General features: G+C 55.8%; 1 protein-coding gene across 2 annotated transcripts; it reads left to right on the forward strand.

The window, feature by feature from the left end:
- Positions 1-24933: 24933 nt before the first annotated feature.
- Positions 24934-53293, forward strand: MXRA5 (matrix remodeling associated 5). Of its 2 annotated transcripts, none has more exons than XM_045856020.1 (7): positions 24934-25468; positions 27756-28086; positions 33835-33964; positions 35105-35495; positions 38025-43013; positions 46058-46958; positions 51365-53293. In XM_045856020.1, exons 2-7 carry the CDS (start codon positions 27899-27901, stop codon positions 53277-53279), a joined length of 8514 nt encoding a protein of 2837 aa, XP_045711976.1. In that variant the 5' UTR covers positions 24934-25468; positions 27756-27898; the 3' UTR covers positions 53280-53293. The 2 variants fall into 2 exon arrangements, with proteins under 2 accessions (XP_045711976.1, XP_045711977.1); XM_045856021.1 differs by lacking the exon at positions 24934-25468 and adding an exon at positions 27340-27493.
- Positions 53294-70115: the final 16822 nt, after the last annotated feature.

The following is a 70115-nucleotide window of genomic DNA, read 5'->3' on the forward strand; positions in this document are numbered from 1 at the left end:
ACCACGTATTGCTTTACTCTCTTCTACCTCCCCCGCCCACTTTTCTGCTGGGGAAAGAATTGAGCAAAAAAAAAAAAAAAAACAAACAAAAACGAAGCCTTAGAGACACAGACGAAATTTGTACTTCTCAACCCCTTCCCTGTGTCCACGCATTCCCCCACCCCCTCTCCTCGGACAACCATCCGTCTGTTCTCCGCACTTGGGAGTCTGTTCCGTGTGTGAGTGTGTTTTGTTTGTTAGGTTCCACGTATCAGGGGCATCCGATGGTGCTTGTCTTTCTCTGGCTGGCTTAGTTCCCTGAGCGTCGTGCTCTCCAGGTCCACCCACGCTGTCGAAAATGGCAAGATTCCATTTTTTAGGGTCAAGTAATAGTCCATATTCCCTCTCTCTCTCTCTCTATATATATATATATATCATATAGAAAGAGAATTCCATTATATATATATATAATCACACCTTCTTTATCAGCTCATCTGTGTCATCTGTGGATGGTCCTGGAAAACAGATTTATTGCCATCGATCTTTCAAGAACACTTTATTTATATCACAGCACCTGGAGCAACTTGGCTCCCGAAGACCTGGTTCCTGCCATAACCACAGAGTCTATTTACGAGTCAAGAAAAATTAAACTAGACTGGTTGGGTCAGAATGCATGTGCATTCATTTACGGGGAAAAGAGTCCAAAGACTACATTTTCATCATTCCCTGCTAGGTGGGTTAGCTTTTGGCTTGCATTTACCTTTTTTTTCCCTCCGTTGGGTTCGGAGGGTACATCCAAAAAGCACACACACAAAATAAGTTCATGAGTTTTCTCTTCTCAGAGTCTTTTCGTCATCCGAGGTGCCAGTGCTGTGTTCCAGAATTCATACAAGCGTTCCAGAGGGGAAGAAAAAAGAAATGTATCCTCTCAAAGACACATGAAGATATACTTAGAATCGAATGATAAAGTGAACCCACTCGCATGCCAGAGGAATGAAGAAAACAGATTCCTCTCTCTCCGCGGTAACTTCGAAACGCGTCCAGTTATTTTTACGGCTCTGCTGCGCCAGCTCCGCAAGACGCCTTGCAAGTGATCCATGCCCGTCGGGCGATGAGAAATCTACTATTTCTGAACGTTGCGGAACTCGGGCATCCCAGCCCCCGGTCGGCCTTTACCTGGGGAAGCTCTTGCCTTCCACCTCTCCCCTCGGGGCCTTTTGAGGTCATGCCGTCGGAGCAGGGGGGCTTCTGCATCTCCACCATCAGAGCATGACTCCGTCACTCAGTCTTGGGCTGCACTCCATGGGCGGATCCCCTTTCGTCCAGCGTTTATACCCCATTCCCTGGTTGCAAACACGCTTGGCCCAAGGCCGCTCTGTGTGATGCCCTCCCTGGACGGACCCCGCCCCCCCCACTGAAGCTGGCTGGGTGGGGAGAAAAATCCCACACTTCCGTCACCTCCCCACTCAGCCACCAGCCCGTTTCCTTCCCTACTTTCCCAAATTATTTTCCATCTTCCTTCCTCGTCCTTAAAACTCCAACAGGTCTTCCCCGCTCTGAACGAAATGGTCTCCCCCGAAACCTCAGAGGGGAACCAATGTCCTGTAAACGGCTGGGGCCTGCCCTCCGCCAAGGTCACACCGCCCACCTGCCTGCCTTCCCTTTCCTTCCGTTACAGCGGAAAAACATGTCTGAGCTGGGTAACGCAGAAGCTCCTGTGTTTACCTGTTGCCCCTGGCGACCCAAAGCAGCCCCCAGGCTTGGGAAGGGCAGTTGCACCGTGTGGGGGGCAAGTCCTCAGTGACGCCCAATTCCAGTGTCAGGCGTCACCCGTGTCTTGAACAAGGAGGCCAAGTCCCAGGTCGGTGCCTGGGGTCTCAGGACTCGGGTGAAAAATCCCATTTTTCCGGTGGTGGTGGCTCCTGGATTCCTCCCAACAGCAGGGATGGGCTCGGAGCCGCCACGGCCCCGTTCTGAGAGGACCGTTTTGGGGTTCCTTCTGCAAGGGTGCTGCGAGGCTCCCCAGCCTCCCCTCGGCCACCTCGCCTGTCTTCCCATCTCTCCTCCTCCAGCGTCCGGGGACCACCTCCCGAGGAAACGGCGTCACCCGGGTCCCTGGCACAAGCCGCGTTTGGGGTGACACTCGAGAGCCCCACTCCGTAGGAAATGCTTCGTTTCCCGCCACGTTGAACAAAAACCCACGTCACTCGTCCGAGAGGAAGAAGAGGGTCCTCTCGAAGCAGAGAGGCAAGAAAAACCTTTTGCGGAGGTGTGTAACAGGTTGGTCAACACTGTCTTATTTTTCTCTGTTTTTTTCCCTTCTCACTTTTCAGCCTCGGGCAACCATGTCCCTCGTCTCTGTTCCTACGACTTTGACTCTCAGTACAACTTCATGTACATGTGAGGCCACGAAGTATCCCTTTTCCTGCGTCTGACGTATTTCCCTGAGCCTTAGACCATCCACACTCGTCCACGTGGCTGCCCAGGGCAGCGGTTCCTTCTTTTTCAGGGCCCAGTCATATTCCCCTGCGTGTGTATCCCCTTTTTTCCTCCCCCCCCCCACCGTTCCCACACAGCTTGGTTCCGTATGGCAGCCGTTGTCCGTAACAGTGCTAGGAACTCAGAGGTGGGGGTATCCCTTAGAAATCCCATTTTCATTCCCTTTGGTTCAATGCCCATGGGCAGAATCACTGGATCCTAACGTAGGTCCGTGTTTAATTATTTGAGGGACGTCCATACAGTTTTCTGCAGCGGTTGCACCCGCTCCTCATTCCTACCGACAGAGCACAGGGGTTCCCTTTGCCCCGCGTCCTCGCCGACACTAGTTAACCTCTCCTCTTGTGGCTGATGCTCACTCGCACAGGCGTGTGGTGACACCTCGCTCTGCTTGCTATTCGCGTTCTGTCATGCTCAGGAACGTCTCCTGTATCTGTTTTCATGCATCTGTCGGCCATGCATCTATCTATCCCCTTTGGGAAAACGTCTAATTCGTTCCTCTGTCCACTTCTTCATCCCATGGTTTCCTTGCTGCTGTTGAGTTCATCGCATCTTCCTGGACAGGGTGCGTTTTAGCAGCAAGGAGTTAACCAGGCCCTGGCTGGTGTGGCTCAGTGGATTGAGCATGGGCTTTGAACCAAAGGGTCGCCGGTTCGATTCCTAGTCAGGGCACATGCCTGGGTTGCAGGCCAGGTTCCCAGTAGGGGGTGCACGAGAGGCAACCACACATTAATGCTTCTCTCCTTCTCCTTCCCTTCCCTCTCTCTCTAAAAATAAAAATAGCCCTGGCTGGCATAGCTCAGTGGACTGAGCATCGGCCTGCAAAGCAAAAGATTGCTTGTTCGATTCCCACTCAGGGCACATGCCTGGGCTGCAGGCCAGGTTCCTGGTGAGGGGTGTGTGAGAGGCAACCATGCATGGATGTTTCTCTCACTCTTCTTCTCCCTCCCTCTATAAATAAATAAAATCTTTAAAAATATATATATACATAGATAAAAAAAATTAAAAATCTTTGAAAAAAAGGAAGTTAAATCGTTTTCAAATGAACTCTTTTCAGGGGGCTGACGGGACCCGGCATGAATGTCAAACGATGGGGACCCACGTCTCAAGCCCACAGAGCCGACAGTTGTAACCCGGGTCACCTGGGATTTCCCACCGAGAATCAGAGCACTGTGGGAAGAAAGGACCCAGTGGAGCACCTGACCCTAAGTCAAACACCCAGGTGCATGCTGAGACACTGCTGAAAACGGACAAGTCACCCAGATGTTGCAACAGAGACCTCCAGCAAAGTTGGGTGTCTAACGCATCACCTCAAACTTGCACGGAAAGGGACCGAGCGATGCCTTGGTTTGGGACAAAAATAATCCCCACAGATAATTCTAGGTTGACACCCATGTACGTAGGCTGGTAGCAGCCTTAAGAATGAAAATACTGCCCTGGTTGGCGTAGCTCAGTGGATTGAGAGCGGGGCTGCAAACCAAAGCATCGCAGGTTCGATTCCCAGTCAGGGCACATGCCTGGGTTGCAGGCCATGACCCTCAGCAGCTGCACATTGATGTCTCTCTCTCTCTCTCTCTCTCTCTCTCTCTCTCTCTCTTCCTTCTCTAAAAATAAGTAAATAAAATCTAAAAATAAAAAAATAAATAATAAAGAATGAAAATACTGATAAACGTTGGTTTGGTGGGTTAACTCCTCGACTCACCAATCACTTGACTCACTGCGCGTATTGGCCCCACGGGCCAATCTGTTGTTCTTCGGCCCTTGGGGCCGTCTCGAAGAATTCACTACGACAACCCCGAAAATGAAATGTAAACAAACGTCGTCTTGCCTTCAAAGCAAAGCGGAGTGTTCCAAAAAAAAACGGTTGATGTTAATGGTCGCGCGTGCGGGTGAAAGCAGGAATCCCGGCCTGACAAAGACGGAGCGCTCTGGCTCCCGCCCACCTGGCCCAGAAGGAGGGGAGGGAAGGTGTTTCTGCAGGAGCGGGCACGCAGCCTCCCGTGAGCTGTCGGGGGGAATCTGGGCTGCAAAACAGCGCGATGGAGTTAAACAAGCTCCTGCTTTCTATAGACACACGGTTGGCGTTTTCTGGTACTGTGGACAACATGTCACGTCTATACAATGTGGAGAACAGGCAGTATGCATGCGTGTTATATATGCACACGCAGATGACTGTGAATGTCTCGGTGATGCCGTTTTTACCTGCATCTACCTGAAGCCCAGCGAGTCCGTCCCACCTGTAGCGGGAAACTTGGACCGTGTGGGGTTTTTAGGTTGAAGAAGAACCAAAGGGCACACGGTGATGGTCATCCCCTGTCCTGTACCGGCTAAGGAACTGACCGCTACTCCATGGGAAGAACCAGTTACAGGGGATCGGAGAGGAATGTTGGCTGATGGGGGTGTTGGTGCCAATCTCAGGGGGTCCTGGATGTAAGATGTGAATGGAAACTGGCCCGGGGCCTTGGTCTGGTTGCTCAGGGGGTTGCAGCGTCATCCTGTGCACCAGATAAGTGGTGGGGTTCGATTCCCAGTCAGGACACTTGCCTGGGTTGCAGGTTGAGTCCGTGGTTGGGGTGGATATGGGAGGCAGCTGATCAATGTTTCTCTCTTTCCCTCTCCCTCTCTCTCTCTCTCTGTCTCTCATTCTCTGCCTGTCTTCTACTCTCTGTAAAATCAATTACAAATATCTGCAGATGAAGATTAAAAAACCACAGCCCTTTTCTTCCGACCTTGCCCCTACGCCAACTGACTGGACCAGGGACTTTCAATTGTCCCCCCAAGTAGCTTCTTTGACATCTTTGTTCTGTCTCCTTAGGCAGATCTGAGAGACTCTATGTTCCAAACTGCCTGGAGACCTCACTCCAGCCAAACTCAATGTGGCCAGTGTGTGCCACCCCCTGTGGGGTCAGTCCTCTTAGCACAGCCGAGCGGAGCCATCTGTGAGTTCACGGGCCGGCTCCCACACACCAGCGCCCCGCGAGAAACAGAACTTGGGGTGCTCTCTCTCATCTGTCTTTCTGCCAATGAGGGGTTCCCAAACGTGCCTGAACATAGGCAGCAAGGGAAGGCCTCTCCAAACTGGCGATGCCTGGCCTGCACCCCACATCAATGACGCATCATATGGGGGGTATGTTCTTGGGACCAGTGTCTGTAAAGATTTTCCCATGATTCCAATGTTCAATAAGGTTTAGGAGTCTCTGATCCAGGTATTTAACCACTGATTAAATAAGGAAACTATTTTTATTTTAAGATTTTATTTATTTATTTTTTAGAGAGGGAAGGGAGGGAGAGAGAGGGAGAGAGAGAGAAACATCCATGTGCGGTTGCTGGGGGCCGTGGCCTGCAACCCAGGCATGTGCCCTGACTGGGAATTGAACCTGCGACGCTTTGGTTCACAGCCCGAGCTCCATCCACTGAGCTACGCCAGCCAGGGCTAGGAAAAGATTTTTTTACTTGCCTGCTGTTGCCTACTCTGATGTGTCTGAATTTTCACAGACACACTTGAGACCGTCATCCTGAAAGCTCTGTAAAGCGTGCTGCCCCACACACCCCTGAAATCATCCTCAGGTTCCCCCCCCCAATACAGCATCACAGGCTAAAGGCACACCAATGTACCTAGGGACCCCAACTGGATCCGGTGTTTTAGGTCAGTTTACCTGTGAGCTTGTGGACATGTTTTTTAATAACCTATTTTTTCATTAAAAAACTAATGGGGGCGGACACACGTGATTGGCATTTGTCTAAACCTGTAAAACATCCGACACCAAGACGGCATTCAAGGTCAACGGCGGACTCTGGGTGGTGGGGACCTGCCACCGTAGGTTCCTCCGTGGCACCTGTTCCACTGCACTGGGGGGGTGATGATTCACGAAAATCTGTGTGTGTGTGTGTGTGTGTGTGTGAGAGAGAGAGAGAGAGAGAGAGAGAGAGAGAGAGACCGGAGGTGGGTGGGAAACCTCTGTATCTTCCTCTCCATTTTCCTGAGAACCTAGGCCGGCTGCAGAAAATAATGTAAAAAAATAAAAAGCTAATTTCCTTTGTGCAGATGAAAAACATTTTCTCCCCTGGTCATGGCCTTAGAAAGTGAAGAGAGTTATTGAGCTTTTCAATGACTTCATTTGGAAGCCTCAGTCTTTCCACTCAGCTGAGCAAGATCCCCGAAACTGGGACCCCGATGTCCCCTGCACACCTGTGGGTCCATAGTCCCAATGTCTCCCCATTCCTGTTCTCCCAACCAGAGAGCAACTTGGGGGTCACAGGTGGCCTCATTCACACCCATCAGATCAAGCAAGAATGTGCAGCTGACTTGACTTCAATTCTTGATCAATTATTTTTTAAAAAAACCAACAACATCTTTCTTGGGCTTTGGACAGTGAGATGCAGTATATGAAGGACTCACCCACAGGTCTGTATATACATTTTCCTTGTGGGTGTGTTTCCTAAGGTTTGAGGTGGTGTGCGTGGCTCTGTCCAGTGAATCTACTCTGTGGACATGGAGTTTTGTCCAAACCAAACCCAGAGACACAGAGGTCTCCTAAAGTCCATGGAATTCCAGAAGCTGGTACATGCCTACACACCACCTCTTTATTTCTTTTGTCCTTTGTCCCCCAAACACTACCATTGCCACAATACAAAAAAGAATAAAATAGGAGGAAAGCGTGACTTAGGGGTACACCACATTTTACCTATAAAATGCAAAAAAAAAGTGCATTATGAGTGCATGTATAATGCACACTTTTTTGCCCAAGCTTCTGAGGGAAAAATAAGGAAGCACATGATACACCAGTAGTCCCTGAAATACCTTGTATCCGTTCCTGTGCCTTGTAATTATTTGGTACATCAAATTTCTCATACTGTAAGACACTCAAAAATAAATGCTAAAATTCCTTTACCATACCAAAAAAAATGAGTATGTAAATATCCATAAATAAAACTCGAAGTAAAAATTAAAATGAAAGGTTGTTGTCCTGAAAGTTGGGGCCGAACACATAGGTGTCCATGAGAGACGGGGGTGCGTCACCCACGGCCAAACATGGCTGGCCGATGGCAGCACCTCCACACTGACCATGTCTCCGAAGGGTTGGGAAAGAGCACTTCTTCGCGTGCGTGGAGCAAGCCCTGGTAGCCGAAGAAAACAGGTCGTAACGTGCTCTACAGCCAACGTCGTAGCTGCATAAAGAAACGATTAGGATTAATAGGGTCTCAGCACATGGGGAAGGGTCCTCCGGTGTTTTAGAAGAGAAACGGACCTGCGTGGTGAAACATTGTTCGGTGGTATACGTTCCCCACGAGCTAAACAGGAGACCCCGGGAGACTTCAGGACCAGCCGTGCCGGCTGAGTGACCCCAGTGCACACTGGGCTTTGCAGCAGCCAGAAGCTCGTCTTCTGAGGTATAGAGTTTCCTCCTGTTCAGCTTTCTCCTTCAAGACAAGCTGGCAGGCAGTGCTTTCTTGAACACCCCAGCAGTGCAGAACCGCCTCTGTTGATTCCTGGGAGGAGGGCGGTGGGGGGGCGTGTGGGGGGGCATGGCGTGCCAGCTCAGTGCTAGACACGCGTGAGGCACCGGAGATTCAGGAGGGAGCACACGCAGGCAACCGTGCCCCCGGAAATGCACAGTCTGGGAGAGGCAGACGGTACTAAAACATCTGACAGATCGCTGCACGGTTACAGACCGTGGGGGGGTGGAAAGGAAAGCCACGCAGAGAAAATGGGGAGCAGAGGGACTGGGTCGGTCCCGGGGGTCAGAGATGGGGGGCTCTGTGGTTCGGGGTCTGCCTAGGAGACTCAGTATGTCCATGGAGTCCAGCAGATGGAGGTGGACGCGGGGGAGAGTTGTGGGCGTAGGAAGGCATGTGGAAGAGAGAGAGGGAGAGACAACAAGTAAAGTCAGTCCCTGGCTGGTGTGGCTTCTTGGTTGGAGGGGCATCCTGTGCCCCCACAACTGGGGGGGTTGATTCCTGATCAGGGCAGGTGCCTAGGCTGCAGTTTCGATCCCCAGCTGGGGTGCCTACAGGAATCCAACTCTCTCTCTCTCTCTCCCTCTCTCTCCCTCTCTCTATCTCTCCCTCTCTCTCTCTTTTTCTCTCTCTATCTCCCTCTCTCTCTCTCTCTCTCTCTCTCTCTCTCCCTCTCTCTCCCTCTCTCTATCTCTATCTCTCCCTCTCTCTCTCTTTTTCTCTCTCTCTCTCCCTCTCTCTCTCCCTCCCTCTCTCTCTCTCTCTCTCCCTCTCTCTCTCTCTTCCTCTCTCTCTCCATCTCCATCTCCATCTCCATCATCTGTCTCTTTAAAAGGCAATGAAACAAATGTCTCGCAGGGTGGACAACACCAGGGGATGGAGCCGTATGGACCATGCTAGGGACGTTGTCGTTTGTAAGAGCAAAGGCGAGCACTTGAAGTGTTTGACGGCTCAGGGCTGCCTTGCGTAGAGAGGAACTTTGCAGAGGTCCCCATGGCCGCAGCTGGGAGAATACGGATTGGAGAATTCCACAGCATGGCCGGCCTCAGGAAGCAGAGGAAGGGTCCCGGGGAGAGACCACAGTTATCGTCCACTAAACGGACGGTGGCGAAGATGATTGTACGCGTTGTAGTGACTGCCACCCACTTGGGTTGGCGACGGATGAAGACCAAGGGAATGCAGGCTCTGGCATTGCTGGCTTCCGGAACAAGGCCTTGCAACGCTGGGCCGGGACTGTGGTTGTCCGTCTTGAGGAGTCTCGTGACCTTTACGAGAGCAGAGACCAAATGTCGGAGATGGAATTCAGCCAAGACACCTGGGGTGTGCAGACCACAGCTAGCTGGAAACGTGAGTTTGGAATGACCCGTCTGGAGGTGGACCGAGGCCATCCTATCAGAAAATATCACAGCAATGAGTAGGATAAGAGAACATAGTCTAGGGGTCGACCCTTGAGGCTCTGCGACCTTCAAGGGTCTGCTGAAGGTCAAAATGCATCATTTGAGTTAAGTGATTCTCACGGAGTTGGAAGTTTTTACTGCCAGATACGAGGCATGCCCCTACGTAGAAATTTGACCTTATCTCCAGGATGAGAGGCGTAAAGAAACAGAAAACTGTACTTGAACAATGATTAAAATAAACTTTATAAAAAGAATGCATTAGCCCTGGCTGCCGTAGCTCAGTGCATTGAGCACGGGCTGCGAACCAAAGTTTCGCAGGTTCGATTCCCAGTCAGGGCACATGCCTGGGTTGCAGGCCACAACCCCTAGCAACCGCACGTTGATGTTTCTCTCTCTGTCTCTCTCTTTCTCCCTCCCTTCCCTCTCTAAAAATAAATAAGTAAAAATCTTTAATTAAAAAACAAGGATGCATTAAAAAACTTTTAAAAAAAAGGAAGAAAGAAAGAGGAGTGTGAGGACCAGCAGCTCAGAGAACATGGCTCACTGCCATCCTGTAGGCAGACGCATGTTGTGTTATAACACCTGCCTGCGGTGCTACAACACCTGTCGCTGGAGGGAAGGTACCTGCTTCCCGATACGTCTCTCAGCGCTTTGCCCAGAGGGTTTAAAGTCAGCACGCGCTTGTGAGCTCCGTGTTCCTGATGGCAGTGCACACATCTGCGCGGAGATCATGAATATGCAGACACAGACATCCCCCGCTCCGTGGCTCAGCCACAGTCCGAACGCCGTGGCTGACTCTCATTTTTCAGTGTGGAAACTTCCCCAAGTCACCAAGTTCATGAAAAGCAGCCGACCGCGCCTGAAATGGTGTGTCTACAATTATAGTCAAGAAGTAGGGCTCTTTTAGGGGACTCCATCCCCCCCAAAAAAAGACAGAAAGATGGGGTCTGCTTCCCCAGAGAATTGTTTCAGAAGGAGGCATTTCTGGCTTTCTGGGAGGAACTGCCTGTCTCAGCAAGTCTGGGCAGGCACAGGGCTCAGCTGCAAATGGGATTTCCTTTCCCAGCTTGCTGACGGGGCGCGGCGGCTGCCGCAGAGCACCTGGTGGCCAGAGGCTACAGGCCGCCCCCCCTCCCCCACCCGCCGTGTGGTCACTGTGTGGTCAGCGGCCAGTCCCGCTGCACAGAAGGCAGACAGACGGCGTAGTCCAGAGAGCCAGCCTCAGCCTCCATCGTGAGCCAGGAGCTCCTCAGGAAGGGGGGCGATCCGCTCTTCTTCCCAGAAAGATCCCGGCGAGGATGCAACTATTGCACCGTGGCCCCCCAGCTTGCCGGGCGCCACGGGAGATGGCGTGAGGGGAACTCTGGCCGCTGCAGGAAGGAGCGAGTTCCTGGAGCGGGCGAAGGGCCTCCCACACGTGGGTCGAGCGTAGAGAAGGGGACATCAGGAGCTCCAGGAATGGGCAGTAGCCACAGGGCCGGCCTGGCTGCAGGGACAGGACAGAGGTCCAGGATGGACTCACCGTGTCGTGTCTCTGTGGCTCCGTGTCCGCCCCTCACGTGGGCCCGCTCTGCGCGGCGACCCCACTGTCCCTTTCTCCCCTCCTCCCCCCACCCACAGCCCCCGCTGCCGTCTCTGTCCTTTCCCCCCTGCCCTCCGCGCTCGGACGAGAACGCCGCGTCCACCTAGCTCTGAGCACGTTCTAGTTCAGTCCGTCGTCTCTTCTGGGACATGTTTCCTTGAAACCCGAGAGCGAGAAACGGAAGACACTGAGGGTCCCCCCCACCCCCGCCCCGTGAGGTTACGTGACATGACCGTGAGGGCAGAGGCTGCGCTGACACAGAGAAACGTGTTACCGGGCCAGAGAGGCCGTCCCCCGGATCCCCCAGATCCCGGCTGGCTCCGGGAGATGCCGACGAACCTGGGGCTGATTTTCCCGCTATGATGCCTGCACATGCTTCCGCAGGTCAGCCGGAGGTTATAGGGGGATTAGCGGGTGAGGCCGCACAAAGCCGTAGTCACGCCTCAGGCAGCTCAACACCTTTTGAGCAAAGGATCTCAGCGCCTAGAGCTGCGATCTGAAATCTAGCTTCTACGGGTATTAATTTACACACCCTGGAGGCCAGAGGCTGACACCCAGGGGTGCGCAGGGCTGGCTCCCCCTGAGGCCTCTCTCTCTCCTGGGCGTGTGGACGGCCGTCTTCCCCCTGTGTCCTCCCACGGGCGTCCCTCTGGGTGTGTCTGTGTCCTCACCTCCTCTTCTTATAAAGCCCCTGGTCAGAGCGGGGGAGAGCCCACCCCCAGGACCTACGTTACAATACTTACGTCCTTACAGACCCCCCGTCTCCAAAGGATGGCTGAACAGGAGCCAGCCAAGGAGCCCACGTTTGTCTGGAACGTGCTGCTGGGTTTGGACGACTCCAGCCTGCTGAGTCACCCCCCGACCGCGCAGCCCCCCAAAGCAGGTCCAGCTCTGCTGCCCTGGCTGGCACGTGGGGACCCAGCTTGCGGCGGAGACCTTGGCCGGCTACGCCAGGACCTTCCTGCCTGACGCCTTTTGTCTCCCGGCCCTCGTTGCCCCCAGCGCTGGAAGGGACAGTCAAGAGCAAGGAGCGGGGAGACGTGGAGGAGGCAGGGGCGCAGCGACCTGGCTGCCCCAGGTCAGGGGGTGCCTCTCTGGTCGGCTGCGGTGAGCGGAGCGGAGGTCTCGGGGGTCGTTACCAGTCTACGGGAAATGCTTGTATTTTTTTCCCAACGTCGGCCTGCACTTGGTGGCGTGGAATCACTGTTGGCTTGTCGGTTACTTAAGAGCGGGCACGAAGAAAAAAAAATTGCAGGACCCATGGAGTTTTTCTGCAGCAACCAGGGAAGCCTCCCCCGCCGGGGTGCATGGAGAAGGGTTTGTAGCAGGGGAAAGTGAGGTTGCTTTTCACCCAGGGTTGGGGGCTGAACTGTGGTCCCCAAAGTCACATGTTGAAGCCCTGACGCCCCCCCACCCCACGCCAGGACCTCAGAATGGAAATGGATTTGGAGATGGGTCTTTCCAGAGGGGATGAAGGTAATATGGGGTGACTAGGGTGGTTCTGATCCCACAGGACCGGGGGCCTTTGTAAGAAGAGGAGCTGGGGACACAGACACACCCAGAGGGACGCCCGTGGGAGGACACAGGGGGAAGAAGGCCATGCACACGCCCAGGACAGAGAGAGAGGCCTCAGGGGGAGCCAGCCCTGCCCAACCTGTGGGTGTCAGCCTCCAGCCTCCAGGACGGGGAGGGAGAACAGTCCCTCCATACCCGTCCACACTGTGTGCACCCCTGAGCCGGCGAGTGTCCCTCTTCTCAGACCTTTGCAACGACCGGGATGACCACGGTAGCTTCTGTCACAGCGCTGGGTTCACTTTTTTTTCCCCCACCGGCCGCTCCTATGTGTCATCTTGGGCCCACGTCAAAGCTGATTTCCAGACAAAGGTGGCTTCTAGAGTTCTGAAAGCTTAGCACAGAGGGTCCCTGGCGAGAAGCTTTGACTTTGCGAGACGGATCTAGTGCGTGTGTCTCTGTTCCCTTTTGCCATAAAGGGCTGCCATTCCTTCATCACGTGTAAGAAATATCGGCTGGACCAACTGGAGCAATAGCAAACGTCCAGTTGCCTAAAGCATTCTACAGTGCCTCATGCACATTGAGCAGGAAAGATGGCCCCTTTGATTCAGGTTATACAGACTCGTGAGCTGCCCTGGCTGCTGTAGCTCAGTGAATTGAGTGTGGGCCTTCGAACCAAAGGGTCACGGGTTCGATTCCCAGTCAGGGCACATGCCTGGGTTGCAGGCCAAGCCCCCAACAAGCGGCACGTAACAGGCAACCACACACGGATGTCTCTCTCCCTCTCTCCTTCCCTTCTTCTCTCTTTAAAAATAAATAAATAAAAATCTGAAAAAAAAAACTAAAAACAAACAAGAAACTCCTAAGTCTTGCGTCCTTGTGAAACACAGGAAAGGAGTAGCATTTTCAGAACCTCCGCAAGAAAGTGCGTTGTCTCCCTTCGAGTTCAACCCCTGCCTACGTTGGCTTTGCTTTTGAAAGTCCTCCCTGAGAGCAAGAGGCAGGGAGCGGAGAGCCTTTCAAAGCCAGAGTGGCAGAGCAAGCCCCACAGGCACACGGCACAGAGCCCGTGGGGACGAGCCATCGCAGGTCCTGTTGGAAACATCACCCACCCCCGTGGGGTGACGTTCTCTGCTCTGGAGGAAGCCATGCAGCGTTCGCTGACTGGAGGGGACACAGGGCAGGCGTGCCTGGGTGCCTTACGTGTGCGGCTGGCCTCTCCACAAAGATTCCTCGCTCGGGTCTAATCAGGAAACTATCTCCATGTCTAGACAGAGGGCGAGGCCTGGCAAGGGGTCGGCAGGGCTGTTGCGGATGCCGTGGGCTGGAGCCGTCTTCCGGGGAACCTTGGACGACCCTGTGGTCGTGCGGCGAGGAGAAGGAGTCCCGCGGCAGGAGCTGCCCTGCCGGGTTCCGCAGGAGACGCCGACAAAGTCTGAGCAGAGAGCCTGCTACACATCCCTTGCACGAAACGCGGCTCGCTGAGGTCACTGTTGGCAAGAGCCACCGATGATCAATGATCATTATTTCCTGCTCTTCACGTTGCTGGTACTTTCTTTTCTTTTCTTTTTGCATGTGGTCATCTTCAATTCCCCAAGAAGCGTTTTCCCATCCTGACGGCCTCGTTTCCTCTTGCACGTAAAGGTGAAATTATCTCGCGCCTTTACCGCCTCGTCGGTAGGCAGCGTGTCTGGAATAGTGTGAAGTCACGGAAAGAACCAATTGCCCAGTGGGCGAAAAATAAACGTAGAGTAACAACCAGGAGCCGACGTCTCCAGTGGCAATCGAAGCACGTAAAACCGTCCCGATAAAATGCGGGAAAGGCTTCCTGTCTGCTCCTTACGTCACAGGCATTATCTTTCCCAAAGCAGTGAGTCAGGACTCTTGTGATGGCCCGAGGGGGGAGCTGGACGCCGGGCCACTGGTTTGGCCCGCGTCTCCGAGCCCTTAACCACCCCTCTACACACGACGGCGCGTTTCGGAGCTCGGCCTCATCGTTTACATGTGGGTTTTCCTTCTTCTGTTCCCATCGGGGTCTTGGAGTCCTTTCAGCGTCTAAATACACGGAGACGTCTGTGAAACAGAAACTTGGCTAGAAAAAAATTTTTTTCTTGATTTTTTTTCCTTTCTTTTTTTGTTACTCCAATTAAAAAAAATTGTTTTTTTTTTTTACCTCCCTGTGAGCAGAGGAATATAACGGACGGAAAGTGGCAACCCCACTGGAGAAGAAGTAGCTCCTTAGGGGTGAGCAGGCACCAGGAACGCTTGAGCCTTTGTTCTAACACCGGCTGGGCTGTGGCATTAAGGGGGACCGGGGCTGAGCTCCCCGCTCCATTGTGGATTCAAGACGTAACGTGGGGTGTGTTTTAGTGGTGCTTCCCAGAAGGGGCCAGAGGTTCTTTCTCCGCGTGACTGACGTGTCTCTCCAGCACAAACTCTGCAAATCTCTCTCTCTCCTCTTCCCCCAAAACCCTCAAAACTGTTGGGGGGAAATCCTTTGTTTCCAGAAGTACAGAGTTGTGGATAGCCCTGCACCGCCGAGCTGTAAAGAGGCGGCATGGGCTGAAGCCCTGGGCTATGTCCTCGCCACCCCTGGCCCTTTTCGGCCCCCCTACCTCAGAGTGTGGGGAAATGCTGGGTCTCCTGGAGCTTCTCCGAGAAGGAAGAAGCCTCCAGACTGATCTTCCTGTGTGGGGGATGCCAGGGGAATTTCAGCCAGGTTCTCAGGGCTCTCCAGGAAATTCCTTTCAAAAAAAAGAACATATTTGGATGAAGCAGAGTGGGTGTATCGGAAGTGTACGTGGCGCGTCTTTCTTTTTTAAAAAATTTCTTTGAAAGATTTTATGTATTTATTTTTAGAGAGGGAAGGGAGGCGGGGGGAGAGAGAGAGAGAGAGAGAGAGAGAGAGAGAGAAACATCCATGTGCAGTTGCTGGGGGCCGTGGCCTGCATCCCAGGCATGTGCCCTGACTCGGAATCGAACCTGCGACGCTTTGGGCATCTTTCTTACAGAAAACAGGACTCTGGAAGAGTGTCTCTTGTGTAAGGAGGTACTCTGTGTGTCCTTGTCCGAAAGTTTATGTGGTCACCGTCTGTCTGTCTGTCCAGAGAGATGAATGAAAAAAATGGCCTCTTCTTGCTCAGCACAGCACATCAACACCAGGCGTGAACTGGCGGTGGACTTTTCTCCACTCTCGCCTCGACAGCTCTTCCGTCACTAGCACCTGAGCGTTTCAGTCCATCAAAGCCCATCCGATCCAGGTGGGGAAGAATCTCATCCCAGAACCTGGCGATGGGGGAGGCAGCTTGAGGTTTCCATGATTTCGGTCGGTTGCAACGCGAGCTGTAGGTTCTAAGTCCCACGACCCATCTGTCAGCATCTGGGATCTCCACCTGTGGAAATCGGGGTGCATGCGATGCTGACGGCATACCAACATCACCTGGAGAGCTTACGGCCGAACCCAGTACCAGGTGCTGCCCCTGGAGTGTCCGGCTGCTTCCTCCTCAAAGGGTGGTCTGTGGACACGCAACATCAACATGCCCTGCTTTTTTGGACCCCGCCTCGGAGCTCCTGAACCAGAACTGCATTGTAACAAGATCCCTGGGTGAGCCCTGGCTGCCGTAGCTCAGTGCATTGAGTGCGGGCCTGGGAACCAAAGGGTCGCTGGTTCGATTCCCAGTCAGGGCACACGCCTGGGTTGTGTGCCGGGTCCCCTGTAGGGGGCGCATGAGAGGCAACCACACATGGATGTTTCTCTCCCTCTCTTTCTCCCTCCCTTCCCCTTAGTCTAAATATAAATAAATAAAATCTTAAAGATCCCTGGGTGATCCAGTGCCCATCAACATTTAGAAGCACTTCTCTATGAAGACTTCTCCAATCCTTATATTTTGGCTTTTGTTTATTTTTTAAAAAATATTTTTTATTGTTGTTCAAGCACAGTTGTCTCCATTTTTCCCCCCACCCCAGCCATCCCTATCCCCTACCCTCATATTATGGTTTTCCTTGCTGCCAGGCATTAGGCACATTACCATGCTTGCTAAAATTAGAAGGTACCAATTTTATATTAAGAAGGTCTTAGCTAGCAGTCCATCCATGCAACACAGTCACCCCAGAACACTCCTTTGCATGCCCAGATAGTACATCGACACTTCTCATGGGATTTTTTTTTTAAGATTTCTTTAATAGATACTTATGCTCCCAACCCTGTAATTTAATGCAGGAGAAATCATGAGCCAAACAGGAACCTTAAACCTCTTTCAAAGTGAACGGGATTGAGAAAGACGCCTTTGATGGGTCATCACTTTTTAAAAAAAAAAATCTGAAACTGAAGCTAAACCCCCAAAAGAGTGTCTATTCCAATTCCAGGGCACCATGTGGAACGGCAGAAACAAATTATATGTTAACGATTTGCAGCCACGAATTCCCCGATCATCAGTGTCTGGCTGAGTAGGCACAACTCACAAAAAAAACTTTCTTTTTTTTAAAAAAAAAAAAGAGGACATTCTTCCGGCTCAGGCTTTATTTTTCCATTTGGAAATCGGCTTTCTCTTTCAATGTACAGCTCCTCTGATTGTATTTTTTTTTTTTGAACCAGCACTTATTTTCCTCCTTTCAAGCTACCTGCTCAGTGACAGTAAGAATGTGCTTTAGCCTTCCCTTTATGCTATTTTTATTTTCATAGTCCTTGCCAAAATGATAGAAGTAGATGCAGTCGCTTCCGTCTGTTAAATTTTTTAATAATTTTGTGTGTGTGTGTTAGAGCCTGATTTACCCCTTGTTCCAAAATCTGTCTTCTGCCTGTAATCAATACTCATCATTTGCGTTATTTTAGGGGAAATCCGGTATGTTTTGCATTTATGGTGTGTTTTTATTTTGTCGTAAAAACCACTGCGGGTTTTTTTTTTCCTGTGCTGGGCTCTGGATAATAAAAATTCCTAAAAATGTCATTTTCTCCCCGCTTTGGGGTGTAGCTGGGTTAAGACTCCAAAGCGTTTCTCTGTCATCAAATGTCGCCCCTGACTCCGGCGCCCAGGCAGAAAAGAAGGAGTCCTTTGAACGGATGTCACTTTTATTTTCCGAGGGCTCCGTCCCCGTAATGGTTTGCAAATGCCTGGCACATACTGGCGGAAACGCCCGGAAGGCACGAGGCTGGAAACGATCAGAGAGAGATAGGGAGCCTCTTTCAGTGTCACACGTGGAGACGGTGGCTCGGCCTGTCAGCACCGTGGCCTCGAGAACGGGGAGGGTGGCCCTTGGGGAATACGGGGTGTGGCAACCAGGCTTGACCTCGGGTGGGTATGGGAGGCAGCTAGGGAGAGTCTGCCACCGGAAGAAATCCTTGCTGCGGATGCCACCATCACCACTGTCACCATGTTCTCACCATCATCGGCATCATCAGCATCATCACCACCATCCTCACCATCAGCACCATCATCGTCACCGTCCTATGGATGCTCAGGAGTCATCAACGTTTGCTCAAATGTCAACCCGCGTGTCCCGTCCGTCTCCAGGTGCCAACGGCCAGCAGCGTGAGTGACCAGCAGATTTAGCGAGTAAACGCTTCGGCCTCCATCCAAGAGAGAGGTCCCTAGGTGGAGAGGCCGGCCTGTGCAGAAGGACCTGAGGTGCGTTCCTCTCATCACGTGTGACACTGTGGAAGTGTGCAGATTGCCATGCACGTATCGGTGTAAAACCACAGGCATTTGTTGTCTTATCACGCGGAACGCCACAGCCCCGAACTGAAGGTGGGAGTTGTTCCCGGTCCTTGGCTCAGGGCCCCTCCTCCTCACCTCAGTCCAACCTCTGTGTCTCTGGACACATGTCCTTTCCCTAGCATCCGGCCTCCCGCCCCCCTTTGATCAGGATGCTGTCTGTCCCTGGTGGACAGAGATCAGGGAGTGCCTTGAAAAAAAACCTTTCACAAATATCTACAATGGGCTCGATGGGAACTGGTCATGAGACATGCCCACCCCGATGAAACAATGCACTGTGACATTGACCTATCTCAGCTGAGGGGCAAACAAAACCCCCCGCCCTGCTACCTGCACTCACCTGGATACCCATGAGCACAGCGTCCTCTCCTGGGCAAGGATATAGGAGGTATGTCGTGCACAAGCATGTATTTATTGTAAAGAAAAGAAATGTAACGTTTCAAGTACCAGAGATATTCCGCACGGTCCTTCAGGGTGCACCTGTGACCCAAGAAAGGTACGAAGAGATGGATTTCGGGGCACCAGCGCTGGCCGAACGTGCAGCACATCTGTCTCCAAAGGAACGAGGCTTCTCTCACTGACGGCTGTAAGGTAATTCAGTATCACCTGGCGGTTGGAAAGGATGGTGTGTAATTCATTTAGCCATTGATGGAGTATTCAATTGGGTGGAGAATATATAACCAAGTAGGAAAACATCCCCCGCTGAATTTATTTCCTTTTTAAAACTTTTTTTTTTTTTACTTACTGTTTTATTTGAGGCACAGAGAGAAGGGAGAGAAGAACATTGATTTGTTGTTCCACGTATCGATACCTCACTGGATACCTCTTGCATGCACCCTGACCGGGGATGGAACCCGCAACCTTCGCATATCGGGACGGCGCTTTAACCAACTGAGCTACCTGGCCAGGCCACATGCACTGCCTTTGAAAGCACAGCGTTACCTGTTATTTCTGTTGCTGCGCTGATGGCAGCCCCGTCTTAGGCACACCTGCCAGGTCCCTGTGTTCCTAGTGCCCGTCGTGACGGAAGCCGGAGACGGAGCCGCTCACGACTTCCGCAGCTGCCCACCCTTTCCCCTGCCTCAAGGTCATCCTCATGATTGCGGCAGCATCTGTATCTGCTGTTCCTGCCGCCCCTTCCGCCACACATACAGACTGCCGTTCCCACACGTGCAGAACGAACGGAACTTGGACCTGCCTCCCTTCCAAAAAGGGAAAAAAGAAGGAGAAAGTGTCACTTCCCAGGTGTGGTGGCATCAGCCATCAGGCCCCAGGGTTCGTGCCGATGTACAAACATGTTCCTTGGTTGAACTGGCTCAAAAAAAAGTCCTGAAAGGTTTCACTGCTTTTGCAAACGGTTGCATAACACAACCACGTGGCGTGTCACTCAGGAACACGGAATATTTGGCCCATAAATAAAGGCCGCTCGTCTTAGATACCAGGGCACGGCACGTGAGGAGACTGGGGGCCCTTCCTTTGGAAGGCGGGTCTCCTGTTGCAAGGTCCCCATTCCAGTGTGCCTTCCACTTTTTTTTTTTTTTTTTTTTTTGCTGAGACTTGCAGAAACATGGGCTCAGATTATGTTGTCAAATTATCTTTTTTTTTTTTAGTCCGGTTATGCAATCTAATTTGCAGTCAGGGCTTTTGTAAGCACTTTTTTTTTTTTTTTAAGAAAGAAGGAGGTTTGACTGCAAAGTCCATGACAGTTAGATTTATGTTTCCCCACGGACGGGGTGACCCTCGGGTTAGAGGCAGGACTTGGACGCCATCACTGGCGTTGAGAATCAGGGGGCGATGATGTTAGACGGAGAGAAGATAACACAGGGCAAAGGCGTCCCAAGAACCCAGGTGGCCCGGCCATTCTCACCCACAGGTGGTCAATTCTTGACATGCACCGCCCGTGACTGTTTCCATAGGTTCAAAACACAGCCTGACACCTTTGCCTACTTTCTAAAAATCAGTGTACTTAAATAAACTTGCCCACCACTCATCGATGAATAAATAAACAGAAAAGGGGGTCCATCTGTGCCATGGAATATTACACAGCCACGAACAAGGGCGAGGCTCTGGCTCAGGCTGCAGCCTGGTTAGACCTTGAACCCAGGATGCTCAGTGAAAAAAGCCAGGCACAAAAACCCATGTTCCATGATTTTGTGCATATAAAATGTGGCCAACAGGGGAATCCCTGGCCACAGAGACAGAAGGGGCATTAGTGGTCGCCTCGTCAGGAGGACGAAAGAATGAGAATAATGACAAGGGACTTCTAAATGGGTCTCTCCTTTGGGGATAATGGGAACATTCTGGGATTAGAATATGAGGAAGGGGGGTCGGCGTGTTCCCTGTGGGTGCACGTGAGAGGATCATGCTTGCATGTTCTGGACAGGACGCATTCCAATAGCAGCGTTGAGATCACGACACGTTGAGATCGAACATGGTTGAAGAGAAGCCCGCTCCCAGCTTATGTTTTGCTGCTCTACCAAACCTCATGGCTCCAACCACACAGACTTGGCATCCAATCGCCCTGCGGGTCCGATTTCTGAAAGGGGTGCCGTGGGGTTCAGATATCAGGGTTAGGGTGTGCTTTGTGTTTCACCGCAGTCAGCACATGCCAGTTCGGGAGCAGCCAGGCAGCATGTCCCTGGAGGGACCCCCTTCGAGGGCTGCGTGCGGTTTCCTCTGCGCAGGCGTTTGGGGTTCACGTCGCGAGGACGGCTGACGGAAGGCGAGACTGTGCGGGGGACAGAAGGACGGAAGGACCCGGGTGTCCGGGGTTGAACTCAGTCCCCCAAAAGCTACACGGGAGTCTGACTCAGAGGACCTGTGGATCGGAGCTTCTTGGGAAACAGGGTCTTTGCAATAGAGGGAAGGATCTGAGAGGAGGGCGTCCCAGGTCAGGGTGGCCCTGCGTGCAATGACAGTGTCCTGAGAAGGGACAGAAGAGGAGACGCAGACCCGGAGGAGAAGCCATGTGGAGACGGAGGCAGAAGTGGGAGGGTCGTGGCCACCAGCCCAGGGACACCTGGAGCCCCCAGAGCAGGAAGAAGCAGGAAAGACCCTCCTTAGAGTCTGTGGAAGGATTGGGGGCCCTGGGACCCCTGGGTGACCTCAGACACCTGGTCTCCAGGGTTGGGGAGGGTGAATTTGGGATGTTGTCACCCCGGGCGATGTGCGGTCATTTGTTACTGGGACCCCAGGGCATACTCGTGCAGATAAAACCAGAGTGGGAAGGCCGTTTCCATTTCACCTTCGCCGCGTTATTTCTTCCCCGTAAGAAAGAACACCGCGCGAGTTCTAGGATGTTCGCGATCTCCTCCACGTCTGCTGGTCACCTTCAGCCCGGTGTCCCTTCTTCTTCACCTGCAAGCAAGTGTCGTTCGCCTGTTTCCACGGCGCGTGCCGCAGCCCTCGGATGCCGCTCTGCGTGGAGTTTCGGTGGACGCGAGCGCCACTCCGAACGGAGTGTTTGCGTACGAACACGCCCCTGTGTTTGCAGCTGCAGCAATCCTGTGCTTCTCTCTCCCCAGCAGCAGCGGGAGTTCAAGGTCCCAGGACACAGAACGACTTAGACCCCCTTTCCTAAGTCCTCTTGTGTCTGGACGTGAGGCTGCCTCCTTGCAATTCTTCAAAGAACCCTGTCCGGACAGTATAAGTGCCTTTCCCAGGGGTCCCGAACAGGTCCGAGAGACCCCCCCGCCCTGGGGAATGTCCTTAGGCGATCTCCGGACAAGCTAGGTCTCACCGGCCTTTAGGGCTCCGACGGGGTCTTCCGTGACAGGCGTGTGTCCCCGCCTCTGGGTGCTGTTCCTGGCACAGGCCTCTGGAAGACCCTCAGGCTTGCTTCCTGCAGGCAGCTCGCTCGCTTGCTTGCTCGCAGGGGGCGCCCAAGGCACCGTCAGAAACGACAGCCTTCGCCCCGTGGGGGCTGCTCAGCAGACTTCGCCGAAGGGGCGTCTCTCTGAAATCGGTCTTTTCGTGCCCAGGCAGAGAGACACTCTGCGATTTTGATTTCGAGAAGCAAGACGGGTCTCGGCGTGTGCCAGAAGGGCCACAAGTCACCCTTCGGAGCTGAGGTCTTTGAAGGGGCGTGTCTCAGGGAGGGCGTCCCCTGACCTCCGTCTCCCGGTCACTGGCCTGCGTGGCACAACGGGACCCGCCCCCGGTTCTGTGCCAGGCAGGATGTGGACGCCGGGGACGACCACGCCTCTCTGACACCCCTCGTAACCGACCCCTCCTGCTCGGAGAAATGGCAGCGGGGGATAAATCGCTTCCATCTTGCCCGGGGAATCCCTTTGAGCGCGTCCCCGCGAAGGGTCAGGCGGAGTTCAGGTCTCTCCGTGGCACTCTTTCTGCGGGTCGCTGAGCGTCCTTCTCTCCACCCTGCTTTGCGGAAATAGTTCCGCCGTGCTTGGCCAACGGGGAGACTTCCCCGATGCGTCTCTCTCATTGTTGTTATTGTTTTTCCCACGCGGTTCCGTTTCCAAAGACGCTGTGGAGACAATCTGGAAGCATTTTAGGACAGGCAACGGAGCAGGAGGGATCTCCTGACCCTGGTATGTACGCACAAACCGAAACAAAAATTCCCCCTCGTTTTCAGGGACAGGGCCGGCAGCCCGAGCTGCCATTTAGCCGCAGCCTGGGGGCAAGTCTCACTTGCTGCGTTCCTCAGAGTCTGCTTCTGCTCAGGCAGGGGTGCGCCCCCCGCTCCCCTGGGACTTTCCAGCCACGAAAGGAGACATTTCCTGTGTTAACCTCTTTTTCGTGTGTGTCTGTCTCCATGGATTCTGGGATTTTGAGGGGCCGCCCTTACCCCATCACGCAGGCGGGGCAACAGTGGGGACTGCCCGGGTCCCAGGTCTCAGGGGTGACATGTACAATCCCCAGGAAACAAACAGCCATGGGGTTCCCTGGTCATGCACCACAGTTGTAATGTTCCCACTCTGTCACTGAAGAGTCGGAATGCCTAAGCCCTGCAGCTCGTGGGAGAAATGGAGAATCTATCCCCAGAGATCCTGCCTGGGTGTAAAAATTGATAAAAAATGGAAAGACGCAGCCCTGGCTGGCGTAGCTCAGTGGATGGAGCGCGGGCTGCGAACCAAAGTGTCGCAGGTTCGATTCCCAGTCAGGGCACAGGCCTGGGTTGCAGGCCACGGCCCCCAGCAACCGCACATGGATGTTTCTCTCTCTCTCTTTCTTTCTCTTTCTCCCTCCCTTCCCTCTCTAAAAAAATAAATAAATAAAATCTTTAAAAAAATTGAAAGACGCAAGTATTCCGTTAAAACACCCCCCCGTTGGTTCCTCAGATCGTATCTGTTAGTTGCACATGATGTGCTCATTCTCTGTGTCCACCTGCATCCTGGTGCCCCAGCAGCTCTGGAGAGGAGGAGGAGGAAGAGGAGGAAGGAGGAAGGGAAGGAGGAGGGGAAGGAGGAGGAGGAGAGGAAGAAGAAAAAGAGGAAGAAGAGGGGGGAAGAGGTGGCAGGAAGGGGAGGAGGAGGGCAAGGAGAAAGAGAGGAAGGAAAAGAAGGAGGAGAAGGAAGAGGAAGAAGAAGAGGAAGAAGAAAGAAGGAGGAGGGGAAGGAGGGGGAGAGAGGTAGACAAAGGCACCTGGAGAAAGTGAGGAGGGAGGACCCTCCCGTTACTTCTTCAAAGCCAAGCATGTGTCGACAGATGGGGTACCCCGGGGGAGGCCTGGGCAGACTGGGGCCCACGGGATGCCCCCCAAGGTCAACCTCAGAGCCTGTCTGGAGGGTGACGGCAGCCGTCCGAGCCCCGCTCAGCCCCTGGAGGCTGAGCAGAGTGGGTGGAGGAAGGGCCTGGCGGAAACCGAGGCGCAGGCACCCCCACTGCGGCAGGGAGAGAGGAGGGGGGCTGTGGGCCCCGTGACGCTATCCCTCGGGGTCATGACCCACTCGACCCGTCCCCCGTTGACTTAAAAAACCCTACAGGACAGGCCCTTGGGCAGGGCATGGCTGGCCTTAGCAGTGTAGTCCAGGACCCGCCCGTGAAGGTCACGGACAAGGGTAAGAACATATTCTGGGGGCAGCTTTTTGAAACATCTCTCAACGGGTCCTGGGCATCCCAAGAAAGAGGGTGCCTCCAACTGCGTTCTGGAAACACGTCGACCCAAGTTACTGGAACAATAAAGCTACAGAAGTGAGTTGACTGAGCACAGCACCAGCGCCCGGTGCTGCTGGGCCCTGCGGAGGGCCAGGGGGGAATTCCCGGACCCTTCTAGAAGCAGCGGCCAAGGCAGGTGCTGCTTCACAGCGGTTCCTGTTCTGGGCGGAGCTGCTTGGGCACCTCTGCTGCCCCTCTCCACACGGGCTCTGTCCTTCAGGTCCACGTGGGCGCTGCTGATGACTGACCCCCCCCCCCCCAACACACACACACCTTCCTCAGGTCTCCTCCTCCCTGGAAGCCAGGTGACCTCCGCCTCTTGCCTCCCCTTGGTGGTTAGCCCCGCGCCCCATCCTCTGCGGCCTCTTTTCTCCCCCGACCCCCCACGCCCTGTCCGTTGCCCCCAGCTCGCCCCACCAAGTCTCCCCAAAGCTCCCCAGGCCGGCCCTGCCCCCCCTCCCCGCAGGCTCTCCAAGTTGCAGGAAGAAAGAAGTTCCACCTTTTTGGCAGGAGGACTCTGGCAGCCGGGGGGGAAGCAGGCAGCCAGGAGCCACGGGAAAGGCGGGAGGGCGTGGCGTGGGTCTCACGTTGCAGCCTGGCCTGCAGCGCGCGCGGGGGGGACGGTGGCTGGCGGGGCGCAGCCGGCTCCCGCCCGCACTGGGGTTCCGAGGCGCGGCCGGAGGCCACTTCGTTCCTCCCGCAGGAGCGCAAGCCCGGCTCCTCGTGTCTTCCACGGCCGGAAGGAGGCCGTCTCCAGCGCTGCCGCCGCCGCCGGGAAGAGCGCGCGGGACGCGGGCGCTGCGGCGGCTCTCGGCGCTCCCGCGTCCCCAGGAATTCCTCTCCGAGCAGGAATAGCCCTTCCCTTGGGCGCCTGCCCTTCTTCCCGCGCGAGTGGGAGAGGCGTGCCCACCCGAGACCCGGCACAATGAAGAGGCGAGAGGAGGGCTGAGCGCAGGCAGAGCGGCGCGGCCAGGGGCGCCCGACTCCCTGGGGTGGGGCAGGGTGGGGGTGGGCCGAGGCGTGGACTCCAGAACACTCGGCGACGGGGATAAAAGGGCGGCGGCTCGCCGAGCCGCGTTGGGAAGCGCTGTCACCTCGCCCCCAGCCCCGGGAAGGGCATGGCTCCGGCGGACTCCGGGCGCTGCTGAGTCCCGCGCTCCGGCCCCGTGCACACTCAGGGCGCACGGCTCCGGCGGGCGGCGGCCTCCGAAAGACAGGTGAGGTCCGAGGGCAACCTGGGCTCCCGGTGGCGGGATACTGGCACTCTCTGCAAGCGGTGCAGGGAGCTGGGGGGTCGCCAAGGGGAAAGACGGGGAGGAGGGGCGTGGAGGCCAAAGGGCGCCTTCCACTGTCCCTGCACTGTTTTAAGGCACCGGGGGCCAGTGGCCATTCAGGACAGAAGCTGATGGAGTCTGGCAGGGGGACGGGCTGAGTAGCTCTGATGAAACCCGACCCTTCGCAGTTCCCCCTCCCTCCTTCCGCTTGGAGACCCCTAACCCCTCCACTCCTGGTTTCCTGGAAACCACCCACGGGACCCCCCAGGGAATCCGACTGCGCCCCTGCGTTGGTGGGGGGAGCTCAGCGGCGGGGGCCTCCGCCCCGACTCCTCTGGCTGCTGGCGCTCAAAGTCTCCTCCTCCTCTCCCTCTTTTCACGGAGACCCCGCGGCCCACCCGGGGCTGAGCCACGCGGGGGCTGCAGAACTCATCATCGGGGGGAGGCGGCTGTCGGAGTCCAGCTCCCAGGGGAGCCAAGGGGAAACCCGAGCCACGTTCCCGGAAGCTCCCATTTCTCCGCGCCGCCGGCGGGGCGCGGCGGAGAGGGCGCTGGAAGCCGGCCAGGGTGTCAGGGCTGCGCGCCTGGCCGCTCCAGGCTCCGCGCCCCGGGCGTGTGCAGAGCACAGCTTCCCGAGGTTTCGTGGCGCGCAACCAGCGGCCTTGCAGGCTCCGAGCGGTTTTCCCCCCGCCCTCGCGGACTCGGGACGAGGGTCCCCTGCGGCGCGTGCCCTCCGTCCCCCCGGGGGGGAGGACCGGGGAGGAAGGCAGCGGGACTGCCTGCAGACCCCGGGGCGCGAGCCGGGATGCCCTTGGCCCCAGCGCGGGGCCCGAGTCCAGCTCGCAGGCAGCAGGGGCGGGGCGGCCTGGGCGCAGGCCAGCCAGGAAACTCCTCTGTGCGGAGCTGAGCGTTTGGTTCCAGAGCGCCGAGGTGGAGCCTGGGCTTGCTCTCCGCAAAGCTGCCTGCGGCGTCGGCTGCTTAGGAGCAGCTGCGAGGCCAGGGGAGCCGGGGCTTAGGAGGCTGTGCGCGGACGCCAGGCAGGGGACCCAAACGCTAGGGATCGGGGGTGTTCTCCAGCCTGCAGGAGCTGGCGTGGAGGTTGTTATCAGCCCCGGGCGCTGGCCCAGAGCTGGGGCGAGTGGAGAGGAGAGGATTCTCTCTGGCGCCTTTTTTACTTTGCGTGGGGGTCCCTGTTTTTATGCAAACTTCATCGGAGAAAGGACAAAAATGTGAGAGGGTGACACATGCCCAGGGCGGGAAAATAGAATCGCTGAGGTAGCAAGGTAGCCGCAGCCACAGAACTTGCAGCTGGGCTTCCCTTCTCTCCTCTCCTCCCCTTTTCTTTTTTCTTTTTTCTTTTCTTTTCTTTTCTTTTCCTTTTCTCCTTTTCTTTTTCCTTTCTTTTCTTTTCTTCTCTTTTCTCTTTTTTTCTTTTCCTTCCTTCCTTCCCCTCTCTCTCTTTCTTTTTCTTTCTTTCTTTCTTTCTTTCTTTCTTTCTTCTTTCTCTTTCTTTCTCCCTTCCTTCCTCCCTCCCTTCCTTCCTCCCTCCCTCCCTTCCTTCCTCCCTCCCTCCCTTCCTTCCTTCCTTCCTTCCCCTCCCTCTCTCTCTTTCCCTACTTCTTTATTACTTTCTTCCTTGGTTACTTTTTTATATTTTGACCTCACTCATCCTTCCTTGGTGTGGGCGTTGCCCTGAACCTATTTCACCAGGCACTTTTTTTCCCCCCTTTTATGTCATGGCAGATCTTACAGACCTTTCCCCAAAGTTTCTCTTCTAAGGATTAAAAAAAAAAAAAAAGATGCTGTCTCATGACAATCCTTTGGCCCTTCCCCGGAAAAATAAAAATGAGGGATACCAGCAGACCCACAAAGGGCAGAATGGAGTTCGCTGCTGCGGTGAATGCCTGTTGGAGGACTTTAACATGCCACCAGCACTTGAACGGCTGTCGTTAAAAGAGAGAAAACCTGGTAACGATGACCTTCAGGGCAAGTTTTATTTGAATGACTCAGAATGAACTTGGAGTGGAGACAGGAAATTCTCTCTCTCTCTCTCTCTCCCCCCCACACACACACACCATAGTGCCATTCCCAAATCTTAGGACCCAAGCTAGAAATTGAGCTTTATGTTCTAGATTGAGGATGAACCTTGACGGCAAAGCAATAAATAAATAAATGCGTTTCAGCTTTTTGACTCCGATATTTTAAGCCTTGCGAAAATCTGTCGTTGCAGGACTCGGGCAGCTGCGAACCATGAGGCCCGACCCTAACATTTGCTGAAGCCGAGGACACGGCTCCCCCCGGCCGTCCGCGCATCTGCTGTTGTGGTCGCCCCTCCCCCTCGCAGATTTCCCGGGACCACCCACCCCCGACACGATGCCACCGTGGGCGCCCTGGCGGGCACTGTCCGTGGTGCTGATCGTGGTCTGGGCGCGCCCTCCGGCTGCGCGCGCCTGCCCGCGCCCTTGCGCCTGCTACGTCCCCAGCGAGGTGCACTGCACGTTCCGCTCGCTGGCGTCGGTGCCGGCCGGCATCTCCCCGCAGGTGGAGAGAATCAATCTCGGGTTGGTACCGCCTTCTCCCCGAGTCCCTGCGCCTCGCGGCCTGCGCGTCTCTTTGGTGTTGCATGTGCGTGTGTGCGCCTCTGCACCGGTCTGTCCCTTCCACCTGGCGCTCTTTCTAGAACGGCGGGCTCCTTGGCGAGGTTTTAGCGACTAAAAGTATGGCACTGGGGCCATTATCTGAATGTCTCCATCAGCTGCGGCCACCGTTACAAAGCTTAGTAGCAAAGCATCGGGGCAACTTCGACGGTAGAGACCGTTTGCTTGACAACCATGTGTTGATCTGTGGCCAATGCCAAGCTCACCACCCACGCGTAAACATAAGAATACTATTTAGGTGGCCTTCCGAAACGATTGAGGAGTGATCAAAACAAGAACGGACACCTCCGACATTGTGTAGCAGAGGTAGGTGAGGCAAGTGTCTCTTCCGGGAAGCCCAAGAATCCTTCAACATCTTGCCTGTTTCAGATATCGATCTATTGAACAGAGGTTTTCATGATGCATTCCAGATAGAATCTTTAGAGTTTAAAAGTTTATGTTATTCACCCAAATCCAAGGTGCATTGCACCCATAAATGGTAGTGGCTCTGAGTGACGGGTGCTCGTGTACAATTTTCACTGTAAGGAATCATTTGGACTTACTACTTTTGATCATCCAGAAAACACAGAAACCTAATTCAGGGTTTGCTGAATATCCCCCATTGAGACAGTTTAATGAAATGAAGATGTCAAACTTGAATCCATGAACACAAGATTTACACCTTGATGTATAGAATTTTTTTTAAATCTTCTTGTTTTTTTTCTTTAAGATTTTATTTATTTATTTTTAGAGAGGGAAAGAAGATAGAGAGAGAGAGAAACATCAATGTGTGGTTGCTGGGGGTTATGGCCTGTAACCCAGGCATGTACCCTGGCTGGAAATGGAACCTGCGACACTTTGCAGTTTTTTTACTTTAAAGATGTTTTAGCCCTGGCTGGCATAGCTCAGTGGATTGAGCGCGGGCTGCGAACCAAAGCATCGCAGGTTCGATTCCCAGTCAGGGCACATGCCTGGGTTGCAGGCCATGGACCCCAGCAACCGCACATTGATGTTTCTTTCTCTCTCCCTGCCTTCCCTCTCTAAAAATAAATAATTAAAATCTTTAAAAATCGTGAAAAAATACCCTAAAATACAATTTGAATAAGGCTTCCATTTAAAAAAATTTAAAAAATAAGACTTTTTTAAAAGTTTATTTTTAGACAGAGGGGAGTGGGGAAAAACACCAATGTGTGGTTGCCTCTTGCATGCCCCCCACTGGGGACCTGACCTGCAACCCAGGCATGTGCCCTGACTGGGAATCGAATCAGCCACCCTTTGTTTTGCAGACTGGCACTCAATCCACTGAGCCACACCAGCCAGGGCCTGTTTTTTTTTTTTTCTTTCAACTTTAAAGTCCAGAAATAGAATAAAATAATGGGAAGTTAATACAATCGGACAGGAACTTCCTTAATCCAAGACAACAGGCCACTAGGTCATGACTCAGTAAAATCTTGGGAAAGTTGATTACTTGACTGTCTGAAAACCCAGCCACGAAGATAATAGCTCCTTGGGGGAAAAACCATAGGAAGTTTGCCAGAAGCAGGAATATTAGTATCTAATCCCGTTTCCCTTATCCAATCATACATTTTATGAGGACCCAGTTTAGAGTTTTATCCCTCAAGATGCTTTGGCGTGACATTAAAAATAACCAAGGAATAGCTTCACTGCCTATACACGGGATAGATTATTTCCATCTGGCTTGATTGGGACCACGAACCCACATGCCCCATTTTTTGAGTTGCATTTGTAACCTCGCAGCGCTGCTTGTGAGAAACTCGTCTCGGAGGAGGTCAGGAGGCTGGCATCGTGTATTTTTGTTGGGGGAGACACAAGGACAGTGTTCAGCAATAGACCCAGCCTGAATTTTGCTAGCTCGTCTCTTTTTTTTTTACCAATTATGGGAAGAAGAGGCAACTCTCAAAGGCAGGAGGGGTTATTGGCAGGCAACTAGTGAGATATTTTTTTCCTCCACACAGATGTTCTTAGAATCCCCAGTCAGGATTTAGAAAGAGATTGGCTGTTTCCTGTTTGGATCGTCCTAACGCTTTAAAAAAAAATAATTTTTTTTTCTGTTTTACTTTCCAAACTTTTTGAGCAAACAAAACGAAAACATCCACTTAGAGTCTAATTCGTACACCTTTCCACGTTTTCCCCTTGATTGAAACTGATTTTTGACAACGTCTTTTTGGAATTCCCGAAATATGCAGAGCGCTCGTCTATTTTTTTGTGTGTGTGTTTATTTTTAAATTTTGCTCTGTGACACTCCCTGGCATCCCCGAAGCCGTTGTGCACCGAGTTCTGACGCGAGAGAAAACATTGCACTTAGGTCCGTAGCCAGGAACCGCCCGCCCCGTCGGCAGCTGAGAGAGACACTCCCCGCACGGCTGCTGGGTTTTAGGTGCATGCAGATGGGATTCACGCACACCCGCTGTGGGGTGGGGGGGGACATCCCGGCCAGTGCGTTGGCGTTGGCCTGGTTGACAAACTCCTCCCCGTCTGTGGCTAGCTCTCTGGTGCCTGCAAAAGGCAAGCGCGGCAAGAAGGTACAGGAGGACAGGCTGACACAGCAGCTACTTCGGGGAGACTGAGCCCCTGGCTGGCACCTCCTCGGTCTCCCTGCCTTCCTCCTGCTGGCCTCTCTGCTTGCCTTCACTCCTGGGGTCTTGCACTCGGTCTTCACGCCCGGGGCTTTCTCCTGTGATCCCATGGGCCGTGGGCAGCCGAAGGTGCCCGTGTGGGTGTCTGTCCGGGGGTTGGGTGCCAGCCTCCCCTTGGAGTGTCGCAAACGCCTTCAACAGAAACACCACGGCGGACATCGTTGTAAGCGGCCCGGCGGCCGTACACACCTGTCTCGCTGCTGCGCCTCGTCCCTCCAGACAGGAGGCGCGGTGCACCTGTGTGCTCACACCGGGGCGGAAGCTGTCCCTGCAGAGTGTCGCTCGTTTGCAGGTCCCTCGCTCAGCCCCCCTCGGTGGTTCCTCCCTCCAGCACGTCTGGAAGGTCTCTCCACCCGCCTCTCTCTGCTGCGTGCATCCCTCGTGTTAGCCACGGGCGGCAGCCTCCCTCCTGGGGTGCACCCGGCCTTTTCTGCCTCCGTGCCTGGCCGTCTCTGGCCCCTTGTCCGTGCAGCGGCCGGCACCGCTGCCTTCCCTCACACATGCCTCTGGTCACCTCCCTCCCGCCCCTCCTTAGAACGCTCCAAGGGCTTCTCGGGGAACTCAACACAACAGAAACTCTCTCCTTCTCCTTCTCCTCTTCCTCCCTCCCTCCCTCCTTTCTTCCTTCCTTCCTTCCATTGTCCTCCCTCAATCCATCCCTCCCTCCCTTCCTTAGAACGCTCCAAGGGCTTCTCGGGGAACTCAGCACAACGGAAACTCTCTCCTCCTCAGGGCCTTCCAGCTGCTGTGTACCAGCTCCCTGCCAACCCCCCCCCTCACCCCCATACCGTGGCCTTCCTTGCTGTCTGAGCGCCAGCACCGAACTCCAAAAAGGGGAGAAAATGTTAGACGTTGCTCTGCATTTCCTTTCTGCGTTCCCCGTCCAAGACAGATGGCCTTGCAGAATCTGAAAGAATGATATGCAAATCAGGCCCTGCGTTCACCCAGAGTCAGCCGTACATTGTGCTGCCACTGGCCGTTGACTTTAAGATTGTGGTGCGTTTAGGGGCACAGGTGCTTCCGAGAAGATTTGGCGTGAGCAGCCTTTGCCGCGTTTACCGGCGAGCTCTTCCCATGCCTTCTCTCCACACCCCTTCTTTTGGATTTAGGGGATAAAAGGAAGTAATAAAGTTGGGCTAGACATGTTCTGTTTCAGGAGAGACACACACACAGCATAACTGACCTCCAACGGTGCAAGGCACATAGTCCTCCATTCTAATGTGTTTTTTTAAAGATTTTATTTATTTATTTTTAGAGAGGGAAGGGAGGGGGAGAGAGAGAGAGAGAGAGAGAGAGAGAGAGAGAGAGAGAGAGAGAAAGAGAGAAACATCAACATGTGGTTGCTGGGGGCCGTAGCCTGCAACCCAGGCATGTGCCCTGGCTGGGAATCAAACCTGCGATGCTTTGGTTCCCAGCCCGCGCTCAATCCACTGAGCTACGCCAGCCAGGCATTTTAATGTTTTTAATCCTCACCTGAGGATAGGTTTGTTGATCTGAGATAGACAGAGAAATATTGATGTGAGAGAAACAAGGATTGGTAGCCTGCTTTATGCACTCTGTCTGAGAATGGAACCTGCAACCTAGGCATGTCCCCTGACCGGGGGGAATTGAACCCGTGATCCTTTGATGCACGGGACGATAATCCACCCAGGTGAGCCACCTGGCCAGGGCTCTGTTCCTTCCATAACTGGTTCCCCTGGGATGAACTCTGGAGATTCCTTGTGTCATTACAACGAAATGATAAGGATTTTCCAGTCCAGGAAGCGTCTTGACTCTTTTTGACGAAAAAAACAAAACAAAACAAAAAACAAAAACAAAACGCACTAACATATTTACCAATAACATAGATAATCTGCCAGGTGTGGCAACTTGTTCTTGTGCAATGAGGGTGTCCGTGTTTGGCTCTGAGTGTCACAATTGGGTTCTTTACTTTTTTGGTTTTAAAAAAAAACTTTATTTTTTGTTGTTGACACTACTGTGGATGTCCCCATTTTTCCCCCTTTTCTCCCGCCACCCGCTAGCCTCCGCCCCCCCTTCCCTGTGTCCACACCACACTGCTGTCCGTGTCCACGGGTCAGGGATGCGTGTTCTTTGGGTGTTCCTGTCCCCTTCGTCCGTCCAGTCCCCCTCCCCTCCCCTGTGACAGCCGTCACTCCGTCCGTGTGTCCACGCCTCTGTTTCCATTTCGGCTGTCAGTTTGTTCTGTTCCTTAGCTTCCACATATGAGTGCGATCATCTGGTATTTATCTTTCTCCGACTGGCTTATTGCACTTGTAATGCACTCCAGGTCCGTCCTCGCTGTTGCAAAGGGTAAGGTTTCCCCCTTTCTTTCTTTCTTTCTTTCTTTCTCTTTCTTTTTTATTTCCTTCCTTACTTCTTTTCTTTTTTCTTTTTTTTCTTTCTTTCTCTTTCTTTCTTTCTCTCTCTTTTTCTTTCTTTTTTATTTCCTTCCTTACTTCCCTCCTTCCTTCCTTCCTTCCCTCCTTCCTTCCCTCCTTCCTTCCTTCCTTCTTTTCTTCCTTCCTTCCTTCCTTCCTTCCTTCTTTCCATTCTTTCTTCCTCCCTCCCTTCCCTCCTTCCTTCCCCTTCAGCTCAGACTGTTTTCTCGGTACACACACAGCCACTTCTGGTACTGCCCCTTTCTCTCCATTCTTGGGGACCATGTGCGTCTCATCATCGTGGTGTTTCCAACGAGGGGCCATTGGAACTGCCTTCTTCCCAAACTCTAAACCCGGCGAATCTGCCCCAGACAGCCTCTGACCGCACTCAGACATTGCGACCCCGTTCCCGGCAGACGGCCCTGACCCGACCGAGGGCGCAGGCAGAGGACGCAGTGCTCACGACCCTGCAGAGGGACAAGGCCACGGGACACGCCTGGGCTTCGGGAACGGCGTACGAGACGCCGCACAACCGATGCGTGTTTGCCGAGCTGTTCCGTGCAAGGCGGGGGGGGGGGCGTGTCTGTGCGTGGGGTGGGGGCGCTCCCTGAGTCCCGCTGCCCTTGTGTGCCGCCCAGGTTCAACAGCATCCAGGCTCTGTCGGAAACCTCCTTCGCGGGCCTCTCCAAGCTGGAGCTGCTGATGCTTCACGGCAACAACATCCCGAGCGTCCCGGACGGCGCGCTGGGAGACCTCCGCTCCCTCCAGGTAAAGCCGGGCCTTGAGTGTCACCCCTCGGTGAGGCTCTTGGGGACCCTCCGCGACGAGGACGACTCCGCTTTGCTCCCCAGGGACCTCTAACCCCGTCCCTCTGACCTGCCAAGAAGCACGCTGGTTGCATTTCTTTAGCGTAACTTACTAGTCTGTCCAGATTCTCTGCTCCTTCTTGGACTCCGTTTTAGAGGACGCTATGCCCCTTGCAGCGTTACTTGCAATAGCCACGATTCGGAGGCTAGTTCGGAGTCGAGAGATAGAGGAGGGAATGAGGAAGACGCCGTGCATTGGCGTGGGGGAGTGTTAGTCAGCCGCGAGAAAGTAGGAGGTGTCACCGTGGGGGACACCATGGGGGCGCCTGCAGCGTCTTGTGCTCAGCAGAACAAGTCAGACAAGGACTACTGTGGCACGATTTCATGTGTACGTGCAACAAGATAAATAAACACAGTAGAAGTAGAGGCAGAAATACGTGGAGCAGACTGAGGGTTGCCAGAGGGGATGGGGGTGGAGGGGCCGGGCGAAGAAGGCGAAGGGATTAAAAAGGACAGACGGGCAGGTGCAGAAGAGGCACAGCACGTAAAGTCCAGCCCAGGGAACAGAGTCAGAAATGTTGTCCTAACTACAGACGGAGCCAGTGGGCACTAGGCTTGCCAGGAATCCCTAAGGCTGTATACACTTGAAACTAATATAATATTGAAGGTCAACTGTAATTCAAGCTAACATTTTTTTATTTATTTTTAGAGAGGGAAGGGGGGGAGAGAGAGAGAGAGACAGAGACAGAGAGAGAAAGAGAGAGAAAGAGAGAGGGAGAGAGAGAGAGAGAGAGAAAGACAGAGAGAGACAGAGAGAGAGAGAGAGAGAGAGAGAGAAACATCCATGTGCGGTTGCTGGGGACCGTGGCCTGCAACCCAGGCATGTGCCCTGACTGGGAATCGAACCTGCGACGCTTTGGTTCCCAGCCCGTGCTCCATCCACTGAGCCACACCAGCCAGGGCCAAGCTAAAATTTTTTTTTTAATCCAAGCTGCATGCTACCCCCTTTCCTGGCCTTTGCTCTGGTTTCGGTGTCCTGCTTGAGGCTTCCAGTATCACCCCCGGGACCTCACACCACTGCCACGCCCCCCCGCCTCCGCAGGTTCTCAAGTTCAGCTACAACAAGCTGCGCGTGATCACCGCGCAGACGCTGCGGGGCCTCCACGGCCTGGTGCGGCTGCACATGGACCACAACCAGCTGGAGTTCATCCACCCGCAGGCCTTCCAGGGCCTGACGTCCCTGCGGCTGCTGCACCTGGAGGGCAACCTGCTGCGGCAGCTGCACCCGGGCACCTTCGCCACCTTCTCCCTCCTGGGCCACTTCCTCCTGTCCGGCATCCGGCACCTGTACTTGGCCGACAACGGGATGCGCGGCCTCCCCGACGGGATGCTGCGGACGTTGCCGCTGCTGGAGAACCTCTACCTGCAGGGGAACCCGTGGGCCTGCGACTGCACCATGCGGGGGTTTGTGCGGTGGGAGGCCAAGTCCAAAGGTAAGGGGGGGAGAGGCCGCCCGTGCGTCGGCGCACCTGACCACAGAGGCTGCTTCCTCCCACCTGGGGATGCCGCTTGGGCCCGTACGGGGGCGGGGGGGGGGGCACAATCCCAGCCCCCGCTGGGGGGCGGCAGGAAACGCACAGGAGGGTGGCAGCAAGTTCAGTGTCAGGAGGCAGCTCTTCCGTCATTCAAGTGCACGCTGGTTGCTTAGAAAAGAGACCCCTTATTTATCTACTTGTTTTGTAATCGACACTCAAGGATATGTTTATGGCTCTTAGAGAGAGAGAGGAAGGGAGAGGCACAGACAGAGAGAAACATCGACGTGAGAGAGAAACATGGACTTATTGCCTCCCATATGCACCCTGATTGGGGGCTGAACCCACCATGTAGGTATGTGCCCTGACTGGGAATCGAACCCACAATCCTATTATGCACCAACCCACCAAGCTACCAGGCCACGGCTAAAGTCATGACCGTCAAACCCGTTACATACGGTTGACGAGGAGGGAGCTCATAGCATGAACGTGGGGAGGGGTAGGTCCCACCTGCCCTGCAGGTGGGTGTGGGGTGTTTGTGCGTCGTGTCCTGTGCGGGAGAACTCAGCGGGTGCTTGGAGGAGGGGAGGGTGGGGCGCCTGTGGGATCATTCACTTATGGGTGTGGAAGAGAGACGTTCTGCGTTGATCTCGAGGACAAACACCTTCAGAACCCAACTCAGGTCCTAAGAAAGTAGATTTTGATTTCAAGTAAGGAAGGTGACGTCCCTTTTCCTTTATTCACACCCTTTCCCGTGCCCCCGAACCCTTGGACCCCATTCTCCGGTGCCATTCGCTTCACCGCACCCTGGGGTCCCTGTGCTCAGGTGTCCCCCTGGTGCCAGCCCCCAGCTGGGGGTCGAGCCCCGTTGTGGCGTGGCTGGGAGGACAGTGGAGCGTTCCGGCCGGGTCCTCCGGCGGCCCTGCCTGCCCACTTCCTCCGTCAACCCTGCTGCCAGCATCGCAACCGGGTTTGGCACCGAGAACCAGCTCAGGCTTCCATGCTGCCCTGCTTTCCCGTGGCTTTTAGCATAAAACACGTGGCCCTGACCGGTAGTGCCTACGCAGAGGTGGGTGCACCTACCACCCACCCTCCTGCAGCATGCTGGCCTCACTGTGCTGCATACTGATTTCCGACTCAGCACCACGGCACCTGCGCAGCCCCCTGCCGAGCTACCTGCCTGGGAGACCTTCGGGGCACCGGCTCCTGCCCACACTCACATCTCTGGTGAAAGCTCACATCTCGGGGAGGCCTGGCCATCCTCAGGTCCCAGCTCGCCCTTCACGGGGACTTCCAGCGCAGGCGGCTGGCGTCGCCGTTTCTTGCGGCTGCTTCCCGTGGCAGGTGGCCTTCGCCCACGGCTTGGGGAGGAGCCAGGGGCTCCTATCCGTGGGCCCACGTGGCACCTGGCACTGGCGTTAGGTCATGTGACCATCAGAGGGGAAACGCAGAGGCGCACCTGTGTCTCAGTCCTTTTAACGACAAAATACACTCGGCACCTCCATGCCTATTTCCTTGGCGGGAACTAGTCCCCATTCGTGGGGTGCAAAGTGGGGGACGGGGACGGCATTGGGTTCATCCTTTCGCAGCAGAAATATTGACCCGTGGAAGGGGGCACAGGGCCATCTCGACCTCCTGGAGATACCCGGGCAAGTGCTGGCACGCACGGCTGTGTCTGTGTGTCCGTGTGTCCCTCTGTGTATGGACAGTGTGTGTGTGTGTGTGTGTGTGTGTGTGTGTGCTGGAAGGGGTTTGGGAAGCAATCCCATGTGCATTTGCAGCTGTTCCCTCTGAAAGTCACACAGAAAACTGGGGTCAGGGAGGGGAAAGGACATACCGTGGGGCCACCAGGAAGGCTTATGGTACGTCGCGTCCTGAGTGACGGACGATGGTTTCAGTGGTGGATTCCCAGCGGGGGTGGAAAGAGGTGGGTGGAAGCCACCAGCGCCGTTGAAATTACCTCTGCCCTGGCTGGGTGGCTCACTTGGCTACAGTGGCATCTCGTGTCCCAGAAGGTTGCGGGTTCGATTCCCATGAACGTGCACATAGTAGGCAACCCATCCGTATTTCTCTCCCGTTGATGTCTCTCTCTCTCTCTCTCTCTCTCTCTCTCTCTCTCTCGCTCGCTCCTTCTTCTCCCTCTGCATCTCTGTGTCTCCGTCTGTCTCTCTGTCTCCCTTCCTCTCGAAAACCCGTGAGAAAATGTCTTCGGGCCAGGATATAAACAAACATGAAAATCGAAAAGCACACTAAAAAAAAAAAAGTACTCGTTATTCACTGTCCAGCGTTCTAACACCCTGCGCGGTTAGCACGCTCTGCTAAACCGAGTTGAGGTCAGAAGGGAGGCTGCGGAGGCAAGGGGCGGGAGGCGCTGAATGGTTACGGACACGCATGCAGGTGACAGCCTCGTGCCCGTGAAGCTCCTTTGCCCCGTGGCCGTGGCGTGTGCTCCGCTCACGCGTGCCCTGTCTGTGTGCTTCTCTGCCGCAGGGGTCCTGAAGTGCAAGAAGGACAAAGCCTACGAGGGCGGCCAGCTGTGCGCCCTGTGCTCCAGCCCCGAGCGGCTGCAGGGGCAGGAGCTCCAGAAGCTGAGCGACCTGGCCTGCGTGAGGCCTTCCATCGCGTCCCCGCTGAGACACAACGCCAGCCTCGGCGGCGGCGGCAGCACGGAGGAGGAGGAGCGAGACCCGGAGCCCGAGACCGACGACCCGCCGCCCCCGGAGGGCCTGCGCTCCCCGCCGTGGAGCGTGTCCCTGAACATGAGCGACGAGCACGGCAACACCGTGAGCTTGGCCTGCGACATCCGGAGGCCCACGGGCCTGTACGGGCTGCACCTGAACCAGACGGACTCTCAGGAGGTGGACGTCAACGCCACCGTCGCCCTGGACTTCGAGTGCCCCATGACGCGGGGCAAGTACGAGAAGCTGTGGAAGCTGATCGCCTACTACAGCGAGGTCCCCGTGACGCTGCGCCGAGAGGCCGCGGCCGGCGGCGGCCCCGGGGTCGCCGCCCACTACCGACAGGACGCCGACGAGGACGCCCTGTACTACACGGGGGTCAGGGCCCAGGTCGCGGCAGAGCCTGAGTGGGTCGCCCAGCCGTCCCTGCAGCTGCAGCTGAACCGGCGCCAGAGCACAGCCGGGAAGGTGCTGCTGTCCTACTACGCGCACTTCTCCGTAACCGTGTCCGGCAAGGACGCAGGGCAGGCGCGGGCCAGGAGCTGGGTCATGGTGGAGCCCGCCGGCGCCGGGCAGGGGGCTCAGGCCGTGTTGGAAGGGACGTCCTGCCAGCTGAGCTGCAACGTGAAGGCCTCGGAGAGTCCGTCCATCCTGTGGGTGCTCCCGGACGGCGCGGTGCTCAGCGGTCCCACGGAGGAGCCGGACGGCAGGTTCTCCGTGCTCACCGGCGGGCGGCTGAGGATCAGGTCCGCAGAGCGGTCGGACTCCGGCGTGTACCAGTGCATCGCTCGGGTGACGGACGAGGCGGACCGGGCGCTCTACCGGCTTCTGGTGGAGCCTCCGGCCGCTCAGCCCTCGGGCACACCCACCGTGACTGTTCAGAAGCACCCAGGGGAGTCCCTCACGCTGCCCTGCACCGCGCCGGCCGTGCCCGACGCCCAGGTGAGCTGGATTCTCCCGCACAAGAGGATGATCCACCCGTCGGCCAACGGGTCGCAGGCCTACATGTTCCCCAACGGAACTCTGTCCATCCCCAGGGTGCAAGCCAGGGACAGCGGCTTCTACCGCTGCGTGGCCGTCAACCAGTGGGGGGCCGACCGCTTCACGGTGGGGGTCTCCGTGACCAAGCGGGGAGCCGGCAAGCCCCCCAAACGAGGCCGGCGCCCAGGCGGGAAGAGTGCCCCGAGGCTCCGAGGGGACGTGGTGGAGGATGAAGGAGGCTCCGGCGAGGGAGACGGAGACAGCCCTCCCAAGGACCCAGAGACATTCCTGCAGACCGAGGGGGACGCGCACGCCAAGAAAGGGCGCCGCAAGCCGAAACCCTGGAAGCACGCCGACGGGGAGCCGGACAGCAGCGCCGCAGAGGGCCGCCGGGCGTTCGAGTCCAGACGCAGGATCCACGTGGCCAGCAAGCAGATCCACCCCGAGCGCTGGGCCGACATCCTGGCCCGGGTGCGCGGGAAAACCCTCCCCAAGGGCACCCAGGGGCCCGAGGCCGCGACAAGCACCGCCCCCTCCGCGCGTCTAGACTTGGTCACCGCCGCCGCCTTGCCCGCCGTCCCTCCGCCCTCGGTGTCCCCGGTGCAGACGGCGGCCGCCGGGGCTGACGAGTCCTCGGCCGACGCGTCTCTGTTCGGGGAGGAAGAGCCGGTGTCGAGCGCCCTGTCCTCCAGCGGCCCGTGGCTGGACCGGGGCCACACAGGCGTGTCCCCGGCCGTGGCCGAAGCCACGAGCCCGGACCTGGAAGAATTCGTCGACGAGGACTTTCCCGAGAAGCCCGAGGACCCGATTGTCACGGAGGTTGCCTCGACGTGGCTGTCCTTTGCACCTTCTAAAGCTTCTGCTACGCCACAGGCCTGGGACGCGACCTCCAGAGAGCCCACCGCCGGTGACAACCCCGCCGCGGAAGACCGCTCTGCCGTTGCCGCGGCGCCCGTGCCAGCGCCCGGGTCCCACAAAGACGCGTCCCCTTTGGGTGCCACCACCGCCGCGTTGGCTGAATCACAGCCCGGGACCTCCGCTTCCCCGGCGCTGGAGGTGAGTTCCCCGCCAGGGGAAGAGGCGGTGGAAGCCCAGGATTCCCCATCTTCGACTGCAGCCTCTCCCTTCTCCCCGGCCGAGTCCGGGACGACTGAGCCCGCTGCGGATTTCTTCGTCTCAGGGCAGCCAGACGGCCCGGCACGAGGTCAGCGGCGACAGGAAGCCACGGACAAGCCCCCGCCGGCACAGGCCGGGTTCAGCACCCAAGCCAAGCCCCCGAGGAGAAAGGGCACCTCAAGGAGCTCTCCGATGCCCCAGCGGCGGGGAGACGCCGCCGAGAGGCACCCCCCACGCTCCAGGGGACCCGACGGGAGGCGGCGGCAGCGTGTGGAGGCCGCCCCTCCGCCTGACTCCGCGCTGGGAGGCGGCAAGCACGGCACGGCCGCCCTGGACGGCGTCGGGGCAGCCACGCTCGGGTCTCTGCTTGGCCAGCACACCACCGCCGCCGCCGTCACCACGCCGCCGCCGACCCAGCAGGCCACGGCAGCGCCGGCGGCCACCGCCCACACTCCTCGGAGAAGACCCCACGGGCGGAGGAGGTTGCGGCCGCACAGATTCCGGCTGCGGCACACGCAGAGCCCGCCCACGGCCGCTGCCCCGACGGAGACTTTCTCCGCCCCGCCAACCCGGGCGCCTGTCGTGAAGACCCCCGAACAAGGGGGTGCTCTGCCGCTTCCTACGTCCGGGGCGGACACGACGGCGGTCGGGACCCCGAAACCTGTGGACGTGGGGACCCGTGCGGAACACGTAACCAAGGGGAGCCCACGCAGGAAGCACGGGAAGAGGCCCAACAAGCATCGGTCTAACGTGTCTACGGCGACCTCGATCATGTCTGCGCCCCAGCCTGGTCCTTCTGCAGAAAACAGGCAGGCCAGCACCGGGACCCCCAGCCCGGAGACTTCCCCCACGTCTACAACGACTTCTCTGACAACGGGGGTCCCCCGGGAGACGACCAGAGTGGCAGATGACGTGGCCACCGCCCCCAAGACGCCCGCACCTCGTCGCGCATCCGAACGGACCGTGCCAGCCACACCTCTGTCTGTATCCCACGACACAGAAATGGAGAGTTACAGTGTCCCCAACACCGACGACGGTACAACGGACAGTGTGGTCCCTGCCGCGTCAGCCATGAACGCCGTGTCCCCTTCGGGCCCCGAGGTCCTCACCGTGGGGGCGTTTAAGGAGGAGCCCCCACCTTCTGGCTCTCCGGCACCCGGAGGCTGGGGCGCCCCCAGCCCGGCCCGGCCCGGGAGGCCGCCCACAGACGCACCGGCCACCGCATCTTCGGAAAACCTCAGGGACGCGTCGTCCCCTTCTGGGAAAGAGGGGGAGGACAAGCACCTTCCCTCCGTAGCGTCTCCTTCCGGGGCGGCCTCTACTGTATTTCAGCAGGAGGACGTCCTCCCTTCCACGGCTCTCTGGAGCACCGGAGCGGAGACGTCGTCACCTCAGGAGCCAGCCACCCTGAGTGGCCGGGACTTTTACGGGACCCCCACCCCCGAGGCTCCTCCTCCTCCTTCTGGGGAGAGACCGGGGCATCCCCTTCCCCCTCCCGCCCCGGCGGGAGACCCAGCATCCCCAGCGCTGCCCACGACGCGCGCGGCTGTCGCGCAGACCACCACGGAGCCCGCCGCTCTCACGCCCACGGCAGCTCCGATGCCCACGGGCTCCAGGGAGAATGCCTTCGTCAGTCACGGGGGGCTCCCAGACGCCCACGCAGCCCCGGGGAACACCCCGGGGACACAGCCTCCGTGGAGAACGCAGGAACTATCCGCCCCGTCGCCCAGGGAGCAGGAGGATGTTACGTCAACTCCAGCGCGAGGGTTAGGGAAGGAAGCCCTGGACGAGAGCTCCAGAAACACCCTTCCGCACGGCCCGGACCCTCGCCGCCAGGACGGGAGGGGCCACGGGTTTCACCCACCGACCAGGGTGCCCCCCAGAGGGACCGCGAGGCCGCCTCCCACGACCACACAGAGCCCCTCCCGGCGCACGGCGACTCCACGGCCCCCTCGTTTCTTCACCAATAAACCGGGAGTGACTGCGTACCCTTCGAGGGTGCTGCCGACGAGGACGCACTCGGGGACCCCCAAGCCCCCGGGTCCCGCCACCCCGGCCGGCCCGTGGCCCAGCTCCAGGCCTGGCATCCCGCCTGACCGACTCCACGGCAACTCCCGGGTGCTGGGGAGCAGCAACAGCCTGCCGGACCTGAGGGACCCCGTGGGCCAGCTCCCCAGCGCGCGGGCGCCTCACGCCTCTGGCCGCGGCGGCTTCCCTCTCCGCTTCAACAGGACTTTCTCTCTCCCGCTGCTGGGGGTCACGGTCAAGCCCCCAGCCCCAACCTCCCCTGCCCCGGCGACGGCAGACAGGAGAGCCCACCCGAACCCCTACAACAGGATCCATGCCCACGGCGGCAGCCACCTGGACTTCGGCCCCCCCGCACCGCCAATGCTGCCCCGCCCCCGCTCGACGGCCCCACCCTCCCGCCACGCGCACGACCTCCCTCGGGTGCCCCCCACCCGCAGCCCCCTGCCCTTCGTGACATCCGCCGGCCCGCCTTCCAGAAGCTTCCATCAGAGCAGCCCGAAGCTGTTCTCGGCCGCGGGGCCGCCTGCCTCCAAACTCTGGACGCTCGGGGAGAAGCCGCAGATAGTCACCAAGTCCCCGGCGACTGTGTCCGTCACGGCGGAGACCGACGTGGTGCTGCCGTGTGAGGCCACAGGGAATCCCCAGCCCTTCGTCACCTGGACCAAGGTGTCTACAGGTAGGACGTTTATAAGCGCCGGCGTCTTTACTGGGACGTGTCGTCGGAGGGGCCGCTCCTGTGTGTGGCCTCGGGCACAACCGGAGACGGTGGGTGCAGGGGGAGGGGGGAGACACGCTGACAGGAGAGGGGGCACGTCAGACACCCCAGCGTCATGCGTGTTCCCCTGGGCAGACAGCAAGTAAGGAAGGTGAATGCATGTGACGTGTTCTTGGAGCCCTAGGAACATGTAACACGTCATTTGGACGGGGAACAATGTACACGTAAGGGTCATTCACAAGGGAACCTCTTAGCTCTCCCCGAAACAGGAGTCTTTTGCCTGCGCCCCGTAGGCCGGTGCAGTGTAGGTTCACGGAGGGTGGGTAGGTCCCCCCGGGCCTTTCGGCGGCTTGTGAAGGTAAGTGCCCCTCGTTCCGAGGCCATCAGGCGTTGGTTTGACTTGAATCTAGAGACACAGTTGGCTCCGTTGGCTACAGCTGCCACCACAGGCACTATACGTGGGGCAGCTTTCGCTGCAGACATTTCTCCGTCCCCGTCCTGGAGCCTGGAGGCTGGAGGCTGACACCCAGGGGCGGGCAGGGCTGGCTCCCCCTGAGGCCTCTCTCTCTCCTGGGCGTGTGCACGGCTGTCTTCCCCCCGAGTCCTCCCACGGGCGTCCCTCTGGCTGTGTCTGTGTCCCCAGCTCCTCTTCTTACACGGACCCCAGCCCTGTGGGACCAGGGCCACCTGACTCACCTCACTTTACCTTAGTCAGCTCTCCAGAGATGCACCCCCAAATCCAGCCCCCCATTCTGAGGTTCTGGGGATCAGGGCTTCAGCGTAAGACTTTGGTGGGGGGGGGGGCACGCAAGTCAGCAGAATCCCAATACACACAAAGCCCTTTGCTCCGTAGACATGACTCCCGCTTCCCGCACACACAGAGGTGATTTCCCGCTGACAGAAGAAACTAAAGGCTCCGAAACCCCAGCTTTGACGCAAGCTGTCCCTTTCTTTCCCATTCTCTCTCCTTCCCCCTCCACACGGCTGCGACCCTCAGGCCTGGGTTCTGACCGGAGACGTGGTTTTCCCCCCTTTCGTTGGGATCCTACACCCAGGCTTTGTGCTAGGAGCCCCCGGGAGCGCCCTGTGCCTCCTTGTCCCCCCTGGGCGGCAAGCACGCCCCATGTCCGCCGCCTACAGCGGGGCCTGTTTCGTCTTGTGTGCGTCCGATGTCGCGTATCTCCCCGTGGTCCCTCAGCCAGCTTGCTGGACGTGGCTCGTGGCAATGCCACGGGGTTGTCGTTGTGAAAGGACTGAGCGCACGAAGGGAGACACCTCCTCCCACAGGGATGCTTCCGCGTGGGTCCTCAGGGCCTTCTCCGCCCTGCTGCGTGTCCGAGCATGCCCGCAGTGGTAGACATTCACGCACGTGCTTCCCCTTTCCAGGAACCCCCTTTCTCCTGGCCGGCTGCGTCTCGGTGAGCTCGCCCCGGTTTGTAAGGAGCTCTCTCTCATGGCCTGCCTGAGCGAATCCTTTTGCACTCACTGGGTGTTCACTGCTGTGGGCACAGCCCCTCCATCGTATTGAGCTTTTTCTGCCGGAGCAACCAGGGTAGCTGCTTTGTGGACACCCGTATCCTAGCCCAGCCTCGCCAGCACCTGCCCTCCTACCCCAAACTCAAGGCAGTCGCTAAGCCGTCCTGTAGTTCTGAATCGTGAAATGCGACAGGGCGAGGCAGGCTCCTGTGGTGGGGGCAGGTGGGCAGCGGCTAGCTTTCCAGGCCCACGGCCACTTGTGGTTGTGGAGAACCGCTTGGGCGTGAAGCAGGCTGACGAGTCAGCGGCCTCACGGGGAAGGCCAAGCCACACCTGTGCGGTGGCGGTCTGGGCTGACGCACCTGCCCAGCCGGCCGGCTCTGCAGCAAGCAGCAGAGGTCTCAGCAGCTGCCGCAGGCATGTCACAGCCCTGTCTGAGTGTTGTCCCCTGGAGGACCCATCCTTGGGGACAGGGCAGGCCGCTCAGGGGATGCATCGCATTGGCCAAGGACATGAGCCAAGCTCAGGAACGGGACTGGGGAACGCTTCCGGGGTTCCAAGTCCCCCTCAAGAAGTAAAGCTGTGATCCTAGACAGAATTGATAAAGCAAGAGGCCGAGAAGAGAGTCATCGTGAAAACAAAAAGAGCCCTTAGTGTAAGCCAGGACCCAGGGATGCAGCCAAGATGGCTTAAACATGAGACTTGTCGCCCTGGCTGGTGTAGCTCAGTGGATGGAGCGCGGGCTGCGAACCAAAGTGTCACAGGTTCGATTCCCAGACAGGGCACATGCCTGGGTTGCAGGCCACGACCCCCAGCAACCGCACATGGATGTTTCTCTCTCTCTCTCTGTCTCCCTCCCTTCCCTCTCCAAAGATAAATAAGTAAAATCTAAAAAACAAATGAAAGCTGTCCAGGCTTTGGACATGGGAGGGATTATTGTCCAGGCACGGCAAGGCCGACAGAGCAGCCACAAGGGCTGTGGAGAACATAGCTGGCTCCTCACTGTCCCCTCCAGAGAAGGGGACACCCCTGCACACACAGGGTGACATGGGGGGGCAGCAGCAGGCTGGGTCGGAGCAGAGAGAGAGGGAGAGAGGGGGGAGAACATGCATGACAGAGTGTTACTGTGGTTTTCCCGGGAAGGAACACTCACAGCGGACTGGGCAGGCTTAGCCCAGCTGGCCTCGGTGACACTGGTGGGTGTGAGGCACCCCGGAGGGTCCCTGGTTTATAAACCACGCAGCCTGGAGAGCGTGGGGATGAGGAGGGGGACAGGTCTCGTCCACCGTCGGGAGAGGCCCCCCACACGGGGCCGAGCAGGGTCTGCGGACTCTGGCTGAGCAGAGGTGGACGGTGGCGGCTGCCAGTCTGGGCGGCCCCACAGCCCGCCTGGGGACTGCAGCTGGGGCGGGTCCTCGCGTCTGTTGTCTCCGGTGCATGATGCTTGTGTGCTCTGGACTGCAAAGCCGGGTTTCTCGCGAAGCTGACCGTCCCTGTTTCTGACCTCCCTCCCCCCGCCCCCCCCCCAGGCGCCCTCATGACCCCCAGCACCAGAGTGCAGCGCTTCGAGGTGCTGAAGAACGGCACCTTCGTCATCCGCAAGGTGCAGCCGCAGGACCGGGGCCAGTACATGTGCACCGCCAAAAACCTGCACGGCGCCGACAGGACGGTGGTGCTGCTGTCCGTCACGGTGCAGCAGCCGCAGATCCTGGCCTCCCACTACCAGGACGTCACGGTCTACCTGGGGGACACCATCGCCATGGAGTGTCTGGCCAAGGGGACGCCGGCCCCGCAGATCTCCTGGATCTTCCCCGACCGGAGGGTGTGGCAGAACGTGTCCCCCGTGGAAGGCAGGGTCACGCTGCACGAGAACCGCACCCTGTCCATCAAAGAGGCGTCCTTTGCAGACAGGGGCGTGTACAAGTGCGTGGCCAGCAACGCGGCGGGCGCCGACAGCCTGGCCATCCGCCTGCACGTGGCGGCGCTGCCCCCGGTCATCCACCAGGAGAAGCTGGAGAACATCTCGCTGCCCCCGGGGCTCAGCATCCACATCCACTGCACCGCCAAGGCGGCGCCCCTGCCCAGCGTGCGCTGGGTGCTCTGGGACGGCACCCAGATCCGCCCTTCGCAGTTCGTGCGCGGGAACCTGTTCGTCTTCCCCAACGGCACGCTCTACATCCGCAACCTGGCGCCCAAGGACAGCGGGCGCTACGAGTGCGTGGCGGCCAACCTGGTGGGCACGGCGCGCAGGGCCGTGCAGCTGACCGTGCGGCGCGCCGCGGCCAACGCGCGCATCACGGGCACGTCCCCGCAGAGGACCAACGTGCACTACGGCGGGACCCTGCGGCTGGACTGCAGCGCCTCCGGGGACCCCTGGCCCCGCATCCTCTGGAGGCTGCCCAACAAGCGCATGATCGACTCGCTGTTCAGGTACGTGCGCGCCCCCGTCACCCCCGCCCCGCCTCCAGCTCAGCCACTGGCCTGGGGTCCTGCGCGCGCGCGCGCCCGCTTCCAGCGCCGGAGACACCTCTCCACGGAGTGTCCTTGTGCGCAGGATGGAGACGCGCAGGTGTGGCTCGGTCTGTGCGCTGGCCCCGGAGCGATTGCTCTGCACGCCTGGAAATCTGGTCCTCACAGCCTGGCCTCCCTGTTTTGCCACCCACACCCCCAAATGAACCAAAAAGAGTTTTCTTTTTCTTTGGAAGTGTTTTATTTATTTTTAAAGGTTTTATTTGTGTATTTTTAAAGAGAGGGGAAGCGTAAGAGAAAGAGAGGGAAGGAAACATCCATGCGTGGTTGCTTCTCACATGCGCCCCCTACTGGGGACCTGGCCTGCAACCCAGGCATGTGGCCTGACTAGGAATCGAACTGGTGACCCTCCGGTTCCCAGGCCCCCGCTCAATCCACTGAGCCGCACCCGCCAGGGCTAAATAGCTTGTTTGAATGATTTTCGTTTTAACTGTATCTTTCATGATAAGATTACATAAAGGCAGTCTACATTAATATGTAATTTGTACAACACACATAGAAGCTTCCAGTGTCGTTAAATGGCCTGAAGGAAAGGAGGTAAAACGAAATAGTGAAAGCAAGGTGTTTCTGTAGTCCCCCCTGTTGCTTTATATATATATTTTTTTATTTTAATTTCTACATGTACAGTTGACAGGCAATGTTCTATCAGGTCGAGGTGCCCAGCACGGCGGTTAGACATTTATGTGACTTGTAAAGGGATCCCCCCGACAAGGCCAGGAGTCACCTGGCACTATGCACAGTCCTTACGATATTTCTGCCGCTTATTCTGCCGGCTGCACTTTCGGTCCCGTGAGGACTCTGTAACCGCCAGCCTGGGCTCCTCCGTCCCTTGCCCTGAAGGCGTTGGGGCAGCACCAGTGTGGCCCGTGGGGCATCCTGAGACGGATGTGTCCAGGAAGGAAGCTGGCTTCTCCTCCTCGGCCGTCCTCAATCCCCAGACCCATGGGTCCAGAGCAGAGGGGACCATCGCGTCCCCCTGGGGACATCTGGCGGGGTCTGCAGGGGTTGGGGGATGATGCGCTTCAGGGAAGGGAGGTCGCTCGTGGCACCTGGGGGGTGGAAGGTGCCCAACACCCTCCAGTGCCCAGGGTGTGCCCCCCCCGCCCCTGCATCTGAGAGTCTCGGCACTGAAGTTTAAGGTGCTTTGTTAGCATGAGAGTGTCTGTGTCGACCATCCATCTCCCTGTTCATCTGTGTATCTCACCTGTCCATCTGTATTCATGGATCTATCACTTACCTATTTCTGTCTTTCATTTATCCACTATTATCTGTCTGTGTGTATATCTGTCTCTCTATTCACCACTTAGCATTTATCTTCCCTTTATGTAGCTATCCTGTAACTTTTATCCATCATCTATCATCTGTCTATCAACCCATTCTCTATCTACCATTTGTCTGCCCACCTATCTATTTACTTACCTGTCTGTCTAGGTAGCTATCTGGCCTCTACTTATCTATCATCCATCTATGTACCGATCATCTCTCTATTTATCTATCTGTCTATTGACCGGTGGTAGTCATTCTCTACCACCCGGCTGTGCCGCCAGGGCACACCCATCCGTACAGTCCTTCTCAGCACCGCTGGGGGTGGGAGGTGTACCTACCTCCCAGGTGGAGACCAGAGAGGCTGGGTCAACACCCTGTAGTGCCCAGGGCAGCCTGCCACACAGACTCACTTAGCCCTAAATCCAGGAGAGCGTGGGTCTATCGTGAGCCTCTCAAGGTCTGGAGGGAAGAAACCGCACTGCGCAGTGAATGCGGGGAGTGTCCGTGGCTTATGGTGCGTCTTCTGCACCCCCGGCTCACACGGGAAGGCATGTCAGCCTGCCCTCCTCCGCAACACGGGGCAGGGGCCAGCGAGCATGGGCTCAGCACGGCGGTGTCTCCCCAGCGCGTCCCAAAGCCGGAGAGGGGCGAAGGTGCCTTCTCCTTCCCTACGTGCATGTCAGAAGGCTGGGTGGTGCCTCACCCCCCTCGCTCCATCAATGCAGAACGCACTGTACCCCATTTCCCCTGGGAAATCTTCCAGCGAGGGGGTGCACTGCCATGCAGAGACGTGTTTCCGGTTGACCCTGGCCCAGCGGAGGCAGGGTGAAGTTCAAAGAATACCGTCCCCGACAGCTTTGAACAAATGCAGTAGCACCTCCCTATCAGTCACGAACCATCGTGCCTGACGCCCCATTACTACTAAATTCTGCCCGTGGATCTTCCTCGTTAAGTGTAATTGAACAGCCCACGTGACTCTTGCTCCTGGCCCTGCGTCCACACTGGAACGAATGAAAAATATGGAAATTGCTCAACTCAGTGATGTGTGACCACATTATTCAGTTCTCAGTTGTTGCCGATATAAGAGTCGAGGGTAGGAACCACTGTTCCAGAAGCTCACAAATGTTTGCAGGCATGTGGTCCTCGACACACTTTGGGGTTCACACGCCAGGACCTGCCAAACGATCCTCGTTTCCCTCTTATCCCAGCCGGCGAGGTTGGCGTGACTCTCACCGAAAGCCTACAGAACGCGTTCTTTAACCACGGTCCATGGGCGCTTTTATTCACGACAGTAATCTGGCCATGGAGCTGAGGTCCATCCTAGGCAGGCTTATGTCTTCTTGGGTGTCTACAAGGCAGTTCCAGACGGAGATTAAGAAGGCATTGCTTAGAGAGTACTTAGGGGTTACGTGGAAGTGCCCCCCCAGCCCCCAACCCTAGCACTCATGAGGCTGTTATGATTTATGAGTGACTTGAGATGTTCAATCTGGACAGTTAGAAGGGAGGAGCCTCCCACATCTGCTCACACTGATATTTGGCAACATTAGCTCTGACGTGCTCAAGGAAACAAGAATGTTTATAGACGCCCCTGGCTGGCGTAGCTCAGTGGATGGAGCACGGGCTGTGAACCAAAGCATCGCAGGTTCAATTCCCAGTCAGAGCACATGCCTGGGTTGCAGGCCACGGCCCCCAACAACCGCACATGGATGTTTCTCTCTCTCTCTCTCTTTCTCCCTCCCTCCCCTCTCTAAAAATAAATAAATAAAATCTTTTAAAAAAGCTTTATAAAAAAAAAAGAATGTTTATAGACATGTCACGTGTCCAGGAAAGATCTTTTGAACATTTTCCGTGTTGTCGTGCTAAAACAAAAGCTTTTTCTACATGTTTGCTCAGAGCTGTGTGAGCTTGGGTTCAATGTAAAAGCTTTTTTAATTGACTTTTAGGGAGAGAGAGGAAGGAAGAGAGACAGAAAAAATGATTCGCTGTTCCATTTTATCGACGCCTCCATTAGTTGATTCCTCTATGTGCTCTGACTGGGGATCGAACCCACAACCTTGGTGTATCGGGATGACGCTCTAACCAACTGAGCTACCCGGCCAGGGCCAAATTCAACTTTGACCATTTCCTCTGGAGGGAAGCAAAGCCAGCTGGGGGCTGCTAGCTGGCGGAAGTCACTCAGCTTTGGTTTCCGGTTGTAGGGAAGCAGGCTGCCCCGATATTGCATGTTCTGAAGAACGCCATGCTCGCATGGAAGTTCTAGGTGAAACCACAATGATGTCACCGACAGTATAGTCATTTTGCTTTGTGTCGTCTCATAGTGGGATACAATATCAACTTAAAAATCATCGAGACTAAAAGCAGGCTCTAAAGCACTTTTTCTATCAAGAACTTCATGTCTCTCTCTCCCTTTTTGAGATTTTATTTATTTACTTTTAGAGAGAGGGGAAGGGAGGGAGGAAGAGAGAGGGAGAGAAACATTCATGTGTGGCTGCCTCTTGCACGCCCCCTACTGGGGACCTGGCCCATAATGCAGGCATGTGCCCTGCCTGGGAATTGAACCGGTGACCCTGTGGTCTGCACACCGGTGCTCCATGCACTGAGCCACACCAGGCAGGGCACAGCTTCATCCCTTTAGGAGATGAACTCACATTTGTTCTGCCTGACTTGATCACTAACATAAAATCTGCCCTGGCTGCCAGGCAAGTGCTTGATGGACACATTGCCCCCCCAACAGGGCTGGTGTCTTTGACTGTGTTTCACATTCTCCAGTCAGTAGCCGGGCCTCCAAAAAGTCGGACTCAACTGGGGAGTTCTTGTGGGCCGTAAACACGTCATTTGTGCATGTGGACACAGCGCCGTCCAGGCCGCAAAGATCAGCTGACGTTTTTCAGGAGCGGTCGGCTGTGTGAGCTCATCGTTCCCAGCCCCACGCGGTGGTGCTGCGTTCCACGCACCCACGGCCACGTGTACCAGCCTCTGGGGTTCTGACGTCTCCTTCCTTGTCTCTCTCTCTCTCTCTCTCTCCCCCCCGCCCCCACCAGCTTCGACACCAGGGTCACGGTGTTCGACAACGGGACGCTGGTGGTGAGGTCCGTCACCGACAAGGACGCCGGGGATTACCTGTGCGTGGCCCGGAACAAGGTGGGCGACGACTTCGTGGTGCTCAAGGTCAACGTGGTCATGACGCCGGCCAAGATCGAGCACAAGGAGGAGAGGGACCACAGGGTCTTCTATGGCGGGGACCTCAAGGTGGATTGCGTGGCCTCGGGGCTCCCCAACCCCGAGATCTCCTGGGGCCTCCCCGACGGCAGCCTGGTCAGCTGGTTCATGCAGTCGGACGACAGCGGCGGGCGCACGAAGCGCTACGTGGTCTTCCACAACGGCACCCTCTACTTCAACGAGGTGGGCATGCACGAGGAGGGGGACTACACCTGCTTCGCCGAGAACCAGGTCGGCAAGGACGAGATGACCGTGCGCGTCAAGGTGGTCACGGAGCCGGCCGCCATCCGCAACAAGACCTACTCGGTGGTCCACGTGCCCTACGGGGACGTGGTCACCGTGGCCTGCGAGGCGAAAGGGGAGCCCACGCCCAGGGTCACGTGGCTGTCTCCCACCAACAGGCTGATCCCGGCCTCCTCCGAGAAGTACCAGATCTACCAGGACGGCACGCTGCTCATCCAGAAGGCCCAGCGCGCCGACGGCGGCAACTACACCTGCGTGGTCAGGAACAGCGCGGGCGAGGACAGGAAGGTCGTGTGGATCCAGGTCGACGTGCGGTCGCCCAGGATCAACGGGAACGCCGACGCCATCACCACCGTGCGGGAGATCGCCGCCGCGGGCAGCCGCAAACTCCTCGACTGCCGGGCGGAAGGCGTCCCCGCCCCGAAGGTGTTCTGGGCCTTCCCGGAAGGCGTGGTCCTGCCGGCCCCGTACTACGGGAACCGGGTCACCATCCACCGCAACGGCACGCTGGACATCAAGAGCCTGCGCACCAGCGACTCCGTGCAGCTCACCTGCATCGGGCGCAACGAAGGCGGCGAAGCCCGGCTCATCGTCCAGCTCACCGTCTTGGAGCCCCTGGACAAGCCCGTGTTCCACCACCCGGTCAGCGAGAAGATCACCGCCATGGCCGGCCACACCATCAGCCTCAACTGCTCGGCCGCGGGGAGCCCGGCCCCCACGCTCACGTGGGTCCTGCCCAACGGCACGGAGCTGCGCAGCGGCCAGCAGCTGCTCCGCTTCTACCACAAGCGCGACGGCGTGCTCCACATCGGCGGCCTGTCGGCGGCGGACGCCGGGGCGTACCGCTGCGTGGCCCGCAACGCCGCCGGCCACTCGGAGCGGCTGGTGTCCCTGAAGGTGGGGCTGAAGCCGGAGCCGAGCAAGCGCTACCACAACCTGCTGAGCATCATCACCGGGGAGACCCTGCACCTGCAGTGCCCGTCCCCCGGCGGCAGGCCGGCCCGCTTCTCCTGGACGCTGCCCAGCGGCGCGGCGCTGCAGGGGCCCCAGACCCGGGGACGCTTCTCCCTGTGGGACAACGGCACCCTGACCGTGCGCGAGGCCTCCGTGTTCGACCGGGGCACCTACGCCTGCAAGGCGGAGGGCGAGCACGGCCCGTCGGTCATGCACTTCCCCGTCATCGTCATCGCCTACCCGCCCAGGATCACCAGCGAGCCCACGCCGGTCATCTACACGCGGCCCGGCAGCACCGTGAAGCTGAACTGCCTGGCCATGGGCGTCCCCAAGGCCGAGATCACGTGGGAGCTGCCCGACAAGTCCCGCCTGACCGCCGCCGCCGGGACGCAGGCCCGCGCGCTGGGCCACCGGTTCCTGCACCCCCAGGGCTCGCTGACCATCCAGCAGGCCACGCAGAGAGACGCCGGCTTCTACAAGTGCACGGCCAAGAACCTCCTGGGCACGGACACCAAAACGACTTACATCCACGTCTACTGAACCCCCCGCCCCCCCCCCACCACCACCCCAGGGCTCTGCTGGGCAGCTCAGCTGGAACAAAGCTGCGTTTGTAAGGAGGGCCCTGGGGTGGCCGGCCAGCTGCAGCGGGGAAAGGATTCGTCACGGGGCACGGGGCGACCCACTCCCCTCCGTTGGCGTTGCAGTGCGTGTTGACTCTGACCCGGGCTGCTGGGCGAAAGGAAGCGGCTCAGACGGGAAAGGAGGAGTCCCCTCTCTCCGGGGGGTGGGGGGGCTTCCCTGGACGTTCACGGGGCGCCACGGGCTGTTCCACGGAGTCTGCGTGAGAACCGCGATTTCTAGGGTGCACACGGTGCTCCGGCCTGCCCCCAAGGCTCCGTCCGCGGCGCGTCTGAGAAGCGTTCTCTGGAACGGGAAGCCCCGGACCGACAGTGCCTCCTTGTCTCGCCTAGGTAACCCGCGTCAGGTGTGTCACAGAACATTCTAGAAGCGCTTCCCATGTCTCCGTGACGCCCTCCGGCACGTCCAAACTGCAGTTTGGCCAATAAGGGCGCAGAGCCAGAGCGATCCAATTTTTTTTTGTTTGTTTTTTTAACGTACAACTTTTCTACCACACAGCTACCCTTTCACAGGAAAGAACTCTTGCTCCCCGGAACTCCCTTTTTTATATAAATATATATATGTATATTTTCTTTCTAATCAGACGATGAGCATAGAAAGAGAAAGAAAACGCTTTCTGTCTCATTAAAAGTAATAAATTATTGGTCTTTACAAGACTTAGATACGTGAGAGCAGGTATGGAAATGCGATTAAAACAAGTCCTCCACCCCGTTCTGCACATTCAGTCATTGTTATTATTTGGCCTTGCAGGAAACCCTGCCGGGGGGAGGAGGCGGGGGGATCGGATTTCCTAGTCTATGAAGTTTATCCTGAGACCTCTGGGGGCCGGTGGGGGCGGGGGTGGGGGTGGGGCGCGGAGGGGAAGGAGAGAGCTAAGACGTGACCCCCCAGAACAAACCCACAGCCCCCGCAGAAAGCCCAGACAGGGCTCCCCTGTGCACATGCGCCTGTAGGCAGCAGGAACTCTATTTCCATGGCTGCTTGGCCGCACGCTGAAGGTCAATACCGTGCACATTGGATAATAAAAGGATACTCTCCAAAAAAGCAAGCACGGGTGACAGTGATGTTTTCAAGCACAGAAGCACCCTCCTGAGCACTAGGGTGTCCCCGGCAGAGGCTGGCCGACTGCTTTTACCCGTGACACCGGTCATGGGCGAGCCTCCGCAAGCGCGTGCCGGGCAAGGACACTGAGTCAAGGGCGGCGGCTTGAAAACCTGTCTGACAGACGAGGAGTCAGGGTGGGGCCCGTCCATCCTCCGGGGGTGACACTTGCGATTCGAGGAGGCAGGCGTCTGAGGGCGCAGCAATGCCCCGTCGCCACCTTTCAGGACGTTTTCTGCAGGGACGGACCGCCTCGGGCATCCGGCACGGCGTTCCTGCCGCACGCCACCCTGCCTTTCTTTGGCTGCCTTTCAGAGGAGGAAAAGCTAGGCCCCTCGCGTACACGTCTCACACGAGCGTGACCGTCGTGCCTGAGACAGACACAGTGCTGCCGCCGCCGCCAGACAATGTCACTCATGGGAACAAACCAGCGTTTAGCTTTTCACAGCCCTGCGGGGCGGGGGGGGGGGGGCCTCCGGGGCTCTGCCACTCGGGCACGCACTTGTTCTCTCCGGTCTCCCTGCCCAGCCTCACTGGGAGCGGGTACCAGCACAGGCCTGGGGACACCCAGGTGTGCGGGGGACATCGTGCGAGAAGGGTGCACGTGAGCACTGCGGCCAGTGCAGGTGTCTCAGCGTCGACACCCAGGGACACGAGGGCCGGGCAGTGGTCTGTGATGGATGCTGTCCGGGGCACGGCAGGACGCAGGGCAGCGTGCTTGGGGTCTGCCTGCTTGAGGCCAGCACCGCCCTGCGCTCCAGGTTGGACAACCACAAGTGGCTGCAGATGTTGTCTGTCATAGGTCCCCCTTGGCCGGGGGTGGTACGGGGTGATGGCAGAATTAGTCCTAGTGAACAGTCCCCACCTTAGCTGATGGACAGGTGGAAGGAGAGAAGGGAGGGAGGGAGGGAGGGAGGGAAGGAAGGGAGGGAGGGAGGGAGGGAGGGAGGGAAGGAGGAAGGAAGGAAGGAAGGAGGCAGGGAGGGAGGGAAGGAGGGAGGGAGGGAAGGAAGGGAGGGAGGGAGGGAAGGAAGGGAGGGAGGGAGGAAGGAAGGAGGGAAGAAAGGAGGGAAGGACTTATGGATGGATGGATGGATGGATGGACAGATGGATAGATTGAAAGGATACATGATAGATGATAGATAGATAGATAGCCAGCCAGACAGACTTCCATGCTAGGTCAGCACCAAGGGAGCGCGGCCCTGGGACACCTGGCCCTCAGGCGCCTGGCCTCCAGCGCGGGGGACCGTGAACACCTGTGGTTTAAGTCCGCAGTTTGCGGCCGGGGGTTCCAGCAGCCCCGAGAAACCCACACACAAACAGACCTTGTTAAAGCCTGCCAGCAGACAGCGCCGTGACGCGAGGTCAGGACGCACCCCGCGCCCGAGCCCCCGGAAGGGAGGGCCGCCGGAGCCTGTGAGCCCCGCCGGGAAGACCCGTGTGAGCCGACGGCGTCGTTGATCAGACTCCCAGGTGGCTCTGTCCTGCTCCGCTGAGGGGAGGTGCTTTCTGCTCCCCGAGGGCCCGCCGAACACCTGGGCAGTGTGCACACGCATGCGAACCTGTGCGCACACGCAGTCGTGACTCTCTGGCGGTTCCCAGGTGTCCCCCCACCCACCCCCCGCCACAGGAGAAAACGCAAACCAGGCCTCTCCCCGCACGGCTCAGGCTGGCATCCCCAGCGCAGCCCGCGCAGGTGACACCGGGCAGGAGTCTACCTCGGGTGACGACGTCTCTCTCTGTCTGTCTCCTGAGGTCCCCGTGCAAGAGTCTCAGCCCCCGGGGGAACCTTTCCTGAGCGTGTTATGCTGGGAGACCAGCCCGGCCGTGAGCACCGGGGTGCGTTCATGCAAGTCAGCAGGACCTCAGGGTTTCGGGCGCAGGAGGCACAGCGGGGGGAGCTCAGAGCCGTGTTAACACCACCCCCCTCCGCGCCTGGCTCGTTAGCCTTCCTGCTCGAGAAGACGTTTCTAGGTTGAGCAGGTTTCCGCCCAGTGAGGCAGTGGGGCTCATTCTTGGTTTCCGGCTGGAACCCGCGGGGGAGATGAAACATTCCTCCCGTCTAGGTGTGTGTATTTCCCGGGACTGCCACGACAGGTGGCCACAGACGGAGCATTCTAGAACCATAGGAATCCATCCTCCCCGCCCCACCCCGCCGTCCTGGAGACTGGACACCTGAGGTCCAGGTGTCCCGGGGCTGCGCTCCCTCCAGGAAGGGTCCTTCCTGCCTCTTCCAGTCCCCAGGGGCTCCAGGTGTCCCTGGGCTGGTGGCCACATCCTTCCTCTTGGCCTCCGTCTCCACGTGGCTTCTCCTCTGCGTCTGCATCTCCTCTTCTAAGTACCCTATCACTGGCTGCAGGGCCGCCCTGACCCTGGACTACCTCCTCTCAGACCCTTCCCTCCCTCCCACCTGCAAAGACCCTCACAATGACCCTGCACTGTCCAGCTCGGTCTGTGAGTTCCTCGTTCCCAGCCACGGAGCAGAATGACCACCTGACGCAGAACCAGCCTCTGCCCCGGGGTGGTGGGGGTGCTGGGTTCCGCCCTCCCGCCAGGCTGGCGAGACCACGGCGGGGGATACGAGGTTTTGAATACGAGACCTGCGCTGGGAACTTGGGTCCTGGGCCTTAACCCTTGTGGGCACCTGCGCATCATCTACGTGAGCTTCCATTTGCGGAGGCGTCCAAGGGTGCCTGGTAGGGTTATTGGCAAGGCTCCTTAGATAACATACGAACGGTGGAACAGAGGCCAAAACTCCTATATTTTCTTTAACATGCTGCCATTTTGCCCCACCCTTAGTGAGGTCACACACATCGTCCGAGAGAGAAGCAATTATTCCGTTTTAGGAAACTCTCCACGACCCTCCTTTATTATGTGAAGGGGACATCCTGACGTACAGGTGTGGGGTGGGGGACCCAGTGCCTGCAGAAACAGGGTGTCCAGTTCTCAGACGCCCGGCGGGAAGCCGAGGTGGGGTGGTGGAGATGAGGAAAGACGAGGAGAAGGAGGTCAACAGCTCCCCTGGCTGAGGTGCCCCCCCCACCGTCTCCAAGCCTCAGACACCCCTGCCATCCAGCAGTAGGCTGGTGGCACGGGGCTTCCCCAGCAGAAACGACATTTCCCAGGCTGCCTGGCTGTCAGGTGGGGCCCTGGGACTCATTCCCACCACTGACGCGTGTCCTTTCCAGACTGAGGTTATGAGGGAGGAGGAGTACCTTGTGTGGCTCTCGCCCCCCCCCCCGCTGAGTGAAGCATTGACAAAAACACCTGTTGTGAGCTGCCACCCATCACAGGGTCCCCATCTCCTATCATCTCTCATGCAATAGCCACCGTAGCTCCCCCAAACCACCTCTGCTCTTGAAAGCAACGCTGATTACTTAATGATGCTCGTTCCTGCAGTCCGAGATTTATTACACTCGCAGCACAATCCCACGTTTGCCACGAAGCCGTTTATTTAGTCCCCAGCAAAGTCCCACGTGAGACACTAATCCGTGCAAATATTGTGGCAGGTGAACGAGAGGTTACCTGTGGAGGGTTTCCCATGGCAACGTGAAGAAGCCTGTTTTGAGTAATCGTGTACTGGCATCAGCATCTCGATGGAAAGGTAGTGCCACTCCAGCGAGTAGAAGAGTCGTAACGTTTCACTGCCACGTGAAATGCACAACAGGACTGTACTCAAAGTACGACTTCTTTTTTAAAAAAAGATTTTATTTATTTATTTTTAGAGAGGGAAGGGAGGGAGAAAGAGAGAGGGAGAGAGAAACATCCATGTGCGGTTGCTGGGGGCCATGGCCTGCAACCCAGGCATGTGCCCTGACTGGGAATCGAACCCGCAACACTTTGGTTCGCAGCCCGCGCTCCATCCATGGAGCTACGCCAGCCAGGGAACATTCCCGTTTTTGTAACACAAAGTGGAATTGCGTCTTGACTCACAACCCATCGCTACTCTGAAACCTCCTTACGACTTTCTAAAAACTTAGGCCTACTGTGCTCTTCCTGTCTCTGAGATGAGAAAGAGGGAGTCAGAGTCTGGACGTCTTGACCGGAGCATTTAAAATCGGTTTTAACCTGGGCCATGCTGTTTCATCACCCGGTGACAATATTGGCTTGGATGGCAGGTGGTGACCTCTCTCTGCCAGTTCCAGGTCGGAGAGCTGGGGCGGCCATAACGCCCCATTCTGGGTAACTTGATCCATGACAAAGACGTTGTACTTCAGCTCAGTGGATGGAGCTCGGGCTGTGAACCAAAGCGTCGCAGGTTCGATTCCCAGTCAGGGCATGTGCCTCGGTTGCAGGCCACGGCCCCCAGCAACCGCACATGGATGTTTCTCTCTCTCTCTCTCTCTCTTTCTCCCTCCCTTCCCTCTCTAAAAATAAATAAATAAAATCTTTAAAAAATTTTTTAAAAAAGGGAATGTCCATGCACTGCTCTGGGGAGTAAAAAGGGAGCCTGTTCTTCACACACATCTGTCAGCACAGAACTCATCCTCCACCATCTCCGAGAAGTGGCAGCAGCCCCCAGTGCCCGTCAGAGACACGTGGGTAAAGAACAGCGGGTGCATGTACATACGGGGAATGCGACTCCGACGGCAGGATGAAGTCTCACCACGGGCTGCCAACAGCCCGGGCGGACCTGCAGGGTTCCCTGCTCAGCGCGACGAGCCAGCCAGAGAAAGACGAATACCACATGATTCCACTCGCACGCAGAATCCAATACACGGTATGAATGAACTCGCAAAGCAGAAACAGACGCACAGACTCGGAGAACAGGCTGACGCCAGGGGAGGGGGTGGCGGAGCGGAGGGGGGGTGGGGGAAGGAGATGAAGGGGTGCCCAAGGATAGACTGACAGGTCCAGAAGAGGCCCAGGGGTGTAAGGACCAGCGCAGGGAACGGAGTCAGTAGCACTGGAGTAACTATGGACCGTGCCTAGGAACTATAGATACTTCAAATACCGGGGGCGCCCTGCAGAGAGGGTATAGTTTAGTAATCACCACGTTGTAGACCTGAAACGGATACAAAATAACGCTAATGTCTACTGCAATTCACAAGTCAAAAAAGAATTCATCAATCTGAACATCGGACATGGAACAAAAAGCAACACGCAGAAAACCTAAAAGATTCTGTCGCCGCGCCCACGCTCACGCCACGCTGTGTATTATGTTATATTGTAGCAGCTTGTGTCAAATACGCCAGCAACGTCCAACGATACGTTTTCTGGGCTCGGACCAGGCGTTGGAGCTGGGGGCCCCTCCTGAGCCGTTGGCTCGGAAGGGTTGTTGAAACGGATGATGTGTGAAAAGTTTCTTTCCATTTTTCCTTCTGGATGACGGCAAGGAGACGTCGCTGTGCTAAATAAACAGTCGGAGGGAGAGATTCAGAACAAATTTTGGGGAGGATCGGGGACTCAGCTGAGGCTGCATTTCCTTTAACTGTGGATTCTGCAAAAGGAGACTTTGTCCCCAGCCATGGTTGAGACGGATAATAAAACGGCCGAGATTTTTTTTTTTTTCTTTCCTACAGAGAACACTGCACGGAGTGCATTTCACAATGGGGAGGAAGGGGGAAAGAGTGGTTTTTTTTTCTTTTTGACATGGTGTCAGCAGAAACCAGGAAAGTGCCTTGTGAGGTCGTCCTGTCCTGGGGGGGGTCGGGGGGGGCAGAAAGAAGGCACCTCCCGGAAGAAAAGAGGATCAGCCCATATTCGGGAGATGGAGACCAAGCTGCTCACCTTTTCGCCCCTAACGCCGGTGCCAGACTGTTTTTGTAGCAGCCTTTCTGTCTGAGCGTGAATGTTAAAAAGAGCAAAATATGGCCCTGGCTGGTGTAGCTCAGTGGATTGAGCTCAGGCTGCGAACCAGGCATCGCAGGTTCGATTCCCAGTCAGGGCACATGCCTGGGTTGCAGCCCATGGCCCCTAGCAACCGCACATTGATCTCTCTCTCTCTCTCTCTCTCTCTCTCTCTTCCCTCTCTAAAAATAAATAAATAAAATATTAAAAAAGAACAAAATATGGAAATCCAGGAAACCGGCATAGATAGATGAAAATTCTTTTCCAGCCCGTTCCTCCAAGGCAAGCACTCTAGAAATGGTGAGATTTGGGTGTTGGTACAAACTTGCACAGTCTATGCCATTGGGTTCAGTTCATTAACCAAACTGCGTGCTTTAATGCTTATTATTGATTTCCTACAGAACCACGTAATTTGCATACGCCCGTGTCTAATTTGCATGGGGTTGCATAACAGTATATGATGTGCCTAATGCCCTTTCTCGCGGGTGAGGTGGGGGGACCTTTTACCCTGTTGTGTGGACCTGCTGCGCAAGGTCTGATTCTCTGCTGGTTGGCATCCAGATATTTTCTTTCACCCTCTTTGGCCGCGTCTGCAAAGCATCTCCCATAAATCTCGGAAACTCTGAGACGCTGAACTGCCGCAGCGAAGGGTGTGGACGTTTTTTAAGGGTTTTGCCAAACATTTGGAAAGCGTTCTTCAGAAAAAGAACGTCCAATTTCTGTCGCCACGGACAGGCCCGGCCTGTGAGAGCCCCACCCCTCCACCGTGGATGCCCAGGGACTGCTACCGCTGCAGGAACTCCTAATTTGTGAACTTCGTGTTCTTCTTGTCTTCCACGTTGTTTCGTCAGGAGCCAAACGACACACGCATTTTGGCCATCTCATGAAAGGGTTTCATGGGCGAGCCGGTTCCCACATTTCTGCGGGGCTGTTTAGAATTTGCTTTTGGAGGAGCAAGAAGAGTTGACATAATGGGACACTCACATGCCGTAAATACAGCGAATGCATGACAAGGCATGAATACTTGTCCTAAATATAGCAAGTGTTTTTGTTTTGTTTTTTTTTTACTTGCGGTCATCATTCTTCTTCAAATTTGTTTTATTCAAGGGCACTTTTTGGAAGTACACACGTTTTTTGACTTTTTGTTAGCTGTGTGGCTGTCTCTTTTCTTTTTATCAGCTTTTTCTCACATTGAGAAAGACGTTCTCATGCTGAGATTAGATATTCCTCCAAATGCTTTACAATATTTTTATTTTTAAATATTAAACTGTGCAACATTGGAACTTCAGCGTATGGTATGAGGTGAAGACTTAACTTTCTTTGACCTGAATATTGAACAGTTATTCTAATATCCTGTCTTAGAATACTTTCTCACTAATATGAAGTGTTCCCCTTACCTCAAAAACCCACATGGGTTTCCACTCTAGCCTATCGTAGGAGGTTTTATCACATATTTTACTGGGACAGAGCGAGCGTGTTAACTTTTTCCCTGTCATCACATATATTCTTATATCAGGAAGTCATCGAGATTTCCATTGTGCACGAGAAACCTGTACCATTCTGTTAACGGGTGTCATCCCAGGAAAGTCAATGAAAGAGCAAATAAACAAATAAATAAATGTCGGTACACACAAAAACGCATACACAATAAAAATAAAGGAATTTTTAAAAATATATGCATTTGTTTTGCTGCAGTTCTGTTTTATAACAGTGCGTGTCTTCCCCTGCAAGCACCTGAGAGTGCCTCTGTGCTTACAAGTGTTTGTATCGACCAGAGACGATCAGATCTTTCCCTCACCGCCTCTGTTGCTAATTCTTTTCACAGAGTTTTTTTTATATTGACGTCATTTTTCGCTCATCCTATCGACTGAGTAAGTATTGCTTTACGAAACAAGAAAAACTACAGCTTTTTTCTCTTCTCCGATCGTATCCCTTATTGATTTATTTTTCTTATTTTATTCTACTGACTACCGGCTTCAGATCAACTGCTGGGAACGGTTACGATTCTTACGGAAGAGACACGCAGGCCGGGGCAGCCGCTGGGAAAACAGAATGACGTTTCCTCAAAAAATTAAACACAGAGCCCTGGCTGGTGTAGCTCAGTGGATGGAGGGCAGGCTGGGAACCAAAGTGTCGTAGGTTCGATTCCCAGTCAGGGCACATGCCTGGGTTGCAGGCCACGGCCCCCAGCAACTGCACATGGATGTTTCCCCCTCTCTCTCTCTTTCTCCCTCCCTTCCCTCTCTAAAAATAAAAAATAAAATAAAATAAAAAACTAAACACGGAACTGCCTGATAAGCCGGTGATTCCACTCCTGGGAATATAAACGAAGGAGCCCCAGACACTCGTTGGAAAGAACACAAACACCCCTGTGCTCATTGCTGTGTTATTTACAACCGCCAGGATCTGGAGGCAGCCCGAGCGCCCCTCGGTGTGTGAGCGGATAAAAAAGCTGTGCACAGTTGCGCAGCTGAAGATTGCCCAGCCCTAAAAAATAAGGAGGCCTGACCCTCCGCGAGAGCACGGAGGGGCCGACCCAGAGCACGTTCTGCTGCGCGAAAGAAGCCAGGCACAGAACAAGGGCCGTATGATCTCACGCACATACAGACACTAATGAACAGCATCAACGCACAACGAAAATACAGACAGACTCATAGACACAGAGAACAGACTGACAGCTGTCAGAGGGGAGAGGGATGGGGGGCTGGGTGAAAGAAGTGAAGGATTCGGCAAAGAAAAGGAAAATAAGAAACTCGAAGACACAGACAACAGGGTGGTTACTACCAGAGGGATGGGGTTGGGGAGGCAAAAGAGGGTGAAGGGGGATAAACAGAGACGGAAGGAGACTTGACTTGGGCTGGTGAGAACCCAGGACAACACACAGATGATGTGTCCTACAATTACACCCCTGAATCCCATATAATTTCATCACCATTTCATCCCATATAATGTCACCCCCAATAAATTTTAAAAATTTAAAATACAACTCAATTAAAAAAAAAGAAAAATGAGTCTGGAACAGCCTTTCTTAAGTGACTGTCAGACGCCTGCCTCTAGCACATGTCCTGAAAAGGGCTTTTTAATCAAGAAAATGTGCACGAGGCGGCAGAAAGCTACTGTTCCCCCCCTCAGGAATCCTCTCCCTGGCTCTCAGCGAGTCAGTGTGTGCTTCTGCTGAGAAGGGCTGTAGACGTAGGTCCAAGTCTCTCCACCACAGCTGTGGACGAGCCGTGGGCTTTGAGGGGCCAACTGTCAATCACCCAGGAACTCCGTGGGCCTTCTGGTCCACGATGGGACACTGGGATCCAGAGTACAGTATTTACACCACGGAAATTGGCAAACTCTACCAATCACATGCAGAGAGAGAGAGAGACAGAGAGAGAGAGAGACAGAGAGAGAGAGAGACAGAGACAGAGAGAGAGACAGAGAGAAAAGTTTTGAGAGCCAGCCTGCTTAGCACACTGCTCATCGTATAAATAATATCCTTCACCCACTAATTTAATAAATATCTTGAGCATGTGGTGTGTGTCACACCGCGAGAAAACAGCATCATGAAACTTTGATAAGGGCGGTGCGAATGAAATCAATGAGCACACAGCCATCAGTTCAGAAACACAATTATGACATGTCTCATAAAAAAAAAAGCACAAAGCAAAATGCAATCGGTTTGTACACTCATCAGTCTCCGGGGTTTGGAGACCTCCCTGAGGAGGTGATGCGCCGGCCTGACCTTGCCCCCCTACCCTGGGCTTCTGTATCTGCCCCCTAAATATTATTGACAACCCAGGAATTGCCTACCCCAAATACAGAGAGTCCACTAAAAAAAAAAAAAAAAGCAATAAACCACCTTCTTCAGTCAGCACGTCCAAGCCACAGAATTCAATAATAACCATTCACTCACAGGACACAGATGTTATCGAAAAAAAACAGGCTAGGAGGTTTAGAGCAGAATATACGGGAGATCTCGTGAACACACTGCCCCATCTGAGAGACTCCTTCTGAAGACTTCCGGCTTCCCTTTCCCGAAAGTCACCCCCTCCCCAAGGCGGGTCCCTCGGTGTCCAGAGAAACCGGCCTCCCGGCGTGGCCAGAGCTGCACGCAGAAGACACAGAACGCCTTCCCGTGGCTGGAAGAGAAACCTGTCACGTGGCACCATTCACATTCCCTCGCTTTTCACCCCGATTGTGCATGTGTGCGTGCTGAGATCCTCGGGGACCTTCCCGCCCGACACTGGCTCGCATTTCTGAGCAGCCCAAGGTAGCCGCAGGTTTTGCTAGAGTGACCGTTGTTTGCGTTGGCCTTATGGGGCGCAAGTGCCATTTTCACAGTGTTCGCTGCTCAAACGTCCGATGAAAGACGGCGTGAAAGGCTTACGCTTCACGTCTCCCTCTGAGGTTGCACTCTGAGTCTCAGCCGCGGCATTCCCAAGACAGCCAACCTGGCCACGAGTTCTGCGCGGAGAGAGCAATGCGATTCCTCAGCGTGGCTACGTGTTATTTTTATTCCACCCATCCACGTCTTTCTATATTTAGCAAAGGCCCATTTCTGAACACGGCCTGGGCAGGCAGGGTCCGTTCTCAGGCCCGTGGCTCTGAGGGGAGTGTTGCGTCTGGCCCCAGGTGGGTCCCAGGGAGCTCAGGGTGATGGCGCTGGCCACCTACCTGCCTGCCACTGGCACCTGGGAGACGTGGGTGTTTCCTGCCAACCCGAATCGCCTCCGGAGCCCCAGATGGGCACCTGAAGACAGGTGGACAGCAGCTGACGAATGTGGGTTTTACGGGCCAGCAGGTGTGGTAGGTCTTCCACGACCACAGAGAGATGCACAAGTCCTTCTGCATGCATGTGCTCCCTGCGTCCCTCGTGGGGACGAAGCCACTTAAGAGGCCAAAGGATCCAAAGACGTGGCCCACAGGTGCCCAGCCCACTCTGAACTGCAGATGAGAACAGGTTGTGTCTCCCCTTTTGCACCGGCTCCAGACCCCGCCACACCCCGGTGTCTCAAAACACCTGTCAGGACCGCTCAGTAGCAGCTCACGTGACCCAAGAATTTGACACCCAGCGTCACCGAGGAGCCGAGATCTTTCCCATCTTTCAAGCGTGTGCAGAGGAAAAGGCCTGGACGTGGCCACGTGCCCGGAAAAGAAAACCTTACCATTTCTATCCACGCGGCTGCTTTTTTTAGGGCAAAATTTGGCTTCATTGGCTCAAGAAAGTCTTCCCTTTTGGAATGGCATTTCATAATTTCAAATTGTTGGACAATCCTCATCTTTACCCCCATTGACATGAGTCTTTGTTTCGAAACCGAAAGCAAGCTTCGGTTGGCTGCCTCAGTGGGTTACAGCCTCGTCTGCATACACCAAGGCTGTGGGTTCAAACCCTGGTCGGGGCACATGCAAGAATCAACCCATGATACATCAGTAAGTCCAATCACAGAGTCATCTCTGTCTCTCTCTGTCTTCCCGTTCCCCTTTCTCTCTAAAATCATTTAAAATATGTTTAAAAAAACACAACAGAAGAGCACATGGACAAAGCCACAAACTATTTCATTTTGGTTTCTTCAGCTATTAAGGACTCCTGATTTCCTGGGAAAGTAGTCTCTCTCTCTCTCTCTCTCTCTCTCTCTCTCTCTCTCTCTCTCCCCCCCCCCGCCTTCTTTCTCTCTCTCCCTCCCTCTCTCCCTCCCCCCCTCCTTCTTTCTCTCTCCCTCTCCACCCTCATTAAGGATTTATAGCTCTTGAATGTTAGGCCAACTTCTCATAGCAACCTCGCCTTCTGCCCACGCATATTGTCATCCATTGTGAAGAATGTGCCGGCACCGAAATATTTACTGGCTGTCCTGGAGACCCAGGCACCACAGCTGTGTCTTACCAACCCTCAGGCCTCGGCTCCCTGTCCCCGGGCTGCCTTTTCTCTCCGGAGAGGGGTGAGCGACTGTCATTTCCAACTGGACGAGTCCCCACATGCTCAGCTGCTTTGCCGTTTTTGGGGTTGTTTTTTTGTGTCTGTGTGTGTGTGTGTGTCCCATCCAATGTAATGTCTGCTTTGACTCAAACTCTAAACAGCAGGCTAATTGAGAAAGATCGTGGGACTGGACGGCTCCCCCACACAGGGCACTTCCCCAAGTCAGCCCCGAGGCCAGCCCTCTCGAAGTCGGCCTCTCGGGTCGGCCTTGGATTCAGGGCAGCTACAGAGGTGTGGATGGAAGGCCGAGGCAAGTCCCTTCAGGAGCTAGCAAGGACACGGGGTAGTGGGAAGGAGTTTGGCAGAGAGGAGGAGTCAGCATGCACTCAGGCATCTTCCTGGCACAGCTCGAACATCGGGCCCACTGGAAGGACTCAGCACTCCCCTGGCGAGGCCGGAGGGACAATACATCTAAGATGGGGCCACAGACGTCGGAAAAATCAAGGAGGGGAAGCACCTCTGTCGGCGAGAAGGGCGTCTGCAGGCAAGATTGTGGCTGGGTCCGCCTCCCACGCTCCCTTCCCCGGTGAACTTGTTTTGCGTCTATAATGCATCTCGGGGCTTTACCGTGTCGCTCGGGTGAGCTACAAGCAACCAGGACAATTGCCTTTTGAACGCCAACACTCTCCTGACGCAACGGGACTTGGCTACACGTCCAGCACGAAGTCCAGGACGAAGAGCCATAGGCGTGCCCCCAAGGCCTTGTTACCATGCAGTTACCGCTGCACCGTGCTGGCATCGCGTGGAGTGGGGGAGGTTTTGGAAGGACACAGCTCCCGTGAGCTCTCTTTGCTAAGGCGAGGGCACGGTGGTAGTGTCTGTCACTGCCCACTCTTAAAAGCCTTCTGCCTTATCTGAAAGTTTCCCAGGCTGCAGATGACTGCCAGGCTGGTGAGGTACGCAATCTGTGCATTTGGTTTCGGGCGCGAGACTCGGCCCAGTAGAAGCGCCACACAGCACGTACGGAAGGGCGCCGAGAGGCTGGGTTCTGCGGACTCCCTTGCTTTCCACACGTCTGCGCCGTGCGCTGGTGATTTCGCCGTGGACAGAGACCCCATGGGGAGCAGTCCGGTGCTGTCCAGTGTCCCCAAGCACGAGGAGGCGGACCTGGGTCTTCAGGGGAAAACACGCGTGCCATGTGATCTTCGGGTGAGAGAACGTGGCGAGGCCGGCAGCCCCAAGTGCTTGGGGAAGGAGTCACAGTGTAGACTCCGTAAAGCGTGTTTGAACAGAAACACCGTAAAACGAGGTTCTTTTGATGAAAATGCGTGTGACCGGAGGCTCACGAGAACCTGACCGTGTATGTCTTTGAATGGTCATGGTTTGGGGTTCCGTCACTCAGAGTCTGTGGTAACTTCATAGCACAGAACTACCGCGAACAATGAGAAAGTGTGTGTTCAGTACTCACATTCACACTTATATCCTCATATATATTTTATCATACATTTTCCTACATATTTTCTCATTTATACTCTCATATGTATTTGTATAAATTTTATATATGTGGTCATAGGTATTTTTTTAAAGATGAGTACTTTATTTTATTTTTATTTATTTTTTTAAAAGATTTTATTTATTTATTTTTGGAGAGGGAAGGGAGGGAGAAAGAGAGAGAGAGAGAGAGAGAGAGAAACATCATCGTGCAGTTGCTGGGGGCCGTGGCCTGCAACCCAGGCACGTGCCCTGACTGGGAATCGAACCTGCGACACTTTGGTTCGCAGCCCAAGCTCCATCCACTGAGCTACGCCAGCCAGGGCTCATAGGTATTTTTATATATTTAATATATTTTGTCTCATACATAAGTCTCATAGATTCTCATGTATATTCTTATATGGTTTCTCACAAATGTTCTTAGTATGTTTTTCTCATATATTCTTACAGTCATCTCATATATAATTCTTACATTTTCCCACATATATATTCCCATGTGTATTTTCATATACATTTTAATATATATTTCCTCACATATATATCCTCCTGTATATTTCCTCATATATATTCTCATATGTTGATATATATTGCTTACATAAATTCTCATATATTTTCTTATATATTTTATGTATGTTTCTTACATATATATTCTCATATATATTTTCTTACATTTTTTCATAAAAATTTATCTTACATCCTTTTCATAGATATTTTTCTCATCCGTTTTCATATTTATTTGCTTACGTGTATTTACACATGAACTTATAGTGTCGGGTACAGATAAATGGCACATGTTTTGCTCGATGAAATGAGAACTTCATCGAGGTTACACAAGGACGTGAGTATACTTAGCAGGAATACAGTGTGCACAGGAAAACGGTTGAGATGGTATGTTTATTATTATTGTGTGTGTTTTACCACACTCTTTTAAACATGGAGCACTAAAAGTCACGGCACATTGCAAAACAAGCCAAAGCCCTCTCTCCCTGTAATAATACATAAGACCATTATAGTTACCTATTCCTCTCAGGAGACTAGTAGACACATGCTGTTACCAGCATTGGGTTCTACAAGTCACACGCCGGGTAGCTCACCAAACACGTTCAATCCTTTTCTTCTGGTTCAGTGCGAAGCAGAAAGAAACACCATGTGCGTCTCCCCACGCTGAGGGGGAGCTGCTGACAGCAAACTCCCGTCCTGGCCCAGACCACGCGCAGAGGGGCACCTGGGGCTCATTTACCTGTCCACCGAGATGTGGTGCTTCAGAGACTCCGGGGGAAATGCATTTGTAAAAACCGTACTCACTTCTTTCGGCCCCGCCGTGGAAATCAGCGGAACGTCCTTTCCGATAACGCGGCTGCAAAATACCTGCCCCCCGGGCCGACAGCTGTTCCAATCTGTCGGCACTGGCCGGCGTGAATGCCACCTTCCCAGTGTGAAACGTTATAGTGGGGTGCGATGCCTGTCTGTTTTCGTTTCATTCTTTTTTTTTACATTTTATTTATTTATTTTTAGAGAGGGAAGGAAGGAGAAAGAGAGAGGGAGAGAGAAACATCCATGTGCAGTTGCTGGGGGCCGTGGCCTGCAACCCAGGCATGTGCCCTGACTGGGAATCGAACCTGCGACGCTTTGGTTTGCAGCCCACGCTCCATCCACGGAGCCACGCCAGCCAGGGCTTCGTTTCATTCTTACCATCAGCACTGAGGTCGGGACTGTTGCGACCTCTGACTCCCAGTTCAGGGCGCTGGGCGCACTAGCTCAGGGTCACCCACTCAGCATGTGTGTCGTCGGAACCCCAACCCAGGTCCCGTCTCCCACGGAATCTAACGACTCTGCCAGCTTTCTGATCTTTGTGTCTCCAGAAGGGAACAGAGCTCTTCCTTAGCAGCTTGGAAGGAGTTGTAATCCCACCTTGCCTCCTCGTAGATTAGATCTTTCCACCCATGGGCAGCCGGGGAGTAAGTCTTGCAAACCCATCTTGAACCTTTATGCGTTGACAACGGTAAGTTCCACGCAACCCCACAACTACGGAGGCAACCCAAAAATACGGACTCAAAATGCATTGCGTTGATGTGGACATCAGTACAAGTATATGTGACACAGTCACACCGGTGCAGATGACACTCGGTTGGGGAAGATGAGACACCTGTGGACAGGTAACTGACACAGACGCCTGCGGACAGGTGACTCACACACAGCAGTCGAGGAAGTGCAGTACTGCACGGGAGTAACGTCTACGGAGGGACAAAGGAAGAGGAGTTTCATTTCCGGTGTAGGAGCTTGGTTGAGCTTGAGCTGGGACTTCGAGTTTCGGGGTCTGGCTGAGGCAGCCTGGGATGGAGAGACACAAGAGGGTGTTGGTGTTGCTCAGACAGAGCGGAGAAATGAGACAAATGAAACGGACCCAAAGAAACTGCAGGAGTGACACTGAAGGAGGAGGAACCTGGACAAAC

Source organism: Phyllostomus hastatus, unplaced genomic scaffold (genome assembly GCF_019186645.2).
Source record: "Phyllostomus hastatus isolate PE091 unplaced genomic scaffold, TTU_PhHast_1.1 phas_scaffold_12, whole genome shotgun sequence".
Classification (NCBI taxonomy): domain Eukaryota; kingdom Metazoa; phylum Chordata; class Mammalia; order Chiroptera; family Phyllostomidae; genus Phyllostomus; species Phyllostomus hastatus.

Bases quoted from the DNA above. Each gene is read 5' to 3' on its own strand.
- MXRA5 (XM_045856020.1), top strand. From the start codon at position 27,899: ATGCCACCGTGGGCGCCCTGGCGGGCACTGTCCGTGGTGCTGATCGTG. The intron at 35,496-38,024 runs GTAAGGGGGGGA...TCTCTGCCGCAG, and splicing joins GTGGGAGGCCAAGTCCAAAG to GGGTCCTGAAGTGCAAGAAG. The intron at 43,014-46,057 runs GTAGGACGTTTA...CCCCCCCCCCAG, and splicing joins CTGGACCAAGGTGTCTACAG to GCGCCCTCATGACCCCCAGC.